Here is a 72,089-nt window from a genome sequence, read left to right as displayed (position 1 = left end):
GGCTGTACGTGGGCTAGGACTATGCAGTAGAGAGGTCTGTGACGGCAACCAAAAGTTGTCGGAATCAGAGAAAGAACGCAGAGAAGGAGTTTTAAGGTTCTCATTCTGAAACCTTGAAGCAAGTTCTTCTCTTACTTTCTCCTTTTGATCTGTGTTTCTATACATGTCTAGGATGTTTATAATACCCCTAATTTTAAAAAGATAGTCTCGGTATTTTATTAATTATTTTAATTGTGTTTTTAAATCTTTATTTGATTTTTTTGGCTATTTGTTTAATTGTTTATATGAATTAATTGATTATGTATTTAATTAAAATACTTGTTTAGTTGATTATGTGTTTATTTGAAATACTTGTTTAGTTGAATTATGTGTTAGATGATGTGTATTTGTTTACTTAAATGTTAGGTGTTTTTTTTGTAATTAATGGTTATGAATTAAATATTTTAAATGGCTGTTTTATTTTATTTTATTTTATTTCATTTTATTTTAATGGTTATGGATAGTAGTCATGGGCCAACTAATTGGGTTTCATGAACTACTTGGATAAATGGTTTAATAGGCCATGGATAGTGTATGTGTATATATATAAATAAATATACACGCACAATATATATATAAGGAAAGTCTTTTAGTGATAATCTGATGTATTTATTTTATTTATATAAAAAGAGTATACATAGATTATACATAATATATATTTTAGTTACCTTTTTAATATTTTATTTTTATTATTATCTTTATTAATTTGAGGTGGATTGGGAAAAGGATTAGGGTTATTTATTTAGCCTATAAATATATAACTATAGGATTAGAAAAAGGGGACTAGAATTATATCACGTATTATATTAAAGAGAAAGAGAGAAAGAAGGAAGAAGAAGGAGAAGAAGGAGGTTAGGATTTTTATCAAATCTCTAAAGGCAAGTTCTTGTTCTACACTTCTCCTTTGATCTGAAGAATTTATATCTCTAGTAGAATCTTAGGATTATTTAAAGAACAATTAAAACTGAAATTTATAATTTAATTGATCTAGAACATAGATTTCATAAATTATATTTTTTATAATTGTTCTTGTTGTATGAATTGATAAATTCATGAATTGATTTGATTTCTTTATGAGTTTATATATATTTTAAATGATATATTTTTCATATCTGAGTATTGATGGAACCTAGAAACATGCCTTAGAATCCTTAAACAGTAAATAATAAGTTCACAGTAGAATTCTGGGTTGAGTCGCGTTACAGTGCTCGATCCGCTGTTATAGTGCTCGAGCCTTGGGGGTAAAGCTCGAGCCATGGATGAAAAGTTCGAGCCTGAAAAGAAAAGCTTGAGCAAGTAGATGAAAAGCTCGAGCATGAAAGAAAAAGCTCGAGCGATTAGGTGAAAAGCTTGAGCCTAAAGCAGGAAGCTCGATCCTAAAGTAGGATGCTCAAGCAATTGGGACGAAAGCTCGAGCCTTACTTGGAGAAGTTTCGTAAACAGCGTTAAATTACTTTTAATTGATTTGAGGAGTCCTAAACATCAAATAAGGACTAGGAATGAGTTTAAATAAATTTTAAACAAACTTAAATATATCAATGCATGCTATTTGAATTATTTGATGAATGAATGGATTTAATCTTTATTTTGTTCTAACAATTAAGATTAAATGTGTAGCATGAATTGTATTTGGAGAATGCTTACTTGACTGAATAATAAAATATCAGCATATTTAAGATTCAGTTTGTGTAGGATATGTGATGTAGGAAGCTTAAATAAATTATAAGCCGTTCCTATTTTGTGATAACATGATATTATATTATTGTGTTTATTTATGGATTATTGTGATATCCCTCGATTTTAAAGTTATGGGTGATCAAGTCTGAGCACAGATCTGAGGGATACCAAACAATTAAGTATACAAAATGAACACAGAATACAAAAGAAAAATAAGTAATTATTAAACAATAATAAGCTGAAAGATAACTAAATATTAATCCTTAAAATTCTAATTCAATAATCCAATATTTCCAAAACCTCCAATATTATTACAACTCAGGAATCCATCTAGTGGATCCCTGATAATATCCCAACTGGAAATGGAATAATTAAACTGAAAGGAAAACCAAAACTAAAGCATAAAGAGAAGTCCTACGTCGTCGGAAGAGTGAATGACTGTCTCTGCTTAGCACGAACAAACTCTAAGCCTTGAACTGTCGAACACCTGAAAAATAATAGTGGGTCAAGCCTACGAACAAGTTCTACTTTACTACAATCCAAATAGAGACCCGATATACATGTACATCCTAGGCAACTCAACAATGATATATATATATATATATATATATATATATATATATATATATATATATCCACACTAAGGGACTCTCACTGGACTACAAGGCGGTCTTAACTTGACTAGTAGGCATCATGCAAAACGCACCTGAAGTGGGCATGAGTGCCTAGACCTAACAGGGTACACCTCTACCATCATAGCCAGCTACGCATCCCATTGTATAGACGCTCCCTAACCGTCGATCTTAAGACTCGAGCTTATATCGAGGTACCATAATTATATACTTAAAATCCATCCAAAACCAAGGTAATGCCGTTCAATTATTTGTTGACCTGACATGAATATAAGTAGGACTTAACTTTTATAGTTAATCCGTTCCCTTATTCCAGAGTAGGTAGGACTTAGCGTTTTGAGCTAATCCATCCCTAATATACTACCGTCCCATACCGGTGAATATAATTCACAATTCCAACAATTGATAATATAGATAATAAATGTAAACATCAATTAATCCATAATAAGCATAATAAAAATATATAAATTAACATGCTTATTTGATACCACTGATACATGATTAAACTGTATAACCATTCACAAAAAATTGCTAAAATGGAAATAAGCAATTTAAATCATCCATATCCAATAACAACATGCAAATTTATTTAAGAATTACATATTGTTCAAGCTATTAGCACTATGTGGTTCATTATGCATTATTATGCCCTCTGGAGTTTTAATATGACCTTAGACATCATTTAAATTCCTCATTACAGCTCCCAATTAAACCTGGAACGTCAAAAACCAAACCCAGTATCAACAACCCCATCCAAAACCATCATTTAGCGGAGGAGCTGGCTCCTTCAAAGAGGGAGCCGCCTCTCTTCCACAAGGAGCCGGCCCCCCTCAAGGGAGCCGGCTCCCATTGATGTAGAGCTAGCTCCCCACTGTGGGGAACCGCCTCTTTGCAAAAAGGAGCCACCTCCCTTCAAAAGGGACCCGGTTCTCCTCCTGTTTTCCTCCTTTGTGTAATACCCCTAATTTTAAAAGGACAGTCCTAGAATTTAATTTAATTATTTATTATATTTTTATTAAATTAATTGATTATTTGTTTGTTTTGATTAATTAATTATTTGCTTATTTGATTTATTTTATTTTTAATTCAATTAATTGTGTTTTTCTTTCATTAATCGTTTTAAATTGTGTTTTCTTTAATCAATTGCTTAAATTGTATTTTGGTTTGTTTCATTAATTTAAATGTATTTCTCAAGTTTAAGAAATTACGTGCTTAAGTGAATTCACTGTTTTGGTAATTAGGGTTTCATGTTTTACATCGTGTCTAGGATTGGAGCCGACATATAATTGGTTTAGGCTTTACTTTAGGGTTTGGTTTATGATTTAAATTAGGATTTCAATTAAAATCTATAAATACATAAGTATGGGTTGCCAAGGGTTTTGTTAACCCTATTCACGTAAAAAAAAGAGTTGTGAGAGACAAAGAAACAGAGAGTGAGTCTGACTAATAGACAGAGAGGCTTAAGGAGGAAGGAGTGGAGTGCTTTTGGGTTGAACCAAGAGCACCGGAGGTGGTGAACGGCAGCCTAGGACATTGACGGGAAATCCAGAGACGTTGGTTTACAGTTTCAAAATCTGAAACTGCAGGCAAGTTCTGTTCTTCTTTTTCCTCTGTAATTTGTGTTCTGTGCATGCCTAGGTAGTCTCCAGGGATTTAATAAGGTTTAAAATGGATTAAATAGATATTGTATTTAATTTCATTGTAATAATTGGGTTTGAGTTTGCTTAAAGTTACTAGTTGAATTTCTGCTGCCGTTATGTTTAAAAGATTCTATTAAATCCATGTTGTGGATGTATAACCATGGTTTAGGATTTTGTCTGGGTCTAAGATTTAATCCTAGATCCAGTATTAAATAGGGTTGGAGTTTACAGAATTAATCTGTTTTAAAATTGGTTAAATTTTCTAACTGAAAATTCTGTTGTCGTAGTTTTCAAACGGTGTGTTCAATTCATGTCGTGGTTGTATACCATGGAGTTAAGGTTAATCTAGAACATTTAATGGAACCTTAGAACATGTATTAAATTAATTACAGAGGCTTGGGTATCGCCAGATGCGAGGAAGATGAAGTGGAAAAACGCAGAACGCGCCGGAAAGAGAGAGAACAGGCTCTCAAAATGAGAGAGCTAGCTCCCTCACACAAAGAGCCGGCTCCAAGGAGCATGGAGCCGGCTCCATGTTGATAAGAGCAGGCTCCCTAAGTTAGGGAGCCGGCTCCAACATTTAAAAGAGTAGGCTCAAATTTTATGGAGCCTTTTCTCACCCAAATGCACACAAATTGGACTTTGGGCACTGTATGGACTGTTCAGATGATTACCACTTCGTATAAATTGTTTAATTGATGTCTTGGGACTATAGTAGGCTTAATATATTATGGGAAACATTAATCCATGATTAAGCATAAGAATGGAGCAAAATAAATCTAAGGAAAGCGGTAAATTGCAAACTGAATTTCTATTGTCGTTGGTTTCAAATATTGTATTCAATACATGTTATGGTTGGATGTTAGAGGTTTACGATGTATCTAAGATTAAGATTGAACCTAGAACAAGGATTAAAAACAACACAGAGGGTGTAGGAAAACACCGGAGTTGAAGAAGATGAAGCCGGAATGGACAACGGCATACAAGGGAGCAAGAGCGGGCTCCAAAAATGGAAAGAGCCAGCTTTAATATTCTTAGAGCAAGCTCTTGGCTGTTTAGAGCAGGCTCTTAGTTCCATAGAGCCAGCTCAATCCATAAAATAGCAGGCTCAATTTTTCTAGAGCCTGCTCTTGCCTAGAAATCTCAAACAGTGTGATTTTTATGCGTTAATTGGACTGTACAGTGCATTAGGACTTCGTCTAACTTATTTTAAGTGTTGTATGGGCTGTTATAAACCTATAATAACATGGGAAAATAATAACTCAAAAATGGATTAAAGGATGGACTATATAAGTAAATAAGACTTAGGGGTTGCACACGGTTGGACAAGTTTTATTGGCACTGAAACTTAACAAGGATTGTGTATATGATTCAATTATAAAAATATATCATATTTCCATAGTATTATAAGTATAGTGAATTAACTAAAAATTCCCTATGCTTACCTTGGGTTTAATTGATACTCAAATTTCTATTAACGGTATCAATTCGTGAACTAAATTGGAAGATTTGCTAGGTTTATATACCTGAGCTTGGCAAGGTTGTTGTGTATGATTTAAATATATATATAAATCATAATTCTATAGTATTTGAAGTATAGGGAATTAACTAAATTTTCCTATGCTTACCTTGGGTGTAGTGGATACTTAAATTTCTATTAACTGTATCAATTCTTGGACTGTGATGGAGAATGTGAATGCTTAAATTTATTATAGCACTTTACATAATTGGAATTGGATTTTAGGCCGTACTGAATGCCTATTATTTATGTCTATGCATTAAATTTATTTTGTGCATATTGTGGAATGTGGTTGATGACTATTTAATAATGGTATGGTCAACTGTGTTAACTGAAGGATTGTATGTACCGGTATGAGACGGTGACGTACTAGGAATGGATTAGTTAAAACACTAATCCTACCTAATTTGGAATGAGTTGGATTAACCATAAAAAAAGTTAAGTCCTACTTATATGGATATATATATATATATGAACCGGTATGGGACGGTGCCGTATTAGGGATGACTTAGTTCAAAATACTAAGACCTACCTATATTGGGAATGGATTAGTTCAAAATATTAAGTCCTACCCAAATTAGATTAAGGTATGGATTAACCATAAAGGTTAAGTCCATCACCTACATGTGTCATATCAATTGTGAATTGAAAGACTTACTACGGTTTTAGGATGGAGTGTTTACATATATCAGACCACTACATAGATGACTGAGGGAGTACAGACTTTATATATTTATTTTATGTGCCATGGTATGAGCCTGAGTCTCAGGACCATGGTTAGGGTGCATATATCGCATAGGATGGATAACTGGACATAGGTGTTGTTCCCTGGTAGGTCTAGGTACTCATGCCCACTTTAGGGTGCGTATTTGCATGTTGCCTTTTATTCAGGCTGAGACAGACCTACTGGACTAGCGAGCGTCCTATAGTATGTACTATATACATATATGGACTACTCTAGATATTATTGAGTCTTCCTAGGATGTATCTGCGTATCGGACTACTATTTGGATTGTAGTAGATCAGGATTTGCATGTGGGCCTAACCCACTCCTTTATTTTTCAGGTGTTCGTCAGTTCCAGGGTTAGAGCTTGGACGTGCAGAGCAGATACAGATATTCATTCCTCCGACTACGTAAGAATCTTCTCTATATTAGCTTTAGACTTTATTTCAGTCATTTCAATTTTGGATTGAGAATATTAATAAGGGGTCCACTGGATGGATTCTCGAGTTGTAAACTTATAGAGTTTTGGATTATCAGATTTGAATAATTTTATTTCAAGGTTTATTAATTTAGTTTTTTTCAGCTATTTAATTTTATTTCTTATTTCGCTTTGTATTCCGTGTTCGATTTAAAATACTTTAATTGTTTGATATCCCTCGGGTTTGGGCTCGGACCTAATCAACCCGCGTCTCGGATCCGAGGGGTATCACACTTTGCTTCGCCTCTGGCAACTTCTAGACTTTCCGACTACCTTTGTTAAGGTCCCTAACCCTCTGTTCTAAGTTCCAGACAATCCCAATTAATTATAGGAAATAATTATACATCACTAACATGAATCAAAACAAGTTTATATGTAAGAAAAATCAAGAATATAAACTAACCATAAAAATCAATTTTTATTCAATTCAAGCATGCATATTAGATCAATTTAATTACTGATAATCCTAGAGTTAACCTAGGCATGTAAATAACACAAGTCTAGGGGAAAGAGAAAAAACTTGCCATTGAGATTTCGGACTCAAATCTCAACGTCGTCTTCCTAGACTTCCGGCAATTCCTTGACTGCTCAACCTCTACCGCTCCTGATTTAACCCACAAGCAATCTTCTTTCTTCCTCCTTGGTCTGACCTTTAATCAATGCCCGAAACCCTAACTGGTTCTCTTTATTTTTCTATCAAACCTCACTGTTCGTGAATAGGGTTTTTACCCTAGATAGACGTATACTAGTATACTTATAGGCAAATTAATTATAACCTAATTCTAATCATGTGAGGAGACGGAAAAGAAAAAACAGAAATAAAATATAAAATAGCTATTTGTATAAAAGTTAGCGATTTTATAAGTACCTATAAAACCCTAAAACTATATAATACATATATAATAAATAATGATACTAATTTAACCATTATTAATACTTAATAAATAAAGTAACCTTATATACACATATACCTATATATATATGTATAACCATCCATAGGTATTAACCGTACCCATATAACCTCTTATCCAAGTAGTCCATGAGACCCAAACGGTTGGTCCATTATTACCGTCCAAACCCAACTCCATTAAAATAAAAACGGAAATAAACATTGAATTTAAATATTTAATTAACAACTAATAGCCACATAAACATATAATCTCAAAAAAAACAAATAACTCAATTTAAACAATTAAACAATTAACAATTAAACAAATAGATAAATAATCAAGTAATGAATTTAAAAATGCACAAAAATCATAAAAGAAAATACCGAGACTATCCTTTTCAAATTAGGGGTATTACAATTATTTGATGTATTTCTTTAATTGTTACATCAACTATTGGATTGTGTGGATGTAGTGTACCAGTATGGGATGGTGGCACTCTAGGGATGGATTAACTTATCAGTTAAGTCTTACCTACTTTATAAGGGAACGGATTAACTAAAATGTTAAGTCCTACTTATATTTGTGTCAGGTCAACTGAACAAGTTGGATGATATATAGTGGATTACTTTATATATATAGACATATGCCATGATATGAGCTTGAGTCTCAAGATCAGTGGATAGGGTGCATATATTGCCAGGGATATGTAGTTAGATATAGTGTGGTTATGTGCCCAGGTAAGTCTAGGTACTCATGCCCACTATATGTGCGTTCTGCATATTGTCTACTATTCAGGTTGAGGCAACCCTATAGTCTAGTGAGGTTCTTTTAGTGTGTATATGTATTATGGACTATATAGTTATCGTATGGGTTAGCTATAGATATATAGTTTCTCCGATCTCTGTTTAGGTTGTCGTAAAAAGAACTTGTTCGTGGACTTAACCCACTATTATTATTTTTCAGGTGTTCGTCAGTTCCAGACATAGAGCTTGTTCGTGTTGAGTAGAGACAGTCCACGTCACTCTTCCGATTCTACGTAGGATTCTCTTTATGTTTTAGTTTCGGATTATATTTAATTTCAGTTGTTTCAGTTAGGTTTATCATTAGGGGTCCACTAGATGGATTCCTGAGTTATAATGATATTAAAGCTTTTGGATATTTTATTTGGAGGATTAATTATTTATTAAGTTAAGGATTTATTATTTAGTTTATTTTCTGCTATTTATTTATTCTTAGTTTTTTCTTTTGTAATCAAATGCTTGTTTATATACTTAATTGTTTGGTATCCCTTAGATTTGTGCTTAGACTTGATCACCCGTGGTTCTAGAATCGAGGGGTATCATAATGTTCCAAGGGATTTAAACAATTAAAACAGAATAATTATGTATGCTTGATCGGACTAAAATAGATAATTTCATGATTATATATGTTTGTTCGTGATTTCTTTATTCTTGGATTTTTGATGCATGAACTGTTGTTTAAGTTGAATCTTTACATGTTAAAACACTTAAAATAATTTAGTATGAATGTATGGGACTTAGATTGGAGCTTAAGACCCTTAACTATGGAGTTTTTAGGGTTTTATAGAAGCTGAATCAACGAAGGAGACGAAGCCCAGGTGAATCGAGCCGACTCAGCTGTAACTAAGTCGACTCGGTTGGAACCAAGTCGACTGAGTTGGGGCCTCGGGACGAATAGAGCCGAATCGGTTGTTAACTGAGTCGACTTAATTGGCAATCGAGCCGACTTGGTTGGGCTGCGACTTGGATTTTTGAGTTTTAATGACCAGAATTGTTTTAAATTGTATTTAGTCCTTACAGATAGGTTTAATAGACTTAGGAAGATCCCAGAATGCATAATATACCTATATATGCTAAGGAGGTGGATGATTTGGAAATTAAATAACCTATATGTTGTCTAGATTGGATGAAATGATTAATTTAATTACTTTAACAATTGAAATTAATGTTTAAACGATTTCTAAACAATGTTTATGAAATTTTATATTGTTTATCTGAGATGTAGGTTAATTACTTGGAAGGTAAGTTAGTTACATGCTATTTAAACTGTTATATTGCTTCAATAAATGCAATATTTCTCTGTATGATGTTCATTATATTATCTCTGGATTAATTGATGTATTATTATTTTGTTACATCATTTATTGGACAGGATGATTTAATGCACCGGTATGGGACAATGACATTATAGGGATGGATTAACCATGGAAGTTAAGTCCTGTCTATTTATTTATAAGGGAATGGATAAACCATAGAGTTTAGTCCTCCTTATTTATGTCAGACCACTTATCAGATGGATAACATTTTTATCTTATACTTATACAGACTTTATATATATGATTATGGTGTCATGATATGAGCTTGAGTCTCAGGATCATGGTTATGGTGCGTATATTGCCTAGGATGGATAATTGGATATAGTAGACATCTGTGTACCCTGATAGGTCGAGGTACTGATACCCACTTCATGTGCGATTTGCATGTTGCCTTCTATTCAAGTTGAGATAAACCTATAGACCAGTGAGCATCCTATAGTGTGTGTGTGTGTGTGTGTATATATATATATATATATATATATGGACTACTTAGTTATTGTTGAGTTGATTAGGATGTATACGTGTATCGAGTCTTTGTTTGGATTGTAATAGAGTAGAACTTATTTGTGGGCCTGACCCGCTATTATTTTTCAGGTGTTCGACAATTCCAGTCTTAGAGCTTGTTCGTGCTGAGTAGAGACAGTTATTCATTCTTCCGACTACGTAGGACTCTTCCTTATGTTTTAGCTTTGGATTTGATTTCGGTTCAGTTATGTTTCCAGTGGAATATTATTAGGGGTCTACTAGATGGATTCCCGAGTTGTAATGATATCAAAGGTTTTGAATATTATTCATTTAGAGACTTATTTATTATTTAACTTAAAGATTTATTATTTAGTTTCTCTTTCTGCTCTTTTATTTATTCTTAATTATTTATCTTTTGTATTCAATGCTTGTTTATTACTTAATTATTTGATATCTCTCGAGTTTGAGTTTGGGCCTGAACAACTCATATTTCGGATTCGAAGGGTATCACATGGGATTAGAATGGACATTCCATAATTATGAACATGTCATGTCATCAGTTTTGCTGAGATTAAAGTGCGAATAAAGCCATGCATACATAGTGGGTAGTTAAATAGTGATAACAGTCAAACCTTCTCACTGTTGGACGTTGTTTTGAAGATGTTTGGAGAGAAAAATTATTACAGGATTCATTTTTCACATTATTCGGACTTGAACTCCCGACCTTAAGAAGTATCACTGGGTATTTAATTTATGCACTTTAATTTCAAGTACAAAATTTAATAACTATAATTAAAATCCACTAAAGAATGAATTATACAGACTTCAAAATACAATAAAGAATAGTTTGGTATTCACATGAGAACCAAGAAGAGTGGGACATTCGGACATGTAAGCTTACCCTAAAAAAAAAAAAAAAAGAAGCCCCTGACACAACCCGATGCATCATCTGCATTGTAAGTATTTGCATGATTAGATACACCTTGCGTAGTTAACATTTAAAATGTAGAATTTATATATATACATATATATAGATATATAGATATCACACAGTCGGTTAGCATCAATATGCATATTCTAACTCGAGGTCGCTCTCGAGGTCGCTCTCAAGCTGCAAGAAATGTGGACTTGACAATTGATTATAAATCTTACAAAAATATTCATCCAACTTTGAGTCCCTCTCAAGCTGTGGACATGACAATTAAGTTCTTAATGGATAATACTTGGGTCTTTTTATGAGCTTGTGACCTAATACAATTTAGATATATGTCTAAATTTTTAAAATTTTTAATAATAATTATTATCTAACTTTTTACGGGTTAAATCCAAACCCACAATTTTTTCTTTTCCTATTTAAATTTTTTAAAATCCCTCTTTTAGCAAGACTCTCCTCTTTTCCTTCCCCCCTCACTCCCTCCCCAGAAATCTCCATATCCAACCTCCATTTGAAACCCTAATCTATTTACATCAATCAAGTACTCAACTTTTATTCAATATGTACAATTTTATACAAACCAACAGAAACTCGTAAGTGACATAAAATTGCACCAATAGGAATTTGTAGTATTCACAAATTTTTAATCTTTCTTTTTTATATTTTCCACCAATAAGAAAAAGGGAAAAAAAACAAAAAAACCAATTATTAGCCCAATTAATGGAAGGTGTTGGGAACTTGGGAGAGATCTACAAGATTTAGATACCTGTGACCAAAAATAGATTTACAATAAAAATAAATATACTAGAAAAACTTTATTCAAATATAGTTGAATATTAAATTTCTATATAATATTTTATATTCCTATTCCTTCCCTATTCAATACTTGTACATTCTTTAAATAAATTTAGTAATTTTTTAATTTTAAAATGGGTAATGATTATTTTTAGAAATTTTAAAAATTTAAACCTATGTCTAAATCACAGGTAGATGAACTTTATCCTTGGAGGAAATGACCAAAGTATTGTCCGATTTTAAAATGGATAATAATTATTTTTAGAAATTTTAAAATTTTAAACATATGTCTAGCATTGGATTACATCAACCAAGAAATGAACTTTATCCTCCAAAGAAATGACCTGAGTATGGTCCTCAATTATAAAAATTCATCCGACCTACCGACAAGCTAAATGGATAAAAATTTCATGTCCATCCGCGTTCTTAGTCCTCTCTGAATCGTCTTTCCATTTATATTTTTGAGTATATACTATTGATTGTACCATAGAAAGGAAATTGATAATAATTTGAAAGGTTGGTTTTTCCCCCTCAAATGGTAGGTTGAACAACAAAGGAAAACATAAACATGTAGATAAGCAATACAAACTGACTTGCGTGACAATTAATAATTGAGATAATCACTTAGGAGACAAAACATGTACACGGTTTCTCATTCTCAAAACAGTTATAAAAAATGGGTAATGATTATTTTTAGAAATTTTAAAAATTTCAACCTATGTCTGAATCACAGGTAGATGAACTTTATCCTTGGAGGAAATGACCAAAGTATTGTCCAATTTTAAATTGGATAATAATTATTTTTAGAAATTTTAAAATTTTAAACATATGTCTAGCATTGGATTACATCAACCAAGAAATGAACTTTATCCTCCAAAGAAATGACCCGAGTATGGTCCTCAATTATAAAAATTCATCCGACCTACCGACAAGCTAAATGGATAAAAATTTCATGTCCATTCGCGTTCTTAGTCCGCTCTGAATGGTCTTTCCATTTATATTTTTGAGTATATACTATTGATTGTACCATAGAAAGGAAATTGATAATAATTTGAAAGGTTGGTTTTTTCCCCTCAAATGGTAGGTTGAACAACAAAGGAAAACATAAACCCGTAGATAAGCAATACAAACTGACTTGCGTGACAATTAATAATTGAGATAATCACTTAGGAGACAGAATATGTACACGGTTTCTCATTCTCAAAACAGTTATAAATAATTATTTTTGGTGAGTTTTACTTTTAAAAAAAAAGTCCTTTTATAGCTTTAGATATGTTTAGAACCACATTTATTTTAAGCTTTTATTTTGATCCGAAGTAAAAACAAAATTGGTGGACTCTAGCGACTTACAAGTCCGAACCGTTGGTCTTGGACCATATACGCTTCTGAAAATGACCCAATTAAGTTTTTTATTTTTTATTTTTTAATTTTTAATATTTAATTAAGATAAAGTCATTGCTTCAATGATCAATATTCTGGGAAGAGTAAAAGACCAATTGCTTGCGCAATACAAATTGCAATGGTTAAACCACCCCCACACGCACAAACACACACACACAGACACAATAAAACCATAAAGTGTTTAGTGAACCATCATAGTCAATGCCTGCTGTTGACCACTCTCATTCAATTGTCCAAGTCATTACCTTCACAACCACCATGGTGTAAAAAAGCCATCCCCAAAACTGCAGTTTTGGGGACTTTCACTCCTTTTTAAAAAATATCTAACAATAAATAGATAAAAATATCACTAGGTAAAAAATATCAAAAGTTTTCTTTATTTTTTAATTTCATTACTGTAATATTCAACTATGTAAACTAAATACTAATTTTGCAATTTTTTTATAAAGGGTAAAAATAAAAAAAGAAAACTAGAGAAAAATTATTGAAATAACTTAGTTCTTGGTTCCAATTTCAAGCCCTCTCTTCCACCATAAAAACACAATGTAATTTTATTTTGTTTTCAGTTCTGAATAATGCTATTTTAATATTTATTCACATAAATACGGAGTACTATAATTGTTTACAAAATAATATTAAAAGATAAAATGAAATAGTTGTTGAAAAAGAGTTTTGGAGTGAAAAAAGAATTACTGGGCCGGAGTCCGGTTCAAGGGCTGGCTATCAAACCGGTTCGTATTGTCATTCCGGGTCGAATATTTGATGACCCAAGAATTCACGCTTCTCAATGTCTGATAACAAAATTCCTTTCCTCCAAACACAAAATTCTTACAGTAATTTTAACGTACAAAATTCCCCAATATATAATATGTATATATAGATATAACAATACGTCAATATCTAAAATCTTTCTATATATATTTTCCGTGTCTTTCTCTCTGTAGTTTATATGCTTTATCTCTCTAGAAAAAAAGCCCTAAATTCTCGATCCGAGAAAATTTCGGACAATTTCCAAAGTAGGTCCTAACATCGTCTTAGCTACTGACTTGTCATTACTTGCACAATCAAGCTTTGTATATTTTTCTCACAACCACCGTTGAATTACATCACGAAGTAGTCACGCTGTCATGATCAATGGCGAATTGCATCTGCGGTACGAGTTCTCTGATCCGAGCTTGATTGATCACCTGCATGCGCAAGCCATTTGTGTGAAGAATCTATGTGTGTGAAATTAGGGTTTCATTTTGCTGGATGCATAGTATTGGGCGCAGGATAAATGCTTGTTGGAGGGGATCTAGGGTTTTCACGCCTGGTCCTGGTGGTGGTGGTGGTGGTGTTTGCGCCGGTGATCGGCTTCGTAGTCCGCCGGAAATGGCGGCTTGCGGTGGCCAGGAGAGAGGAGATCAAAAGGCTTTTGGTTTTTGCGTCCGAAGAGGCTGCTAGGGCCGAGGTCGAGGACTTCACCAGGTACGTTGCGGCCACACCGGTTTCAACTTCTGGGCAACTACAGTATCAATGTGCCGTTTGCTTTTGCCCCACCACCACGCGGTGTGCACAATGTAAAGCTGTTCGGTACTGGTATGTTGTAACTATGTATTTGGAAATTTTCATTTTATGGTTACATGTTCATGCCTGCTCAGTTAATTTTTGTTTATCGTGTTGATTGATTAGAATTAAAAGTAATTTGGGCTTGTTTTGATCTTGACTTGAAATTTGGTGCACTGTTATACAATAACACCCATGCTGTATACATTTTAGTTTTAGAGATTAACTTGGTCCCTAATATAGAGGAGTATTTGGTAGGAGTTGTTGAAATTGATTAGGAAGGGCCTCGGTACAGTCTACAAGATTCTTGCTTCACATTCAATTTCAAAGCTTTATGTTTTTGCTGAACATATCTTTTGGACTAGAAGGGACAGTACTATGATAGTGGTTAAAAATGATTGCAAGAATTGAAGAAAGAAAATAGGAATATTCTGTTTCCAGGCTACAACTCTACATTGCAGTCTTTGCAGAAGAATCTCAGGGTGTACCAAAACACAATATGACACAATCAACTAAGGAGTAGCACGTCATACTAACAATTTGTCCTAATTAGTAATGGAAATCTGTAGGGTGTGATGCAGTGTGTTTTTAGATAAGTATGGATAGTCAGACAAATATTCTTGGATGTATATGTTCATTTATCACAGTGGTTCATCCAATCATGATGTGCTATGCATGGTGAAGTCTTAATTAATTTTAATTGTGCGCAATCATGTATTAGCTACTGCAACCACAACTTGTGTAAATCAGGAGTAAGAAGGCATTGGTGCAATTATTTTTCCCAAAAATAATATGTTGAATGGATAATTTGTGTGGGGGCTCCATGTGGTACTTCTTTTAGACCCCCTTTTGTAAAATAAAACTGTCTTAAGATGAGGGTTGAACAACCTTCCAGAATAAAGTGTGTTGTTCTGGTAGTGTTTAGTTTTGTCTTTTTTGCACTAATCCTTCTCCACCAACCAGTGTTGCTGCTTGTTTGTTTGAGGACTTCCTCTGCAGTTTTTTTTTTCTGTTTTTTTTTTTTTCATTTGTTGGGGAATTGATTTTATTATTAAATCTCTTTAAAACAAATAATGAGAGAAAAATAGTTGACATAATCTGTCGCTAAATGGGAATTATGTTGTATAAATGTATCCTTTTCCACTCTTATATGCCTGGGAAGGAAACAAACTAGTAAGTTAGTAAAAAAGATGAAAGAGGCACATATAAAAAAAATAAAGAAGAAGATGAAAGAGGCATTGTGATCAAAATTGATAGTGGTTTAGAGGAGAGCTAGATGTTTTGGTGTGAAGATCCAGCGAGCGCTCCTTACTTGAAGTTATCTTGTTTGCTGGAATGCTCAAGAGTTATCACGTCATAAATCCATTATAAGTATTTGTTTGGGAAGCGTGTGCCCTCTGCCTAGCAACTTGTTCGTTACATCATTACATCTCATTTTGTTTTTATATTTGTATGTTGTTGATGTACTATTAACATTCCTGGTTTCATCCTTGTATCCAATTAGGCGCCTGGTAGACAATCACCTTCATGTATCTTTCCTGTCAACTCTAGAGTCTTACCTCTTCAATTTTCCCATGTATACTTTCTTGAACTAACTTTACCTGAGACTGCCTCTCGGGAATTCATGCTTTCTTTTCACCACAATGGGCTATCCTTGTAGTTGTTCTTAGCTGATTCTTACTCATATTTTCTTGTTGTGCTTCTCGTGACACCTCACGTGTAAATTTTCCTAGTTTGTGTGCTTTGGGGGTGTTTGGAGGAGGTATCATAAGATGTGAGCTGTGCACACCTCAAAGGGAAGATAGAACTAACTCCTGATAAGGTAGAATTAACTCCTGATTTTCCATATTTCCAAGCCCCATGGTAATACCCAAATCCGGAGGCCCATCTTCCCTGAGGAACCTTTGTACATTAAGAAATTGGAACATTGGATCATGTTTCTGAATTCTTGAAGAGTGATGTTTGAGGGTTGGAGGGGTGGGGGGAGGGATCAGAAAAGTTGAATTTATGTATGCCTTTTGATATTGAAGCTGATGTGTTAATCAAATACTGATTCTGCAAATCACCAGTAATCTCTGTGTAACTTGTTATTAACGAAGTTCACTTATATAAGATAATTTTTTAACTTAGAATAAGACTATAATGTTAATTAATGATTCCACATGATTAGGAAGAAGCTGTGGTAGTTTGGAATTGCTTTGGAATTTGTATTTATATGCTCTTAGTGTTTGTTAATCTGCAAAGTAGCATGTTTTATATTATCCACTCTCAAATATTCTGCTGTTATTGGGCCTCTAAAGATTCAAATCTTAAATTTGTGTTTCAGCTCTGGGAAGTGTCAAATTATTCACTGGAGGCAAGGTCACAAGGAAGAATGCCGTCCTTTCACTGCCACTTATCAGATCAATGATGTGGAAGGCGGTTCTATTAGTGAAGCGTTTAAGCAAGTAGAATGTGAGACTTATGGAAATAGCTTTGAGCTTGAAGGGGGGCATTGTGCCAAATCTGTTGAAAGAGTCCCTAAAGGGCCTGCATTTTCGAATTCTTATTGCTCTCCTGAAACTGTGCGTGGGGGGGATGATACTAGATTTGGATGTCTTCCAGATGAGAAAGGAACCGGTTGTAGTTCTAAATTTACCACTCCCTCATTCTCTGAGGGTTTTGCTGCATACACTACTTGTAGTGAATCTTCTGTTGATGTTACAGTCAATAGGGTCAGTAGTCCGCATCATCCCGACAGATCAGATGGACATCAGTCAGGTAATATTGTTCATGGCAAGCCTGAGACTACTTGTGTTAGCATGGATCAAACTAGGCAAAAATTTTCGGAGCACTTCACTTCAGTCAATTCTGTAGATAATTTTTCTAGCTCTGGTAAGTTAAATCAGATAAAATCTGATTGTAATGATAGAGATGCTCATTGTGGATCAACACGTTCTTCAGGTTCAACTGTTGATGGCTCTAATGAGTTGTCATTTTCTGAGCCTTCTACACCCTCTTCTGGTTTCTGGGAAGGAACTATTGACACCAGTAGGTGCAGAAATGACGTTCCTGATGATTCTGCTCAGTCTAGCTCCAGTGAGGCTGGTGATGACAGTATGTCTGATTTTCAGTCTTCTGTAAATTTCCACTGTAATATGGCCAGGGATGTTGTTACTCCCTTGCATGTGCAAGGATCTGATACCAAAATCAAATCATATGATGATCATTCAGCTACTTTGGGGATGAAGAAACCTATTGACAGGGCTACTTTATCAGAGGAAACAAGTAAAGGTGCTTTGAAAGCGAGGAACTCACAATCAACAAACTCTGAAACGTCTAATCATGTGGATTGTGACACTCGCAGTGATTCATGTATATTTAAGTCCAGAGAATCTAGATGTCTCTCATCCTGCACATCTCATGCTGATCCAGCTTCCAGCCCTGGAGGGCATTCAGTACGATCAGATGCTTCAAACATCAGTAGCTTTCCATCCTTGAGCACTGGAAGGTCGAATTCTGCATTAAAAAGCACGAGCAGTACCTCGCAAGTATTGAAATATAACGAAGTTGGAAATTTATCATCTAGTGCATCTGATGAGCACATATCTTCTGGCAGTGGAAGGCATTCCATTTCAGGTGTGTCGTCATCTGGAAGGGTTGATGGCGCTCATCCAGTTGCAGCATGTTCTTCCCACTTTGTGAGTTATTCACCAAATGCTACAAATGGATTGAGAACATCAATGAGGAAAGTCGTTGACCAGCTCAGACTCTCTAAATTGTCACGTCCATTAGGGGTTGGGGTTGAGATTGCTGGAAAATACAATAACAAGGTTTTACTTGAATCTTGCTCTGTTTGTTTTGTGCCTACAATATACATATTCTAGGATGTTATACATTGAATTGAATATGTCTAATTTTACAGGGGCTCTTTTCATATGAAGTGTTTGTCAAGTTCTATAATTGGAACAAGGTTGAACTGCGTCCATTCGGCCTAAAAAATTGTGGGAACAGGTAAGCTAATATTGATACATGGCATGTAATTCATTTCTTCATACTTTCTCCTATCAGAGTACAGTTAAATCTTTGTTGGCAATTGAACATCAAGAACTGCATTGCAGTGACTTTGGGATTTTAAAATTATTGACTCTTTGAAAAGTTTGCTCCCTCTCTCTCTTTTTCTGGAGAAGATATAATTTCCACTTAGCCAATGATATAATTTTTATTTTAATTTTTTTGAACTTGCGTCTATTTTGTTTCTAACACATGACCTTGTGCAGCTGTTATGCTAATGCCGTGCTCCAGTGCTTGACATTTACTCCACCTCTCACTGCTTATCTTCTCCAAGGACTCCATTCAAAAACATGTATTGCTTCTGATTATGATCTTTCTTGTGGTTCCACACATGTCAAAATTTTGAATGGTATTTTTTGTTGAATCCTTTATATATATATTGAATAAATTTAATATTCTTTTCTATATTAGGTGAAAAAAAAGGATGGTGCTTCACCTGTGAGTTTGAAAATCTAATTCTGAAGGCAAAGGATGGGAATTCTCCACTATCTCCTGTTGGGATACTCTCTCAGATACACAAAATTGGAAGTCATCTTGGTCATGGGAAAGAAGAAGATGCACATGAATTTCTAAGGTGAGATAATTTTGCATCATTGTTGCCTGGGGCGATTTTATACATTGTGTCATTATAATTCAATAATATACATTGGTTTTGAGTCAATTAAGGAGTGAAATTGGCAGGTATTCTATCGAAACAATGCAATCCGTCTGCCTTAAGGAAGCCGGGGTAAAGGCATCAGGCTCCTTGGAAGAAGAATCAACTCTGATAGGCCTTACGTTTGGGGGTTACCTTCGATCAAAGGTAATCTATGGTTTTTCAGGGATGATTAAATTTAAGAAAAGAAATTTCTCTCTCTCTCTCTCTCTCACACACACACACATATTTCGATACTCGAATCTACAGATTAAATGCATGAAGTGTGGAGGCAAATCTGAGCGGCATGAAAGGATGATGGATCTCACTGTTGAGATAGAAGGAGATATTGGAACCCTAGAAGAGGCTTTACGACAGTTTACCTGTACTGAGATTTTGGATGGTGAAAACAAATACCAATGCAGCAGGTTTGTTTTTATTTTTATTTTATCTTTAACCTGAAAACTCTTAGGACATTTTGGAGCATATTTTGGTATTGCTGTCATATAGTGATGATGTGGTAGTATAACGTTTGTTTTCCAACATATATAACTTTCTTAACAATACACTTAGTATTCTTTTTCTTACTGCACTTTGACTGAGCCACAAAATGCCCAATACTGTAACTTGTATTTATTTGTTGTTTATTGTACTTTGAAATTGGGCCATGGTGCAACAGTGAGGTTGCTCCATTGTGAGCTGGATGTCACGGATTCGAAAAGAAAATAGTCTCTTTACATGTGGAGGACAGGCTGCGTACATCTGACCCCTTCTCAGAGACTGCAACGATGGGAACATTTTGCATTGGGGCTAGTCCTATATTGTACCCCAAAACACATTCCAAATGCCTAAAAGATGACTGCATTTTCAACATGATATAGGCAACTTGAAACATTAAATTATATATGGTCATTTTGGTTGCATTTGTTTGAACTTCATAATTGATTGGTAGGTTCCTAATATGAACAACTGGAGGCCAAACCTCTTTTTAGGATTATAGCTTCAATTCATGGAGGCTTGTCACAATGCTGTGAGCTAGTTGTTAATAATCTTAAACGTAAAAATAAATTGACTCCAAATCATTGTGGTCAATGGTCCTTTTTCTGGCTTTGGCTCTGGATCGTATTCATTTTTATTTATTTGTTTTGTGCATAAGCTTGCCAGAAAACGGGTTTTGTTACTTTGTCTCATTGGCTTCTTACAAGTGAGACACTGCAAATGAACCGAGCTGCTCAAACGAGCCCAGCTCGAGCTCAATTTCTAGGCTCGTTTACTAAACGAGCCGAGCCTGATGAGTGTTAGGCTCGGCTCGTGTAGGCTTGTTTATGTTCGTGAACATATGCTCATATAAGGCTTGTATATGTTCGTGAACAATAGGCTCGTTAAGGGCTCATTTACATCTGTTTTTTTATTTTTTGTTGGAATTTTTTAATATTTGGATGTATAAAATAAAAATGTAATGATTTACTAAACGAGCCTGAGCAAATTTTGAACATTAGTTTAATTTAATTTATTAGCCGAGCCCGAGCTCTTTAATACCATGACGAACCCGAGCCCGAGCTGAGATTTTTGAGCTTGTCACGAGCCTGAGCTGAGCTATATACAAACGAGCCCGAGCCCAAACAGCCTACAACTCGGCTCGGTTCGTTTGTAGCCTTAATTGCAACCACCGCCGCAACCACCACCACCACCACCACCACCAAGCCTTTTTCTCAACTACTTGGGGTCGGCTACATGATTCCTATGTTTCCATTCTGCTCTATTTAAGGCTATAACTTTAGTCAAAGTGACAAACTGCACTGTTAAATAATTGCGTATCAACTCTGTTAATTAATCAGGGCTATCTGAGTCTATGTTACCTGGACTCGCCATTTCAGGCGAAAGTGTCCGTGTCGACATGACACGACACGGACACGGACACGGACACGGGTTATGTGTCGGACTCTCCATCTTCTCTGTCGGACATGGCTGCTCAATCTTCATCTGTTTAGGTATCTCAAGGTATGTTTATGGTGGTGTGGTTATGATTGGTTCGAAATAGGGTTTAGAAAGGAAAGGTTGAAGATGACTTGGTGTCGGCGCCCCTTCTTTTCTGCGTTGAATCTTCACCGCTTGTACCTTTCTTTGTTTTTCAATTCTTTTTGTCTGACATGGTACACGTGGGTGGGCTGTAACCCACATTAAGTTTGTAATAAATAATGGGTTACAACCTTACAGCTGTAACCCACTAACAGTATTTATTACCATTGTTTATTATACCCTGTATAAGCTGTAACTCATGTGGCCCACTGCTTTAAACTAGTATTTATTACAAATAATATAATATTATATAAACTTATACTTCGTAATATGTTGGTTACAGTTGTTACCCACCATCTATATATATTATATATACTACTATTACTTTTTAAAGGATTTCAAATTTTTTTTTAACCTAGTTACCTAGTTACTTTCACAGTTTAACTTACAAATTCAGTCTCTTTTCAAACTATGGACAAGAAGAAAGTATAATATGCATTTTAACATTGTGAGAATACTTTACATGCGGTGTCCAAGTGTCCGTGTCTGATTTTTGGACACTTGAAATTCGTGTCCCCGTGTCCGATAATTTGATAGATAGAAGGATCCGACCTCTAGACACGTATATGTGTCCGACACCCGTACCCGTACCTGTACCCGTACCTGAGTCCGGGTAACATAGATCTGATTTATCGGAAATGGCAGACTTTTATGGTTTCATCGGCTTGTACTTTATGATCCATTTCACCTGAGCTTCTAAACTGGTGTGCTAAATTATGTTAAAATGCTTTAGTCATTTTCACAGATTTGATTCTAATCAATCTCTTTTGCTATCTATCAATTTCAAGGTTGTGCATGATTGGATTTGGGCTGTATAACGGGCTCCTAGATTTTGGAAATGAGGACAAGTAGCGTTTAAGGTTGTTAAAATCGCACCATTCTACGATTCTAGACCCCCAAAACGAGTTAAATCGCATGAAAATCACTCCTTTGGGTAGAATCGGGGTTGAATCGTATGGTAGAATCGTAGAATTGTACTACAGAATCGTAAGATTCTATCGATTCTATATGATTTTACTTTGTGCTTTGTTTGGCCCTTTTTATGGGCTGATAAATTGTTTTGATGGTTGAGCTCTTTTATTAAGAAAGCCCAATGGTCTTGGGCCCCAAAACATTAAATATAAAGATGAGAAAATGTGTGTTCTTTGTTTGTTTGTTTTTTTTTTTTTTTTTCCTTCCTTTTTTAGGTATTTCATTAATTGATTTCTTAGGGTTTTGATATGCAGCATACATGGGCATTTGATTAATTGATTTATGTTCTTGTTTGCTTGTTTAGTTGTTCCTAATTAATTTATGCATGGATATTTCTTATTCTGTTGTTCCTTAATTTTTTAATCTGTTCTATATTTGTTTTTGGATGTAAATTTGTTAATTTTGTTCAGTGTATAATGTTTATGTTCATAATTAAATAATTCATAGAGTTAGTAGCACTAGCATCTAATAAGTAATAATTCATATCTAATTGAATTGATGTTGAAAGTTTAAACTTGATTTGTTGAATATATTAGTAGCACTATATTCTCTTATATATTATATTTGGAGTGGTACTTTTTTACGTTTACTGTGTTTTGGACTTATTGTTGCTGTACTTTAGAGATACAAGTTAGTTTGAAATGTTTTTCTGCTAGTTTGGTAGAATCTTACGATTCTCGATCTGATTCTAAGATTTCGATTCTACGGAGTCCCCAACGATCCTATGTAGAATCCTGATTTTAACAACCTTGGCGTATACTTAAATATTACCTATTTTTTATTTAGTTTATGGTACATGGTCTGTTTTAAATGCGTGAGGTATCATATATTTTAGTAGGGCAGATGTCACCTAGGTTTGAGCATGAGATGTGTACGCCATGTTTTGTTGGATATGAACCAACTAGTATATCTGACTCTTCAAATACTATATATATATGTTGAAGGGTCAGATATACTTGTTGATTCAAATACTATATATTTGTTAAAAAGGAAAAAAACAAAAAAACTTTTGTATTATGTTTCTTTTGTTACATAATTGCTTCAAAACTAGTGACGCACCTATGATTGAAAATTCTGTTACATAATAGCATCCCCTATGTTAAAAATATGGAGATTTTGACCGTGTCCCCATGTTCTTGGGTCTTGTTGGGTGTGGGAATTTGATAATTCTACAGTTGGACGCATGCCCTCACCAAAACACTTATCCAAGTGTATGTAATATTCAGATACTTTCAATTGCAAAAAATGTTAATAGTATCTTTGCACTTTAATGTGTTTGTGGCTTCCATTTGTTTTTTTTTTTTTTATTTTGACTAAAATATGGCAATGATTTTTTTATTTTGACTAAAATATGGCAATGTTTTTTTTTTTATTATTTTGTAATTATTTGTAAAAAAAATTCTGTTTAACTAATACCTAAACTTGTTGCTAAGAAGGGGCATTTATTACAAGCATATGTAATTTATTTATATTCTGCAATTATGTGGGGTTAGGGAGTTTGGATTTGGGCTGCTGAGAAATTCTCATTTCTTTTTGTATTTGATAATATGCATGGTGTCAGTTCATTCTGCTTCTATTTCTTTTACTGCTTTTGGATGGGTGTCTACTGATGTTTTCTTGGAGTTGTATTATTATTATTATTATTAATACTACCTTTGAATTGGATTTTGACTTTATTATCGTAATATTTCTATCAGATGCAAATCCTATGAGAAAGCTAAGAAGAAGTTGACAGTGTTAGAGGCTCCTAATGTCCTTACTATTGCACTGAAGCGATTTCAGGTATATCTTTTAAATCAACTATGGTTTCTTCGTTTTCATGGTTTCTTCAGACTCTTATTGCTAGTTTTCTTTATTTGATTTGACAGTCAGGGAAATTTGGGAAGCTCAATAAGGCAATTCGGTTCCCAGAAATTCTGGACCTGGCCCCATATATGAGTGGGACAAGCGACAAATCTCCAATTTACAGGCTTTACGGGGTGGTGGTTCACTTGGATGTCATGAATGCCGCATTTTCTGGTCACTATGTGTGCTACGTCAAGAACATCCAGAACAAGTGGTTCAAGATTGATGATAGTACAGTATGTTTTTATTTACAGTCAAGTTTGCATCTTTTAGCATGTTTGTATTCCTGCATGTGTTTTCTTAGATTCATGCTTTCATTTTGAAGTATGTTGGCTTTTGAGACTCTTTTACATCATCAAGTGAACTCCTGTGGTGCTATGCCCTATCTTTGTGATTTATTGGGATAAATATCATAAATTTATGCTGTATATGTCATTCGATGAAAGCATTTGATTGATGCTCTGGTTATGATTGGTGTAGGTAAAACCTGTGGAACTTGAAAGGGTCTTAACAAAAGGGGCGTACATGCTTCTTTATGCAAGGTAACAGATTGTGGGAGCCTTATTTTCTTGTTGAGATTTATCCTATTGGTTTGATTTCTAATTAGGTTTATTTTAATATAGGTGCTCGCCAAGGGCCCCAAGATCGATAAGGAATTCAATGATGCCTCATGATCCAAGGAAACCAAGGGATCCTACTTTGAAGTCGAGATCCCACTCTACCGGTCCAAGTGGTGTTTCTTTGCCTGATACTCTGAAAGTTCAGACCACCAATGAACCCTTTAATATGAATCAGACCAATTTCCATCGGATCCGAACAATTTTTGAAGATGACTCAAGTGACAATTCTTCTGCTTTTAGCCGCTCTCACGAAGATTCTTCCAGTACCGATAGCACCAGGGGTTCTACATGCACTGACGACTTTTTAGATCAAATATTCGGTGATTTGGGACATAATTGGAACAGCCCGTGGAGGAATTCTTCAGATTCTGACACTTGTTCATCTTCTTCTTCCTCTCACTCGCCCTCGCCCTTGCCCTCACCCTTGTACTCAAGACATTCACCTCTAACCAACTCGGACCACTATTCTTCAGGATTTCCAGAGACAAGCGGCTCACACTTTTTTAACACAGCGTTGTCTATGGAGGGTCACTGTCTTCGGTCAAGAATACCCAGCCGGAGTAGCCAACAGGAGCATATGGAAAGCAGGGGAACTCTTCCTTTTTTGCATTCTGACCCAACTAGACAGTGTAGGAAGTTAGCTAGTAGTTGTAGGGAGACTAACTCGGAAAATTTCGGATGGCTCAACCCGTTTGATGACATCAAATATGGTGCATCTTTTCGAAGACCACCGAGGGTTAGAACAGAGTAAATTTTTATTTTTTAAGTTTTTGAGTTAAGAGGGGGGAATAATAAATATGGGAAATGGGAAATGGGAAATGGGAGTGGGTTGTATGTATTGTTACTCTTGTTGTTGGCTTTATCAAAAGAAATCAGCCAACATCATTTTGTCACTCTCTTTCCCTTAATATAGTTATATATTCTGTAGTATATGTATCTTTTTTCTCTTTGAGTATTTCTTGGGAGTCCCCAAAAGGGTGCTTTTGCCTGAATACGAACCTGAATCTGTTAATGCTATATTTATATGCAGCTATTTTACTATGTAGTACAGAGTTTGAAAGTCGGACACAACCATACCATTTATATGAGGAATGAAGTCATCATGACATCATCATAAAAAGAAGGTTGGATGTGTCCGACTTTCGAAGTGAGTATCATTTTCCTTTATTGGAGCACATTTCAATTATCTTGGATGAAGTTCCATTTTCGGCAGAATGTGGATCTATTTTCTAATCTGAAACAATCAAAACCACATACTAAAAACCTTTTCCATCAAAGATGTGTGTGTGTGTGTGTTTTTTATTTTTTATTGTTAAGAAAATCCCTCTTAAGAATAGTATATCATGTTCTATTCTGTTCGAGATTTATTTTACAAAAAGAGATTGGGATGTTTGCTAAACATTTCAATCTTTTTGTAAGGTAAATTTTAAACTGGACGGAACATGTCCTACTATTCTATTAAAGAGAATTTGGGTTCGATTTTTTTCTCTTTGGACTTGGTAATTAGGTGACAAGTTATTTTATAAAATAATAAAAATGAAATTGACATTGTCAAATATTAAAAATGGTGGGTGATACCTGAAAGATTATCTAGTTGGTCTAGATAACCCAAATGTAAACATAAAAGAGGTTGAACCTGTCTTGAGTAAAAAAAAAAAAAAAGATAATATAATGATAAGTTGAAACCTCAACCTGGAAAAATTAACTAAATTAGGGTAGTTAAATTATATATAGTATATCTATCACCGTTTTCAAACCTCAACCTGGAAAAATTGATTTATTTAATTGGGGTTTTCGCTGAACATTAACTGCGGGTTGGCATGTTGTACAAATATTATCAAATCGCTAGGAACCATAATTTATGGTCACAAAGGGTGGCTACATAATCGAAAAGGAATCTTTAGTTAATTACTTAATTAAGTCCATAGTGTTGGTTAAGCAAGTATAAAGAAGCTAGAGAGAGAAATTGTGCATTTTACAGTTGGAGTGGATTCTATTTTTCTCTAATTATGCCCACCATTAGGGATAGCAACCCACCATTAGGGATAGCAAGGGGCGAAGTTGGGCGGGTTTGGCTAAATCTTACTCTATCTCGTTAGAAAATCCGTCATACCAACTCTGACCCTACTTCAAAACAGATTTTTAATTGTATACCATCCTCGCCTCTACTCCGGTAGTAGAAGTATCGGCTCCGCCTCGCATAGTGAGGCGTGATTTGCATCTTTTATTTTGTAATTAAAAAAAAACTAGCCCAATGTGTTTAAATTGAGCTGATAAATAAGATGGCCCAATTTTTAAATTATTAAGTAGTGAATATTAATATATTAACTTACACTTCCAACAAAAGTAATATGATTCTTAAAAATATAAAATATATATTTTATATGTATATATATTTTAAAATGTAAGTATATAAAAGGGACGGGGACGGAGCGAGTTCATCACTAAATCCATTCCCGCCCCAAACCCGTTTCGAATTTTCAATTATTTTATCATATCCATCCCAAACTCATTTAGAGAGCAATCAAATCCGCCTTTTTAGGGACGGATTGGGGCGGAAACCCGATGGGTCCGAAGAAATTGCCATCCCTACGCACCATGCACAACTTAAGTGTCCAAACAATGTCCCTTCGACATACTGTTGTGAAGTGCTACAAGTACTAAAAAAAAAAAAAATAAATAAGAAGAAGAAGATTAGTTCAATACATGACATTTTCAGTATTATGGTTTGCCGTATCGCCTGATACATAACATATTGGCAGGTTCGTAAATCATTTTTAATGGTTCGATATTATTACACATTTAAATCGAAATTCGCCTGAATTCGTTATACCGCGACCGATACCACGACTACGAACCATGTCACAATAGATCAACCATATAGTTGTGTTAAGGCCACCCTAAGTACAAGTATTAGCAATGATTTAATCAAAGGGTCTATACTCGCAACAAAGACGATCGAATTATAAAGTTCATTCCGATTGTCAAATTCTTTATACATTATTTAATAGTTTATTTATTTATTTTTGGTTCGGTTAACAACTTTCAGTCTTTTCACACGCATAAACCGCGTTGAGACTCTAGGTCCGATTTAGTTGAATGAAAAGAAAAAAAATTGTAACGAAGGGAAATGATATATTGTGTTTGTACAAAATTTTAAAGGAAAAGAAAAAAAAAAAAAAAAAAATGGAGAGATATAAATTAGAAATGAAGAGTTGGTTATGTTATCTTCTAAAAAATGAGAGGAAATGGAAGGAAAAGAAGTTACAAAGTTTAATGAAACTTTCAGATTGATTTTGTGCTTATTTTTATAAAAAATAAAAATAAAAACAAAATATTATATGAATCTTAGGACATGTTTTTATTCTCTTGGGTAAAGTGCAAAAAACCTCCCTCAACTATGTTTAAATTTGCAAATAATTCCCCTGAACTTTGTTTTGTGCATAAAACCCCTTAAACTATCACATTTAGTTTCTAAATGACCCATTGTCTTACATATTTTTCATTAAATGACCATAGTACCCTTTCTTATGAATTACACTTGATATATTTTTCTTGGTAAAATAAATTATGAAAAAAATTCATACTAATTTGATGAAATATTCTCTATTAAATTTACATAAGTTTGCATTTAATTTTTAAATTAATTATTTAAATAAAAAATCTTAAATAGAAAATTTTGAAACAATTTAAGTAATTTCTTAATTTTCCTGAATATATTGCATTAAAAAGAAGATATTTTTTATTTACGTAATTTATTAATTTTTCATGAATATTGTTTGAAAAAGAAGATATTTTTTTATACTAATTTTTTTTAAAGTGATTATAATAAGTTAATCATTTTAGAAAATGATAACTACAAATTTATTTATTTTTTTCCCATTTTATAATCAATTGATACTAATTATAAAATTAAGGTAAATGGTATAATTAATATTTAAATAAGAGAAAATATAATAAAAAATAATTTAATAAGAAATAAAAAATTTAATAACAAATGATAAAATAGTCTTTTGTGATGGGTTTGTCATTAATTGCAACAAATCAATAGTTTAGAGGGGCAATCTTTAGTTCAGGGGGGTTAGTTGCAAAAAGTCAATAATTCAAGGAGGCTTTTTGCACTTTACCCTATTCTCTTTAATCATTTCTTCTTCTTCTCTTCTTCTTCTTCTTCTTCTTCTTCTTCTTCTTCTTTTTTTTTTTTTTTTTTTTTTTTAATTTATTTATTTATTATTATTATTTTTTTTCCATTTTGGCTTGAATGATGTTTAGCATACTTTTTATATTTATCTTACCATTTTTTGCATAAATATTTGTCTTTTAAATGTGAAAAAGTATAATAGTAAATTTATTAAAATGATTTCCTTTTCGTTCTTTCCCAAACATAATTATAAGTGTTCATACCATCATTTTTTTCTTTTTCTTTTCCCTCATTCAACGATCTTTCTCCGTTGGACTTCGATCTGCTAATAGCGCGACTCACGAAGTTACTCATATGCTCTCTACTGTGTTTCCCTATCTCAAGTTATTCCTTCTTGTGTGAGAAAAGTTCTTTTCGTTGATTCTTCTTTTGTTAATTTCTCTCCCCACTAATGTTATCACTTCATTTCTTTCCCTGCACGTTATAGCAAACATAGCATACCCATTGAACTTCCCATTTGGCAAGGAGAGGTTAACCATCAATAAAGGGTGATATCATATTATACAATGGAGTTGACAATGTAATAAATTAAAGTTTGATAATAGCTTTGTTTATAAAAGTCTTATACTTGCTTTTTGAACCCTTAATTTATGCCTACAAAGCAGTGTATTGTTAATCATCTGAACTCGTCATACAAAATCATGTAATGTGTAAAAAAGTCAAAGTACTACAAAATATAATAATGGGGGTGGTCAACCTGATGAACGGTGGTAGTCGGTAGAGATTTGAATTGCAAGCAAAATAATAAGTATTTACAATGCGATGATGAAAAATGTTATGGAGAAAAAATGAGATCAATTGTGTCGTGCATAGTTAAAGTTTGTTGTGATTGCTTAAATTCATTGTATTAGTGAACAAAACTATCTTTTATTTTAAGTTAGTGTCTTGCAAAACCCTTGCGAAATGCCAAAAAATAAAAATTAAGTTTGAAAACTATTTAGGATTATATACCAAATAAACATTCTTCCACAATTAATAAAATTGCAACAAATAAACATTAACATTCTTCTTATAACAAGGATAATTTTGTACAAGGATAAAATAGTATTTTTGTATTATAAGCGGGCGAATGGCCCCACCCTGCACCAGCGCAGATTTTCACTATAAAGTCCATCCTCGTTCAAAACGATTATGTCTTGTCGATAGGAAGGAAGGGAGGAAGAGGTGTAGAGGGGAGTTACGGCCAATCTATTTCACCGTTTTAAATGGGACGGGATGGGGCGGGTTAAATCAGAGTTGGGCCCACTATCATCAGACAATGCCACACGACAACCACCTGGATGGAGTTATGCAATGCAAGTGAATAAACAATATAAAATGAGATGCATCACCTGAAGTATGCTTCTGTTATGGATCACCAGTAAAACACTCACAAAACGTTGACCTAATTTAAAAGTTAGTTAATAACTTAATATAGTATCACCGCCCAAAACACCTTACCCTAACCGCTGCTATATAGTATTAAAAAATGGCGGCAACAACATTAAATTAAAACCTAGAAAGTTGACATCCAAGGAAGGAAATTGCTATAAATAGGCTTAGACCATGGCCTCCCTCTTCACCATCCCAAACACTGCAACATAACTAAGCAATATACAATACCAACAATCTCTCACTATCTCTCTATTCTTCTCTGACTTCTTATTTACTTCAATGGCGATTCCTGTGATTGACTTCTCGAAGCTCAACGGAGAGGAGAGAGCCAAGACAATGGCTCAGATTGCTAATGGCTGCAAAGAATGGGGATTCTTCCAGGTACCTGCACGCATTTTAAGCAATACTATAACTTATAGCATGCTAAAGTACACCCAGTGACCTAGTTAGTAGAGCGCCCAACTCTCTGAGCGAGTATGCCCGTGTTCATGATTATGTGATATAACATATAATGATCATGTAATGCCATAACAATGATATAATGTCAAACTATGTAACAATATTTGCAATTTCCTTAGCTTTACGTACGGATCTCGGAAAAGATAGCAATGCATTCAACATTGTACTAATAGATTTTGTGTCTTTCTATTTGTCACAGTTGGTGAACCATGGGATTTCAGAGGAGCTTCTCGAGAGGGTGAAGATGGTGTGCTCTGAGTGCTATAAGCTGGAAAGAGAAGAAGATTTCAAGAACTCGACGCCAGTCAAGTTGTTGAATGATTTGGTGGAAAAGAAAAGTGGCGAGAAGTTGGAGAATGTGGATTGGGAGGATGTCTTCCTTCTCAGTGACGACAACGAGTGGCCATTGAAGACCCCAGGATTCAAGTAAGCATCCTAACAATTAATATCAACCTAATATGATTTTCATCCAAATTGATCATTTATCCCCATGTTTATCATAAACGTTCTTGTTTGGTTGCCAAGAAAATCGAGAAAAAGTTTCAAGGTACTTTTTTCATAAACTAATTCTATCAGCAACCCAAGCAAGCATGAATGGATATAATTCCTTGTCCATTACATACAATACTAAAAGCTGATGAGGTGTTTTTTTATTTATTTTTATTTATTTTTTTTTATTGGTATAAGTAAGAATTATATTTTTAAATATATATTTTTGTTTCAGATTAGATTCCCTAAGATCTAATATATAGTCAAAAACTTGCTAACAAAAAATAATCAAACTTGGAGTGTAATTTCAGTAAAATGCTTCAATTTCAATATAATAATTTTATAAGCATCCACTAATTAGTATCAGGTGACACGATCCATAAATAATTGAAATTCTTTTAAGATTTCATGTTAAAAAGTATGTGGTATATATAGCAAACATGATTTATACCGTCTGACTTCTGAACATAAATGATAAACAGGGAAACCATGGCAGAATATCGAACTGAATTGAAGAAACTGGCAGAAGTGCTCATGGAAATAATGGATGAAAACTTGGGCTTACCAAAGGGATACATTAAGGCGGCTTTCAACGGCGGAGGAGGACAAAATGCCTTCTTTGGCACCAAGGTGAGCCACTACCCACCTTGTCCTCATCCGGAGATGGTGAATGGACTCCGAGCTCACACCGATGCAGGTGGTGTTGTCCTGCTCTTCCAAGATGACGAGGTGAAAGGCCTTCAGATCCTCAAAGACGGGGAATGGATTGATGTCCAACCGCTACCAAATTCCATTGTCATCAATACTGGTGACCAGATTGAGGTCTTAAGCAATGGGGAATACAAGAGTGTTTGGCACCGGGTTCTGGCCATGCCCGATGGGAATAGGAGATCCATTGCCTCGTTCTACAATCCATCACTCAAGTCCACCATAGCTCCTGCCCCACAACTGGTCCAAGAAGTGAACAAAGAGGTGGAGCAGTCTTACCCCAAGTTTGTGTTCTGCGACTACATGTCCGTTTATGCAGAGCAGAAGTTTCTCCCGAAAGAGCCAAGATTCCAAGCTGTGCGAGCCATGTAAAAAAGGGACTAGCTCAGTGCACGAGGCTCCCGTCACGATGTGGTCTGGGGAGGGTCAGATGTTGTGTTGCTTTTTTCTTTCTATGCAGTGGTGTGTGCTTAATTTATTGTAATGGTCGAATTTGTTTTATATATCATATGAATTGTACTTTTCAATATTATTAGCTATGTGTTCATAGGAACTGCTTTCGAGTTTCGGATGTCTTCTTAGAGAGTTAAAAACTGGGCGCCGCTTTATTTCTTAATCATAGGGTAGATGATCCTGACATACAGTAAGTATATGAATAAAAACCTAAACGGAACACTGGAATGCAAGTAATTGAGAGATATATACAGTGAAATTCAGTATCTTGTTTAAAAAAACAAGCCAAGAATGGGCAGGTTGTGACATATATTCTGCAGACCATCCAGAAAACAAACTGTTTTCTTTTTTCTTGCTAGGCATGTCAACTGTTCAGAAAACCAGACATCGAGGGCTAGTCGAATCTCGGAGTGAATTGGCCAGCAGTAAGTTCAACCAGTAGTTGACATAAAATCCTAGCATGAATTGGTGAAAACTAAATGAACTTAAGCAGGCTACATCAATGGCATGGCCTTTATGGAAACACAGGTAAGTGAGGCTCTCGTTGAACTATTGTTAAGTGCTGCAGACACACATACATGCATTGCAAGTCTAGGGCTGTAAATGAACCAAGAGAGCTTCAGTCTTTTCCGGGATCGGTCAATTCGTTTGTGGGTTCAGCTCGAAATTGACTTGGAATCATGATGAGTTCAAAAGCTTGAGCTCGGATTTAGCTCGTCACTGTTTTGAAAAGCTCGGCTCACCAACAGGCCTATGGCCTAGCGGTACCAGGCCTTTACTACTCAAAGAGAGGTCAGGGCTTCGAGCCTCAGTAGAGGCATGTGTGTGTGAGTACTAATTAGGAAAAAAAAGAAGAAGCTCGGCTCATTTAATAATTAGAAAAGGAACATATTCAAATTTGGATTCGGTTTGAGCTCGTCCAAGATCACTGTGGGTCATAAACTTATACAAATACTGTTCATGAACCAATACAAGCTTATGTTTCATAAACCAATGTTTATGAACACACATGACCCTACACAAGTTAAGTACTCACGAGCCGAGTAAAAAATTTCATGATAGGTTCGTTTACCTAACGAATTCAAACATCTAGATCGAGCTCAGATTGTTTATTTAATGAACAAGCTCGAGTTGAGCTTTAAACAAATCGATCCCAAACTGTTCATAAAAGTTCGGTTCATTTGCAACCCTAGTTGATATAGACTATTAAACCACCCAATGTCTAATTCAATCCCTTTATATATAGATTTGACAAAGGACATGCAATTTTTATAATATGATTAAGAAAAAAGTCATAAACTTAAAAACAAATAAGGTTGGAAGTCCATTCAGCTTAAAAGGAATATATAAAGATGGAAGTCAATTTCCAAATCACCAATCAATTAGAAGTCAATATTTCATTAATCAGCCATTGTAGATTTGCAGGTTTGTTTCTCATTAATAATAGAGTTCTTCTTCTTCAACACTCTTTCAAAAGGGACCTTTCACCAATTTTTCTTCATAAATTTCCAATATAGGCGCCATGACTATTACCTAGCATTGGTCCCACCTGTAAGGGATGCTGGAGAAATCTTTGGTAATATTTTAACCACAAAGTGGGTAAATGTGTATTTTCACCTAAAATGCAGAGAGATTGACCCTTTTTTTTTTTCGGCTAAGTTTTCAGGGGAGGTCAGGGTAATTTAGCCTATTTGGGATTTATTTGCATATTCTTCTTAAGCCATAGAATTACACCATTGGACTTCTACCGGAGGTTCTAACCATCAATTAATTATATGTTTGGAAGCATCGAATTGACGGCTTAGATTTGAAATTAAAAGAAATTAAGTTAAAAATTTGAACTAAATTTCCTCTGATTTCAACTTCAAAGTATCAATTCGGTACTCCCAAAAGCAACTAGGGTTTTTAACATCTAGAACACAATAATAGCTAAAATATTCAATGATTTAATCCTAACATGTTCATTCACAATTTTGCAATGGAAGTCCATTGAAATACGCACACTTAGTCACTGGCAGATCCAGCGTAGGGCTGGGCTGGGCTCCAGCCCATCCCAAATTTTTTTATTTTTTATTTTTTATTACTATGGGTATTTTTAGCCCAGCCCAAAAAAAAAATTATTATTAATATTAGCCCACCCAAATAAGCCCAAGTCAACTAAGCCACAATACTAAAATAAAGGCCCAAGCCTAACAAGCCCTATTAAGGATGAGTATTAGGATATGAAGTAAAACATATTTTGAGATAAAATTGTTGTAGAGACCGTTCTGAAATTATATATATAGCATAAATTCATAATTTCAACATTTTCAAATCATCTTGAAAAATAAGCAGAGCACCTATGTTTATCTAGAAAGTATTCAACAAACAAACAAAAAAATCTAAACTACTAAAATTTGATGATTTTGATCTCTCATAGACAAGGAGTATTAGTATAAAAGAAAACATCTAAATCCAATAATTCACAAATCAAAGGTTGCTAACTTACTACAATTTAAATAAAACAAATATAGATGGGTAAGTGTTAGAATTTCAAATTAATTTATAAAATAAAACCTTAAAATAAAAATTACAATAATTCAATCTTTAAAATCAAAAAAAATTATAAAATAAAACCACAAACAAAAATTACAATAATTAAATCTTAAAAACCCAAAAAACCAAATATGAAACGTGTTAAAACATAGCACGATGAGAGATGAATTACCTTATTTGAAAAATTGACTTGGAGTCTATTATCAATGAATTCGAGTATTTAAAGACTCATCAAATACAACTTAGATAGATATTTTGTAATATTTGAATTCAAATATTTATCTAGATTATGTTATAAAAAAATTTGCTTAAGAAATTATGTTATTAAATTTATGTTTAATTTTAGCCCACTCTATTGTCAATTCTTGAATCCGCCCTTGCACTTAGTATCAAAATCAGCAATGCCAGCCACCAACAAAAAAAAAAAAAAAAAAAAAAAAAAAACCAAATCTTCAGGTTTTTCTGTGGAATACACATATAATTTGCATGTACAGATTATACAGAAGGAACCCAGAAAACAGTGAAGTGAGAGAAGTAAGAAAATCACAAACCCATGCTCACGAAGGGCCTCGAGAGCTCCGCACTGGCAATGAACTCAATACGACGACGTTCAATCAACCCCCACCACCATTCTCTGCAACACGAACTCGAAATAAAACCCTGAAATGTTGGTGCCTCTGAGTTTGCTTTGACAATGATTTGTTTCATTAGTAGCGCTAAAGGCCTTGGCTACGCTTCTTGTTTCCTGCTTTTATTTTAACCGAATTAGCAATAATACTTTTCGAAAACATTTTCGGTAATGTTATTTTGTTGTAAGATTTTTTGAAAGGACATACATTTTCGGTAATTTACTTTGTTGTAAGATTTTTTGGAAGGACATGTAGGATTTGTTTTACTCCAAAACACAAATTTAGTGTTTCCAATATTAATTTATTTTTCAAAAATATTTGGTTACTATTTAAATCATAACTTAAGTTACCAAATACAATTTCATGTTTTGCTTGACTACAAAATTGTGATAGTCTTAGAAATCATTTTAATGGTATATAATTTTAGTTATATCATGTGTAATTTGACTCATTTATTAAATAAATTATGCAGATTATGTCCACTCATAGAACAGAATAAACATACAACTCCATACCAGTGTCTAATTTAAAAACGGAATTTGTCCAAATTTTAATAATTAAAATGTGTTAGATTTAGGTTGGATTAAACTCGAATAAAATTCAACCATTTTCGAATAATATATTTTTTTCAAAAAATGAGTTATTACATTGACACTGTTCACATAAACTTTTCATACATAATAAAGGTTAGTTCATTTGACTCTTATTTCGTAACTAACACTTCAAATTGACACCATCAGTCCGTATTTTGGTTTGAAACAGTTTTTTCTTTTTTGAAAATTTAAAACAATTGTATATACGGTGCAAAAAACACCCTCATGCTATATAAAATATGTGCAAAAAACAAGTACAAAAATATTAAACATTTACAAATACAGGCATATTTTCCTCTAATACCTGTTGACTGTTAATTTTGACCCAATTTTTTTATATAAAAATTCCAAAAAACCCTTAATATATATATACACATCGAGAGAGAGAGAGAAAAAGAGATATATACCCTTAAGAACTGAAATTATTATTTTTTAATATACCCTAAAGAACTGAAATTATTATTTTTTATTTTGCCTTAAGGTCATTTTAGTTGTCGCAGTATTCAAATTGAAATCATTATAACCTGTGGTTGGTGTTTTGTTTTTGTTTTTTGTTTTTTGTTTTTTTGTACTTTAGGCTTGTACAATATACATGTAACATATTTCCAATGAGCCCATATAAAAAGGCCCAAGCAACATGCTGAGCAAGAACAAAAGTCATAATTGGGCCTTAAGAGGCAGCCCAAGTAAGGAAACCTAACTACCATTTGAAACAAGCCCAAAAGTTGGCCCAATAATCCAATCAAGACTTACAAATTAGAATAGCCGTTACCAACAGTATATTATTCTTAATTTGCATTAAAACGTAACCAGTCTCTTTCTGTGAATCAACAATGCATATAATTTAATATCAGATGCAACACCTCGTTTCTTAAAATATATAAAAAAGGATATATATATATATATATATATATATATATATATATCTAATCACACACACATATATATATCAGGTATATAGGTCTCCAAAGCCATAATGCACAACCATAAAACAATTATTAATATAGGGACTTTATATATAACTTCCCAACTTCTTCTCTTCTCAACCATAATCACTCTGCAGCACAAAGAGAAAAAAACTCATTAATCTATAGCTCTTTGGAAATAACGTTCACTAACTATTACACACACACACACACACACACACACACACACACACACATATATACATATACATAAATGATCTTGCACGCCGTTAGTAAGAAACTTATAGTGATATTGAATATGATTGTCATATATTTTTTTGGTAACTACGTGTTCTTACGGTCACCATACTGAATATGAATATGAAGAAAGTTTCTTATCGGTGTGCAAAAGATCATATATATATATATATATATATATATATATATATATATATATATATATATATATATATCATGATAAAAAGTAAAGATAATGATGGATTGTTACCATATATAGCCTGCAGGGGGATGGAGAGTGGGGTCTTGAAGGTTTGGCTGAGAAGGTTGGAGACGATACGGCGGGTAGAGCTGAAAAGGGAGGTTTTCAGGCTGCAGCTGAAGCGCACCACTGGGCTGCTGCTCTTCTCCATAGAAGGGAAACTCATGATCCAACACTTGCTGCTGCTGCTGCTGTCCCATTAGCTTCAGTTCCGTCATCGCGTGCTGATGAATCTCCAGATCTGCTTCTTGTTGCTTCTGAACATGATTGCTCATCAGCTACTTGGAGCAAAGTACTTGTATTTGTTAGTTAATTAGTATCTTATCAAGATAATTAAAAAATTTACCATGTAAAATTAATTCATCATAATAACATTAACATTAGATGCAAAATATTGATTATTGGGATGTACTGGAAATAAGTAAAGATCATTTTGATATCAATAATTAAATTTAGGATTGTTTTCACTAAAAGAATTTTTACATAATTATTACATGGTTAACATATACTACTTATATATAATAAGCATTATTTTTTTTTTTGGTGATTACTGTACTCACCCAATGGTACATATCTTGATTTTCCTTCTCCAGCATTTTCTCCTAAGGATTAAAAAAGCAAGAAAAAGTCAAAATTCAATGGTAATAGATACTATATATGTGTGTGTGTATATATATATATAGAGAGAGAGAGAGAGAGAGAGAGAGTAAAATTACCGTCCTCTGAAGGTTGTCCAGCTGCTGCTGCAAGAGCTGGAACTGTATGAGCAACCATAAATTAAAATTAGGTAATGTAAACTCAAATCGATTCTTCCTACGTGCAAACAATTCTTTAGGGGCCACGTCGTTCAAAACTTTACCCGACTATGTACAGTTCTTTCTTTTATAGCCTCACCTTTTTACGGAAAACAAACTTATTCACAAAACCCAAGCTACAGCACAATGATAATTGTAGGACGTACTATTGATTGCAATACATCTATTATTATTTTTTTTTCCTGACCATTTTGAAATTGTATAACCGTGATCATCTCAACTAATTTAAAGACATTTATAATGTGGTTAGATTGTTGCTAAAAGTCCAAAATGGAGGTGCAGAAAGCTTAATTAAAATGTGAAAAAAAAAGGAATTATAGAAAAAATAATAATAATAAAAAAATGTACCTTTCGAGCTTGAACTTTGTTGAGTGACTGTTCAAGCTGTCGCTCAAGTTCATCCAGATCATTATACCTCACAGAACTCAAATCTCCCTTATAGCATTGCAGACTTAACTCAAGATGATGTGTTTCCTTCCTCATCTTTGTCATCTCTTTGAATACTTCCTCCTACAATTTATTTGTGAGGAAAATAACAAGAAAATAAATAAAAACTCTAAAACTCTACTTTGTTTATCCAAGCCACGTACTTTTAGACTTAATTTGTAGATAATATGTGAGATTGGTGAGACTGTAATTACCCGGCTGTCACGCTCAGGGATACGAGTTTCTGTTACCCTCAAGTACCTTTCTATGATTTCCCCCATGCTAAAAATGCAAAGAAAAAGAAAAATTAATCAACTTAATTAATGAGTTGTAAGATACATGAAAGACAGCAACTCATGTATACCAGATATGAACATTCATAAGAATAATAAATAAATAAATAAATCAAGATGAAAGGTGATGAAAGCTAAATCATTTATCACCAGCAGTGTGAAGTTGCTCGTACAAGATATGTTCCAACAATTTTTTTTTTTTTTTTTAATTCACATTTATGCAATTGCTTAAATTTTTGAAGAAAAAAAAATAGTTTTTTCCCAGTAAATGAATTATATCAAGTTTTACAGTGAGGAGAAAATTTTTAAACAAATTAATTATGATTCTGGCTTTGGCCTCTTGTATATATGATAGATATTTTCAATTAGTCATAAATATTCTTCATACCAGAGAATAAGAATTAGTAAATTTTTTCTTCTTTTTTATTTTTTATTTAAGCATAGGGTATGATTGAATTGCCATACCTACATATTATAATTATCGGATCATCGATCTACAGATATAACTAATCAAGCAACTTGTCACAAAATTGCTAGCTAGAGGCAAAACTAAAATTAAGGCAAAAAAATTCATATATAGAAAAGGTAATTAAGAAACCCTAAGCAGAAGCAGGATTAATTTTCATGTCCTTTTTCAATCCATAGATTTTCACATCATGAAAAATGCCTCATAAATTTCAGCTGTGTCAAGAAACACACACACACACATCATGAAATAAGTCCACTTGCACAAAGAACACAGTAGCATACACCAATATATTGAGAATTAAAAAAAGAAAACTGAAAACCCCTTTATCAAATTACACCAAAGAATTAAGGAACAGATAAATAAAATAATCTGAGAAATGAAGTTGTAGAATTAGACCTCAGTGGATGAGTGCAATACTCAAACAGCTTCCCTTTGGTTGAGAAGATGATGAGGCCGATTTGGGCGTCACACAACACAGAAAGCTCATGAGTCTTCTTTAGTAGCCCTCCCCGACGCTTGGAGAAGGTGACTTGCCTGCTAGTGCTGTTCTCAATCCTCTTGATATCTATCTTTCCCCTTCCCATAATTGTCCAACACGAGCACTCCAATATCTTGTTTCCCAGTTATAGGATATACAAATAAAACCCTTTTCTGTGCTTCAATTTCCTAGTTTATATGAAAAAAAAAAAATCAATAATTAACCCTAAAAAGCCCCAATAAAGCTCCAGCATATATATAGGCGATGATTTTTGGTAAAAATTATATATAGAACACATATATATCTTAATTAGGATTAATTAGTTGTTAAAACAAAGAAGACTAGCTTGCAGATATATATAACAAACTTGTCATCAGAAAAGATCACAACACACACACACACACACACACACACACAGTCCCAGTTATAGGAAACACAAAACCTTTTTCTGTGCTTAAATTTCTAGATTTATATGAAGGAAAAAAAACCCAATGATTAACTCTAAATGACACAACAAAGTTGCAGCATATAGGCAATGATTTTTTGGTAAAAATTATAGAACACACATACATCTTAATTAGGATTGAATTTATAGAACAAAGAGACTAGCTTGCAGATATGTACATTAGAAACAGATCTAAACACACACACACACACACACACACTCATAGAGAGAGAGAGAGAGAGAGAGACTTTGTTTACCTATTATTTCTTTGCTTTCTTGCAGGATTCAGACTCTCTGAATTATGAGCTGATCATCTACTCCCTATATAGACTACCTTACCTCCTATATATAATGGCCCATCTTTCTTGGTAAATGACTTAATATGGAGAGAGAGAGAGAGAGAGAGAGAGAGATTATATGTCTGTGCTTTCACACGTACGCGTGTTTGGTACGTGTATGATACTTAGGATCATGTGGAAGAGGTTTTGTGATTGTACATGATATATATCCACACACTTGCATATATAATATATGCTGTTTTGTACTGTATCATGATTAATGCATGGTGGTTTTTTTTTTTTTTTTGTTTGATGACTCAGGAACTCTCCCACTTAGGGCCCCTTAGGGACCCACCGTGGGGGACAAACCGGGGGGTGGAGCCCTACCCAAGGACTCCTCCGGGTGAGTCCGGGAACGCAGAGGTTAGGAGTCGAACCTGGGCCCCTTCTGTGAAAACCCAAACTCTAACTATCACTACTACGTCCCCGGGGCATGATTAATGCATGTTGTTACGTGAGTAATAAACATATATAGTACATACACATATATGTAATGCTATACATATCAAACAGACTCAAGATAATCTTGCATTTGTGCTTAAAGAAGTTGAAGTAAGAAAAAAATCATGATGGGTGCTTTTAAAGGGGACCAAATGGACGTTGGATGCTATTAATCCAACGGTACTGAGTGCTCAGTCCTCAGAGTACTGTGTGTTCATGCATGGGTAAGAAAATGATATACAAACCTATATTTTGTATATATATTTTTTTTCGGTAAATTATATTTTGTATATATTACTTTAGGGTATTGTAGTAATTTAGTCTGATCCCACAATTTGATTGTTTTGTGGTTTGCTAGTTTGCTACTTAAGTTTTTTACATGTTACAGCAACACAACACTCGTATTTTGGTGACCAGATGATCAGTGATAGAGAAAATGGACGGTGTAGATCGATCATGTAAAGATCTTGCTATCATGTGTTGCAATGAACTTTCATGCCATTAGTGGCATTACTTTAAATCCATGAAACAAACATTCCTATATTGTCCTTTTATATTATATATGTGTGGGTGTGTGTGTGTGACAAGATGTTGTTGCTGTTGACATCTAACCACCACTGCCCTATCTGCCAAAGCTACCTTCCTGAAATTTGCCAATTTTAGAAAGTTTGAATTGTGGTCACTGGCCATAGATCTAGGGTTTTCTTTAATAAGAATTCAAAGAGGTGTGGCCAAAGACTTTAACACTAAAAAACAAAATACAAAAAAAGAAAAAAAAAGAGCAGTGGAATTCTTAGCAATGACGGTGATGGATGATGAAGTGCAAGTACTGGTTTTTACACATGATCACCAGCAGACTCAAACTTGATTAATTTTCTTGTGCCAGGTTCAAGATCGAAAACCCTAGTCTAACACTTGCAATTCATCTTCACTTTGAACATTTTTCTTCTTGATAGCTGCAATTAATTAATGAACACCCCTAATCAATCTCATTTGAATATGTATATGTGTATAGATATACATATTTCACTTTTTTATTATATATTTCACTTTTTTTATTAATGGACACCCCTAATCAATCTCATTTGAATATGTATATGTGAAGAAGTTAGTGCAAGAATTCTTCAATAATCACAAGTTTAATTGCTAGGACACTATGCAAATGGTAATTACACAGAAACTAGCTCATTTTCTTATGAAATTATAGACACATATAAAGCCTTTGATTTAAAAAAAAAAAAAAAAAAGAAAGGTTCCATAATCATTGGGTAAATTAAATTGCAGTTATTGGATTTTTCATTACTTTCAAACACAAATTTGTGTTTGGTTAGGGTTATTTTTCTGCTATACCAGTTGGTCATGGAAAGATCACATATTTAAAGGAATAAGCCAATTATCTAAAAAAATCATGCTCTCTCATTTATTTTTCAAGTACTCCTTTTCTAGTCATATTTGAAATCACTTCAAATCAATTTTGTGATTTTTGTACCTTCCCACATGATTGGAATCCCTTATTGGTTGGACTTATGGAATGTGGTTTTTGGCTAAGGGCTCCCCTAAATTTCCCATTTCCAAGTTTTGGTGGGCTTCTTTTTTATATTATATTATTTTATTTTATTTTAATTTCATTTAATTAATTAATTAGCATGAGAAAATTAAACGACAGAGTATTTTAGCAATTCTCGTTTTTCTCATCTTTCTGTTATCTCTTCCATTTTTGAAATCATTAGACTCCCCTTTTAAGGCCGGTCTCGATAAGAAACCAATGCATTTGGTGGGGGTGGTCAGAGGTTCCCAATAATTTCTCGTAAATTACAATATTTTTAATTTACTAAAAACAAATTAAAAAAAAAAATCATGTGTAAAACCCCATTAAAACAGAAATACTAGAATTTTTTTATTAGAATCTCTTATATATACACATATTTTAGTTTAATATCTTCCTTGAAAAATCTTTACCCAAAAAAGACGAGAAAATAAAAATATTATAATTGGTATTTATTTATTTTTTTTTTCCTAGCATCAATTAAATAATAGATGTCTATGAATTGTTTATTATTATCCTCTTTTGTTTCTTTTTTGCTTTGACCTCTCTATTGACTTGAAGAGGGTTTAGTCTGTGAAATCCTCATTGTCTTCTACCCAACTCTAGTTAGACAACATATGGTCCCCTAATTTAGTCTTCCATAGTCAACAACATAAATTTTAACCTCCTCCTGCATTCAATGGCCAAACCTATTCACTGAACCCATACATGCATCTCTCTCTCTCTACATATATATATATACCCTTTTGGTCAATAGACACATGACAGTGGGGTTGAAGTCATGATTAATAAAAACAGAACTTCAGTAGTAGGAATAATAAGAACATTATGTATACTTAAAATGGCTAACTGTGACTTGTGATGGACCAGGTAAGTTTCACGTCCATTTCATGGCTCGGACTCAGATTCACATGGGCTTCGCAGGACTCTCAATGCTATGATACAACTCTCTGTGTGTGTGTTTTGTGTGCGTAAGGGGAGGATATCTACTGTTGCTATCTTTGTCATGCTAAAAAGTAATTCATGCATACATATATACATACTACATACATCTGTATACAGATAGATTAGCATATATTATCAGAATTCAAACCTCTTGGAGTTATCTATCATTTAAGACCAAAGAAGGGAATATATAAATAAATAAATAAATAAATATACACACACACACACACACACACACACACATATATATATATATATATATATATGTGCCTAACAAAGAGGCCTAATATAACTTTTAGACTCTGACCAAATTTCACTGACAACCGGCCTAACAAAGAGGCCTAATATTACTTTTTAGAAGCATCAAATGATCAAAATATGATGATGGTACGGGAAAAATCCGTCTAAAATTCCTATTAATTTTTATTTATTTTTTATTTTTTATTTTTTTATTTTTTATTCCTAGCATATTTTTTCTCCTCTCGTTATAATTTTTTTTTTTTTTTTTTTTTTCATCTTCTCCACAGTTATAATTTACAATCTCACTCCAGAAGAAGATTTTGAATATACTTATATTCTATTAAAGAATTTATTGGAGCATTAGACCAAATTATTATAAATCAGTTTTTATTATTCTATAACTTAAATTAGTTTATAGTTTTATTAATTTTTGTTATCATAAAATTATATATTTTGTTTATAATTTTTATTTATATTATTAAATATGACTATTAGAAAACACATACCCAAGAATGGCAAGGAGGCAGATTCTCCAATCTCCAGAGAGAGAAATTGAATGGAGGAAGCGAATTTTCCTGCAATTAAAGATTCAAATAATTAATAATACATATTTAGTGTGTGTATATATATATGTGTGTGTGTATGTGTTAGAAAAAATAATGGGATGGGTGAGAGAGAGAGACCTGTGGAAAAAGAAGGCAAAAGGCAAGAGAGGCAATGAAGACTTGGTAGCTGAGGCTTCTGGAAGTGGTTGCTTTGAAAAGTGTGCATAGGCGATCATTGCGATGATGATGGATTGATGCAGATGCGAATCATGCGATGCGAGTTACAAACCCGATCGAGCTGCGATTTGCGAACTGAAAGTCTGAATTCTGAAACAGAGAGAGAGGAACAGAAGAGTGAAGACGATGATGATGTGATGTTTTCAATTTTCTAGGTTTTGAACTTTTGATTTTTGAGGGAAAAAAACTTTTAATTGTTGCAGTTGTAGTCTTGCAGAGAGAGAGAGAGAGAGAGAAGGAGGGTAACCGGGTAAGCTTGAGAGTTGAGAGTCTGTTGAGATTCTTGAGACCGAGAGTTACGGTAATGGAGATTGGCGGTTTATATATATATATATTTTGTGACCCATCATGCATGAACCTCAAAATTTTGAGGCCCTTAATATTTGAGGCCCTAGACGGCCGCCTTGGGCCAGGGCTGGCCCTGAGAACATCTAGGGTCAATTCTTCCAATCCCTGAATCAATCTATATTGCACCATTGCTACAATATCATCTATATGATCACGAACATTCCTTACAAACAAAGGCAACCCGCGCCCATCTGGTGAAAGGGACATCCCGTATTCTCTGTCTCCTTTGGCTGCGTGTCTTCCCCATTGAACACTGGGGCCGAGAATATCTAGGGGTGGCAATTCGGGTTCGCGTGTCATAATCGTGTCGTGTCGAATTAGGGGTATAACACTAAACAGGTCAACCCGAACGCGACACGATTAATAATCGTGTCACATATCCTAAACCAGAACACGGCACGTTTATTAAACGGGTAACACGACACGACACGTGTAACCCGTTTAATAAACGTGTCGTGTTAGACATATCAAACATGACCTATTTAACGACCTATTTAACATGTTTACCCGTTTAACCTATTTAACCGTTTAACCTGTTTAACATGTTTACTCGATTAACCCGTTTAACATGTTTACCCGCTTAACCTATTTAAAATGACCAAAGATTAAAATACTAGCAAACAATACTAGAAATTTTGTACTGTAGTAAGATAAAGATTAAGTCATAAGTCATAAGTTACAGACCGAAATAAAGATAAATCATAAGTTATTACAGACCGAAATAAAAATATTTAATAGAAATGTTAGGTAACATGCAATCTTCTTAAAAGCCAAAGATCCACAACTCAAAAACTTCCTTCTGGAATTTGCATGCATTCTTTTCTGAAACACCCAAAAGTAGAAATTTCTACAAAATAAGTAAGTGTAAAATAAGTTTAGATAATAAAAAATAAAATAATAATAATAATAAAAACAGATTGAAATATAAAAGAATGCATGTAATAAATTATGTGAAAAATAAAACAAATGTAGAGGGCTTTTTTACCTAGCTAGATTTTAATATTCGGTCACGCTAACACTGGTGGAACATTGGCCTTCAGCAAGGTCATCATTGTTGATATTAAGTTTCATCACATTATTAATCAAGTCATCCACTTGAAGCTTCATTGTATCTATAGTAAAACATACACAAAAAATTTATTACTTCACTATTTTCCGCAATAATAAAAATATAATTTAAAATTTATTATAAGTTATTTACCTTTCAAACCAAAAAGCCAGTCCCTCGTGCATACCAAAGCCTCCACATTTTCTGGTTTAAGTGCACTATAATATTGATCAAGAACCCGACCACCAACACTAAACGCAGACTCAGAAGCAACTATAGTGATTGGAATGCTCAATATATCACGAGCCATTTGAGCAAGCACTGGATACCTAAACTGATTAGCCTTCCAATAGGTAAGCACGTCAAGGTTCGCATTCCTATTGATTTTTGGTTCATCTAAATAGAGTTCCAACTCTAATTTTTGGGCATTTCCAAGCAATTTATCATTCTCAAATGAGTCAAATTCGTACATTATAGTAATTAAGAAAAACAACTAGATCAATCAATGGTAAAAGTAGAAAAACAAATAGATGTAATGAATAAAATAGGCATTAAATGAATTTAATATCTCACAAAAGTATTATTCACCTTTATAACATCAATGAACTTTTTAGTTAACTGTCCCTCATCAACTTGCCGGTGCCCACTTTTATCATTTGGTGAAGATGTGGATTTGGTGGTACAAGCCATAGGAGAATTCTACAAATATTGATCAAAAAGGTTAAACAATGCATCACGAACTAGTGTGCTCTCAATGTTGTTATCACCATTAAGCTTGTTATAGCTAAAAATAACAAACCCAAGCTTGTATCTAGAATCTAAAATCACAGCAATAGCAAGGATCATGCTATAATCAGACCAATATTTTGCAAAGTCAATTGAACCGAAAACACAGATGGAAAATACAAGTTTGTTGTGGGATACTTGGATCCAGTAAAGATGTTTGTAACATCATAAAAAACAGTTAAGAACTTGTAAATCTTTTCTATCCTACTCCACTCCTCTTGAGATGGGCAAAACTTGTAATTTGAATCACTCAACTGCAAATGACAAAAAGCTCGACGATAATAAATGGCAGACTCAAGCAGAAGATATGTTGCATTCCATCTTATAGGAACATCTTGCCTTAACCCTCTTTTACATTCTAAGGAAACATGAGAGACACATTCCAAGAATTTTTGTTTCCTCATTTGAGAACCTTTGACATATTTAACACTCTCACGAATCTTTATGATAGATTCATCAACCTCTTTTAACCCCTCTTGCACTATCAAATTTAAGATATGTGTACAACAACGAATGTGAAAAAACTCCCCACCACTTAATAAAGCATTATTCAAATTGAGTTGGGACTTCAACAATTCAACAAATGAACAGTTTGAAGAAGCATTGTCTAGAGTAATTGAAAATAGTTTCTTTTCAATCCCCAATTCAGTTAGTAATGTATAAATCTTTTCTGTCAAAGCAACACCATTGTGTGGTGATGGCATGTAAAAGAAGTTCAAAACTCTTTTTTGTAAGCGCCAATCCACATCAATAAAATGTGCAGTAAGAGATAAGTACCCATCAGTAGTCAGAGAAGACCACAAATCAGATGTTAGAGATATCCTACCATTTGTTGATTCCAACATATGTCGAAACCTACCCTTTTCATTTTTATGCATCCTTAATATGTCAGCCTTGGCTGTGTTCTTACTTATGGGCTAAGCCTTCTCATTTAAATAACGACACATGTTTCTAATGCCCTCATATTCAACAAATTGAAATGGCAGATCATGCATAATGATAGCAACACTCACTAACTCACAAAATTTATTAAAATCAAACTTAGAAGCACGCATAGATATGGATCCAGATGACTGAGATAAAAACAACTGACCTATGTCCCGTGTATCCCTCCTAACATACGAATCTATATGCCTCTTTAAATTACCAGTGCCATACCTGCCCTCCGCAATATACTCAGTCCCACACTTTTTATATCTGCATCTTCTTTTCTTGTCTTTGCCGGGTGGAAGTATATCATAGTGCAACCAAACTTTTGATTTGAGTTTTTTTTTTGCACTTCGTGTCCTGTTTCTATTTCGGTTGCACTTGCACATTTGCATTTTCATTCTGATCCACTTCAAGGTCAATTAAATCAAGATCATCTTCTGATCCACTTTCGTTAAATCTCATGACAGAATCCATCTAAATATTACCAAAAAAATAAAATAAAATAAATCAAACATATATAATTATTAATAAAGAAGACATATATAATAATTAACCAAACAAAAATTAAACAAGTTAACCTATTCACCCCCTTTAAATTATTGCAATATTTCTGATTTTACCAATTTTTCAATATTTGGAAATTTTTTATTTTTATTTTATGAACTATTTTAATCATTGTCCCGTTTTGCGTGCCAGACATTGTGAGGTGTGCCGGGTGAGTTCTTAGAGTTGATTGGAGCATTTGCTTGAGTTCATGACTCTTGGAGATTCATCATTTGTCATTTCGGTATTTTTTTTAATTTTTCGGGTCGAGAGGTTCCAGACTGGACCTGTTACCGGAGTTGAGCACAGGGACTGTAATTTGAGTTTGTGGCATTTAGTGCATTATTATTTGTTGAATAATTACTTGGTTATATATGTATTTAAAGTTGTGGTTGTGATACATTTTATATATATGCGTATATATATAAAATGTTGAAATTATATATATAATTTTTTTAAAACAGTGGGACCCACCACTATTGTTAAGCCATTATAATGACCTTATATGGTCATACCAGACCATCTGCTCTATCTCTCTCTCTCTCTCTCTCACGCAACACCTCTCTCTCCTTTTCGTTTCTTTTTCTTTTATTTTTAAGCTTACACTTTTCCACCCATTTTTCGGCCGATCGGTTGGGAATCCGATCTTGGTTCCTTGACAAAAAGACATTTTTCTCGTCGTTCTCTATCACATAGTCAAAGGATTTAATTTTTGGAGAAGCGATGATTATTTTACGAATTTTTGAAATTTTTGGATCTAAGGCTTCGGATGAGGTTTTGAGCCACTTGAAGTCAGATTCCGGAGCTGATCCTTTGGAACAGTAGAATCACCTCGTCGACGACTACATTCCCACTAAATAGTTTTCCGTTCCGCCGGCGTTGACTTTTGTTGATCGGCGTTGACTTTTGTTGATCGGCATTGACTTTTGTTGATCGGCATTGACCGACGTTGACTTTTCCGGCCGATGATATATTTTGGCTACTTTTGAGGTAGGGGTACTCTAATTCACAATTTTTTACGTTCTATGTGAATTTTCCTTCTTAAATTGAGTATAAGCATGTTTAATTTCAATTATTTAACTATGTGATTGTGGTAGATTATATGTAAAGTGGTGGATATATGCTATGTGATAAATGAGTTTATAAATTTAGTTACATCCTTATAGTGAAGAAGCATGCTTAGAAATGACAGGTTGTTTACTTTATGTATTTCAATTGCCATGAAAATTTGATGTCATGATCGTAGAAATAAATATTTAAAATATTCTTTTACAAGTTGTGATTATGATATGGGTAAAATGTATGGAATATAGTTGTTGAATTTGGCATTTGGAATCATGAAGCATTTATGCATTCATTGGGAAAGAAAAAGGGGAAAAGTATATTTTTTTAAAACTAATGAAATTGTTTTGGGGAAAAGTTTTTGAAAAGTGTTTGTGAAAACCCGGACGCCTAGGAGGCGCCTAGTGGTCCGTGGTATTGGTGTGGTCTAGAGAGGGGACTAGGGAGAGACCCTAGTGTGGTTGAGCTAACCAGGCCGGATGTGACGCCTTGGAGGTGCCTTGTGGTCGTGGATGGTTAGTCAATCCCCCTTTCGTGACGCCTTGGAGGTGTCTTGAGTCAGATTACACTAACGGTTTGGAAGTTGAAACAGTATGGTTTCGAAAACGGAGAGTGACATTGCATAACATGGCACATAATTGGCATACGTGGTGCATTTGGTAATGGGTTGAGATATGTATATTTGTTGATGATACAGTGGCTTTACTTGACCCCGAGATATGATCCCGTTCTCTTACTTTCTATTCTCTATGTAGATTCACGGGGTCATAAGAGATGTGTCTTAGACACTTCCTATTGAGCGTTTAGCTTACCCCATCATTTTAACATTTTTCAGGACACGGATGGCAAGTGGCGAACGACGCTCCTCCACAGGGTTTAATGGGTTAGTAGACTGTTTTGACATACTTTGTAACTATAATCTCATTTTATTATTATTATTTATTTATTTATTATTACTTATTTTTTTATAAACCTGGAATGACACGTATAATATGTATTGACATAGCAAAGAATCGTGTTATCCCTGGTTGACCTCGGGTTCGGTTAAGAACCCGGCTAACGATTTGGACTTACGGGTTCGGGTCGTTACAAATTTGGTATCAGAGCGATGGTTCGAAAACCATTAGGACGACGAGTAGAGGCCTACCTAGGGTTGGGTAAAAGTTGAATTGCATTGTTTATGTACCTATGTGTTAAAGTGTTTGTTATTTGAAAAACATGCTTATTTGCTCAATTGCTTATGTGTTTATGATTTTAAAAAGGGCATGCTTATTTGCTAAGTGTTCACATGCTTATGTGTTTAATTGTTAAAATGTGTGTTATATGGCTATGACGATGAAATGTATAAATAATTGAAAACATATTAATTATGATATGATGACAAGTGTGATTTAAGTGGTAATGGCAAGTGGTAGGCACGGTATGTGCAGTTTTATTTTAAATGATAATGTGACAAGTAGTGAGCACGGTAGGTGCAAGCATGTCTCGTATGGTATTGTGATGGTTATTAGGTATGATTATGCAAGTATATTTTTTTAAAATGAAAGAAGGGGTGCTTTTTTAAAAAATAAATTAAATAAAAATAAAAATTAAATGATGGGACATAATTGTATCAAGGTATGGGGTATGGTTTTTATGTATGTGTGTTCACGTGTGTACATACGGTTGGGTACGGGATGGTTGCTAGTACGGTAGAGTACTTGTTGCGGCATTGATGGTTGTGTGAGTTTTGACCTGAGTAGGCGAGGAGCTCGGTTGCTCAAGGATTGTTTAGGCGTCGGTTCTTATCGAACTAATGGCGTAGGTCTTTAGCTCGTGGATCGAGCTATTCAGTGTATGGTTGCTTCATATTTCTTGTTGTTTTTGGGGTGTAATGCTTGGGGCACTTCGAACGATTGTGTATGGCATAGTGCGACGTCCGGGGTGAGACGTGCAAGTTTCAGGTGATAGTGTATGGGTTTTGTGACTGTGGAGGTCAGGTGTGCACTGTGGGGGAGAGGTATGACCTTAGGGGTTTAGTGTTTATGACTTATGTCACTATTTAGTATTAAAGTTCTCTTCGAACCAGTTTGTGGTGGGTGTAATAGAGGTTGCTTGAGTCACGAGTGTAGTCTATGGATTATAGGCATGTATTTCGGGTATTTTGGTACAGTCTAAAGAAGTATGTTGGTTTTGATTGTTAAGGGGACTTGTTGGACTCTGTAGGTCTAGGGTGACATAGGACCGGTTGCGGGATGTGGATCATTTCGTGGTCATGTAAGAGTATGTCTTAGAGACTTATTAGTCCAGGGTGATTCCTATTTTGCAGAGCTATAAGAGTGTGTTGCGGGTAATTGACTCTCAGTGAGTTGATTGCATGGCTCGGTGGATGAGCGGAGTTATAGGTTGTCATGGTTGTCGAGAGAGTCACGAGGTGAGGTATAGTGGTCAGTTTTAGCTGTGTAGTGTAGGATTGCACGATAAGGCAGGTAATATGGAGTCATTGGTATGTTTGGTTAGGTACTATGTTACCAAATGAACTGTGTTTTTGAAAGTGAAAGTTGTGGAATGAAGTTGAAATTTTATGTTGCGTATGGGGTATGAGGAGGTAGTACATGTTGTTTAAGGATTCAAAGAGATAGACTGATGATTGGAATAATTGAGACGAGGGTGATCTCGTAGGTCTAGCTGGTAGCCCCATTTGACTTTTGTCGGGGCTAAGGGTGTTTTGAGGAACGGTAAAGAATAAGAGTGATGGTGTTGGCGCTAGGGCGTAAGGCTTCTTTGACTGAGTGTGAAGGGTGTCTTGGGAAGAAAGGTCGGAGTATCCGATTAAGCATTGTGATTTATTACATTGTAGATGGTTTTAAGGAGACAGTTAGGTGTTGAGGATTCTGGTTTTTGTGCTCATTTTTCCTTGGAGATGTGTCGGCATGGCATTGCCGTATAGAGGTTCTTTTCTAGTAGTAAGTAGTGGTTGCAATAGAGAGTATCGAGAGTAATGCTCATTTTCTTGTTATGATGGTGTTATCTTAAGGATATTTGAAGAAGAATTACTTGGTGGTGGCTTGATGGTCCAGTGGGATGATAGGTTTGAACCGTTGTCTGGGATGAGTGGCAATAAAGGTGTTATAGTATGATGTTTAGTGCTGACGAGCAGGACGATTTAAGGTATGATCCGATGATATGTGAATTGTTTGTTGTATGTTATCAAGTAGGTGATGGGGGTTGTGCATTAGTCGAGGTGATGGTGAACAGCTTAGTTTTTAGAGTCAGTGAGGACGATATTGCCAGATAGACACCTTTTTCTTTTGACGAGTCAGTGGGTTGTTATGACTGAGGTCACGAGTCGGTTGTATACGGTGATCGAGGTAGTATCTTCTGGGAAGGTAGTGATGGAAATGGTGGTAAAGTGTCATTTTATGGCATAGGGGTTGTCATTTGGGAGTGTGTCCGATGAGTTGTGATCGTTTCTAATGTTGGTATGTTGTGAGCATTGATGCTCTTGTCTGATGGTTGTGTTATGAGTTGTATATTAGTACTCAACAAATGGGTGGTAGGGATCTGATTGGTATTGGTTAGCATGGGCGTTGCGGGGTATCGTATGCGAGGTTTCTGTGTTGATAGTATATGACGGTCCGTCAGTGGTGGGGTCGCCTAGAATTGAGTTCGTAGTTCCGTACGGGTATCAATTTGGTTCTTCTATTTGTGTGTAAGGAGTTTACTTTATCCCAGGTGAGATTGGGTGTCCATGGTTGGACAATTGGTGTGTAATATGTGACAAGGTGTCGGGTGCATTCAGGTACGAGTCTTTAGTCTCTTGTGAGAGCGGAGTTTGTTACCCTTTCCATTTGTTTTAGTCCTGGCAAGGACGTCGTTTATCGTGAGTCCTGTTTTCCATTTAGGAGTGGCGTGCGTCCGTGGATGGACGGACTCGTGTGTGGTTTGTTGTGCTGTTAGAGCTCGTCGGTAGAAGTCCTGGTTGGAGGGGTCGACTTACTTCTACGGAAGGAGGTGGAGTCTTTGGGTTTTGTAGTGCTTGTTCTGAGAGTGGTCTTGACCAGTGGTGTGTGAGGTACGAGTTGCCGAATAGGGATTGTGTGTTTCTGGTATCTGGTACTAGCGGTGGTGGTTAGGGGTGTGTTGTGAACTGTAAGTTCAAGGATGATTAAGTAATGTGATGTTAGTCATGTACTTGGGTGTTTTTATAGACGTTTGATTCGAGTAGTGTCTTGAGGACAAGTGTTGGTGTTGTTTGAGTGCTAAGCAACTAAAGGTGTGAATGTGTGGTTTCGTTGAGGAATAATGGGAATGATTGAATTTAGTTTCGAGATCTCAGGTATGAGATAGTCGTGTTGTGTGTTTTGACGAGGTAAGAATTAAATTGAATGATGTTATGGAATTGTCTACCTGGTATGGACGTTATGAAAAGATCAAAGAGCTTGTATGCTGATTGATGATTGTGGTATTTGGTGTCGCATTGCTTTTAGCTTGTTATGATTGTGTGATTAAGGCATGATTGGGATCCTTAGAGTATGTATATGACTGTATAGTTGTTGAGGTTATGTGGAACAATGGGTGGATAGTGAGTGGACCTCTTGGTTGTTTTGTGGATTGTGTGTTTGAGGTTTAGACCTGAGGACAGGGACGGCATCTGTGTTGAGATTGGATCGATGATGAGAATGGCCTGGCCAACCACTTCTCCTGAATCAGTCCCTCTTTAGCATGATGTCGGGTCAAAGGTCAATTATTGTTTCGATTTGTCAAGGATAATGAGGGCACGGTATTGCGTGTTATGTCGGCGTGATAGTGTGGTTTCAGGTGGTTAGTCTCGGGTGACAAGGTGTGTTAGGTATGACCAAGTGTCCGATAAAGGTTTATGGTGCTACCACTTGATTATCGAGGATCTTGTTTTGAAGATTCGTGTCTTAAATACAGGATAGTGCGCTTTACTGATTTGGTGACTAATGATTATATAGTTGTTAGGAGATTCATTATTTAGTTATCTTAAGGTTCTTAAGTATAATGATTGTCGTATAGTACGGTTAGTAGTCGTTGGTGCAAATATGTGATGGTCTGACAGAGATGTGTAGATTTGAGTTTGAGCTTGATTGTGAGATTGACGGGGTCCCTTGTTTGGAGTTTTGTGTGTCTTTTTAGGGATGAGTTGAGATTGGATGTTGTCATGTTCGATGGTCTAGTGACTGTTCTTCTTTCGGGCTCCGAAGCCTTGCGTAGCGGTGTAAAGTGGACCAGTGTCGGTTTTGAGTTGAGTGTCGAATCTAGTGGGTTTTGTGTATGATGTTGTGAGTCATTAGTACCCAGATAGAGTGGCGAGCACTAGGTTTGTGGCAATGGTGTGTGATTGCCTATTGACGTCCGGTGTCACAGACAATAAGGTTGGTGAGCTCATAGTCCTGCGGTTGGGTGAGGTATTTCTCGGAAAGGTGTGTGATTCTGGGTCTCCTTCTTAAAGGAAGGTAGATTTTGAGGATAAAATCTTTTAAGAATGGTAGATTGTAATATTTCTGATTTTACCAATTTTTCAATTTTTAGAAATTTTTTTTTTAATTTTATTTTATGAATTATTTTAATCATTGTCTCGTTTTGCGTGCCAAACATTGTGGGGTGTGCCGGGTGAGTTCCTAGAGTTGGTTGAAGCATTTCCTTTGACTTCATGACTCTTGGAAATGTATCGTTTGTCATTTTGGTATTTTTTTTTAATTTTTCGGGCCGAGAGGTCCCAGACGTGACCTGTTACTCGAGTTGTTGAGCACGGGGACTGTGATTTGAGTTTGTGGCATTTAGTGCATTATTATTTGTTGAATAATTACTTGGTTATATATGTGTTTACAGTTGTGGTTGTGATACATTTTATATATATGTGTATATATATGAAAAATGTTGAAATTATATATATAATTTTTTTTTAAACAGTGGGACCCACCACTATTGTTAAGCCATTATAATGACCTTATATGGTCATACCAGACCATCTGCTCTATCTCTATCTCTCTCTCGCGCAACACCTCTCTCTCCTTTTCGTTTCTTTTTCTTTTATTTTTAAGCTTACACTTTTCCACCTATTTTTCGGCCAATCGGTTGGGAATCTGATCTTAGTTCCTTGACGGAAAACGTTTTTCTCGTCGTTCTCTATCACATAGTCAAAGGATTTAATTTTTGGAGAAGTGGTGATTATTTTACGAATTTTTGAAATTTTTGGATCTAAGGCTTCGGATGAGATTTTGAGCCACTTGAAGTCAGATTCTAGAGCTGACCCTTTGGAATAGTAGAATCACCTCATCGACGACTACATTCCCACCAAACAGTTTTCCGTTCCGCAGCCGTTGACCGGCGTTGACTTTTGTTGACCGGCATTGACTGCGTTGACTAGCGTTGACTTTTCCGGCCGGGGATATATTTTGGTTACTTTTGAGGTAGGGGTGCTCTAATTTACAATTTCTTAGGTTCTATGTGAATTTTCCTTCTTAAATTGAGTATAAGCATGTTTAATTTCAATTATTTTGACTATGTGATTGTGCTAGATTATATGTAAAGTAGTGGATGTATGCTATGTGATAAATGAGTTTGTAAATTTAGTTACATCTTTGTAGTGAAGAAGCATGCTTAGAAATGACAAGTTGTTTACTTTATGTATTTCAATTGCCAAGAAAATTTGATGTCATGATCGTAGAAATAAATATTTAAAATATTCTTTTACAAATTGTGATTATGATATGGGTAAAATGTATGGAATATAGTTGTTGAATTTGGCATTTGGAATCATGAAGCATTTATGCATCCATTGGGAAAGAAAAAAATGGGAAAAGTATATTTTTTAAAAACCAATGAAATTATTTTGGAGAAAAGTTTTTGAAAAGTGTTTGTGAAAACCCGGACGCCTAAGAGGCGCCTAGTGGTCCGTGGTGTTAGTGTGGTCTAGAGAGGGGACTAGGGAGAGACCCTAGTGTGGTTGAGTTAACCAGGCCGAATGCGACGCCTTGGAGGTGCCTTGTGGTCGTGGATGGTTAGTCAATCCCCCTTTCGTGACGTCTTGAAAGTGCTTTGGGTCGGATTACACTAACGGTTTGGAAGGTTTCGAAAACGTGGAGTGACATTGCATAGCATGGCACATAATTGGCATACGTGGTGCATTTGATAATGGGTTGAGATATGTATGTTTGTTGATGATACAGTGGCTTTACTTGACCTTGAGATATGATCCCGTTCTCTTGCTTTCTATTCTCTATGTGGATTCACGGGGTCATAAGAGATGTGTTTTAGACACTTCCTATTGAGCGTTTAGCTTACTCCATCATTTTAACATTTTTCAGGACGCGAATGGCAGGTGGCGGACGACGCTCCTCCACATAGTTCGATGGGTTAGTAGACCGTTTTGACATACTTTGTAGCTATAATCTCATTTTATTATTTATTTATTTATTATTACTTATTTTTTTTATAAACCCGGAATGACACGTATAATATGCATTGACGTAGAAAAGAATGGTGTTGTCCCTAGTTGACCTCGGTTTCGGTTAAGAACCCGGCTAACTATTTGGACCTACGGGTTCGGGTGGTTATAATTATTAAGTTTGAATCACAACTTAATCAACACAACAGTTTACACACTGCATTACTCACGTAACTCACATTATTAAATTGATAAACAAAAAATAATAATAAATAAATAAATCCTTACCACTTGTAAAAAAAAATTAATAAACTAGTACTTAATTATGAAGATTGAAGACATGTAAAGCTAGTACAAGAAATGATGAAAACTGTAGCAATTTTGAGCTACATATATATGTACAATTTAGTGTAACACAAAGCTAAACCTAACAAAAATATAGACATGTAAAGATGTCAGTTATTAAACTATGGTGCCAGGGTTATTAATGTCACTACCTTCAGTTGAATATGTTCTTCATGGCTAGCCTGCAGCTTGATCTGGAATTATTATTTTTATTAAAATTTTCCTTTGCTGTTGTGTTTTTAGTCTTTCTTACTGTTGGGATCACCTTTTTTGGCTGACTATATATATATATATATGCTTGTATAATTTCTTCGTATACATAAAATTCGCTTACCTTAGGCACAAAAATTACTAAAATACTACTTTCTTTGCATATAATCCAAAATTTAAATGATTTATGCCATAAAATTAGACTTGAGGAGTCATTAAGAATTTCTTTAATTCATGTGTATTAATCAGTTTTCATATCCATGATCAAAAATTGAAAAGAGCAATATATATATATATATAGATATGTTCACCAACAATTGTTTTGCCATATATCTTTATGAAATGAAATGAGAATCTCACGACCATACCATAAAAATAAATAAATAAAATAAAAAAAGAATGTTATGGGTTTTCAACACAATTAAACCATTGGCTTCCACCGAATATCTCTGAATTATGATTTAAACCTCTAACATAATTATATGGACATGACTCTAACTTAATTATATAGCCATTTTGTTGTCCAACGGCTCATTTAGAAACTTTAAACATAATGTTTCTAAAAAATAACAATAATAATGGAAAAAAAATTAGATAAAACTTGTTTAAAAGTAGATCTGAAAGAAAAAAAAATTAAAGAAAACTTGTTTTCAAGTAGATCTGAAAGAGGAAAGACAAAAAAAATCGACTTCTTGTTGTTTCAGAATAGATCTGAAAGAGAAAAGACAAAAAAATTTAAAAAAAAGTAGAAAACTTACTTCGATTGTTTAAGGTTTGTGTTCTTTGCTGGTTCGCTTGAAGTGTAAACTGTAGTGTTCTTGGTCGCTCGAGGTGTGCTGGTGTGGTGTGGATTTGAGAAAAAGGAGTTATCTGGCAGTCTTTCAGAGAGAGAGAGGAAAGTGGAGAGGCCGAGAGAGAGACTGAAGGGTGAAGGCGCCGCGTAAGGTAAGACTGAAGAGTTGTCTGGACCGTCTGGTGTTGAATCTGTTGATATATTTTGTATAATAGCGTTAATAATGTTTCTTGTGTAACAATAAAATGACCAAAATGTCCCTAATAATCAGGTCAAAACAAGTAACCGGTTAGACAGGTTCACGGATGACACATTTAATTAAACGGGGTTATACAGGTTGAGCCACACAAACCCGAACACGACACATTTAACTAAATGGGTTATTCGTGTCAACCCGTTTACGACACGAACCCGTTTATGGTAAACCCATTACCCATTTAACTCGTGTCGTGTACATGTCGTGTTGGCGAGTTGTGTCAAACTTTGCCACCCCTAAGAATATCATAAAGATGATACAATCCATATTCAAAGGGTAATCCTTGTGGAATCTTCCACCACCACCGTGGATAATGTTGTTGCATACTATAACTTATTGCAGCTTTGATTTCCACACGCTCAACCCCACAGTCATATTTGCATCTCATAATTAAATCCAGCTTTTCCTTCGAACTGAGATGCATGTTTTGGTAATAGAATCTTTTTATCCACAAAAGTACGGTGCTGAAGCAGATGAATGAAATGCTGGAAATCCATGGGCACATCAGTAAAACATATTCCAAAATTTTCTTTAACTATTCGGGCCAGACGATTGTAATCATGTTGAAAGTAGCCATGCATAAAATATATTCGGTCTCGATTGTAAATGCTTATAACATTATAGCTTTGGATCAAAACAATTAGCACCGCACAATCATTGACGATGAAAATGTCAAGATCTATATCCTAATCTCTTGAAGTAACCAACCATCGGTTGTGAAGTTTAACTAGAATCTTTATCAAATACAAAATACCATCTTTTACTTGGTTGGTGGCTGCCACCAAATTGTAGCCTTCATAAATTTGATTGGGTCGTAGAAGCAACTCCTCCGATATAGGCCAGTTCCAAGGTGCAAAGTATGTGGTCGAAACAATGACACACATGCGATATTTTCAACAACTTCGTATAAAGTATTATTAAAGAAGAAGAAAGAACAACCAGTACTGAAGTGGGTGGTTGTCTCATAAAAATCATTATGAGTAAATGGTAGCATCTCTCGAGAAAAATAAATCAGAGTTACCATTGAAAATGCAAGATCAATAATAAAAGAGATGATGTATATATGACTGTAATTGATATATTGAATCTATGTAATGAACAATTGTACAAGGCTATTTATAGCCATAACTCAACAAATAAAAAGCTTGGGACAAAGCCAAACACATGGCATGAAACGAGCACCACTAACACATTGAAAAGAAGCAGGAAACAAGTAACAAACAATGACCCTCAATTTATGCCAACAAATATTAACCTAAAGAATATATAGAATATATAAACACAAATCTGATTTCTAACACTCCCCTCAAGTTGTAGCAAAGATATCAATCAAGCTTAGCTTGAATATATCAAGATGTGAAACAATCGTATCCTTTCCACAATAAGACTGCAACGCTACCGAACACACCGACAACTCAAATAAGGCAATAAATACTGTTGAAAATATGAAAATGACGAAGATAATGCTACCGAACACATCATAAGCCGAACAAGGCAAAGGACGATGCTGTCGGTGTGTTTGGTAGCATTGTCTTTTGCCTTGTTGGGTATGCTAAGGGTCACTCAGTACCGTTTGTGCCTTGTTTAGGCTGCCGATCTGTTCGGTAGCATTGTCTTTTGCCTTGTTGGGCTGTCAGTGTGTTCGGTAGCATCGTCATTCGCTTTGTTGGGCTGCTGATGTGTTCGGTTGCATTATCTTCGCTGTTTCCATATCTCCAACAGTATATATTGCATTATTTGGGCTACCGGTGTGTTTGGTAGCTTTGCAATCTTATTATGGAAAGGATACGATTGTCTCACGTCTTGATATAGTCAAGCTGAGCTTGATTGATATCTTCGCTATAGCTTGAGGGGAAGTTTTGGAAATCAGATTTGTGTTTATATATTATATTCTTTAGGTTAATATTTGCTGCCATAAATTGAGGGTTAATGTTTGTTGCTTGTTTCCTACTATTTTTTCATGTGTTTGTGGTGCTTGTTTCATGCCATGTTTTTGGCTTTGTCCGAAGCTTTTTGTTTGTTGAGTTATGGCTATAAATAGCCTTGTATAATTTTCATTAGATAGATTCAATATATCAATTACAATTATATATGCATCATCTCTTTCATTCTTGATCTTGCATTTTCAATGGAAACTCTAATTTATTTTTCACGAGAGATGTTATCATTTACTCATAATGATTTTTATGGGACAACCACCACTTTAGTGCTGGTTGTTCTTTCTTCTTCTTTAATAATATTTTATGCAAACTTGTTGAAAATATTGCATGTGTATTATTATTTCGACCACATACTTTGCACCTTAGGAACTGGCTTATATCAGAGGAATTACTTTTACGACCCAATTCAATTTATAAAGGCTACAATCTGGTGGCAGTCATTGACCGAGTAACGACTGTTATTTTGGATTTGATAAAGACTCTATCTAAACTTCATAACTGAGGGTTTGTTACTTCAAGAGATTGGGATATAGATCGTGACATTTTCGTGGTCAATGATTGTGCACTGTTATGATAGAAAGCTATGATGTTGGATACATTTACGATCGAGACCGAATATATTTTTTGCATGGTTGCTTTCAACATGATTACAATTGTTTGGCTCGAGTAGTTTGAGAAATTTTTGGGATACGTTTTACAAATATGCCCATGGATTTCCAGCATTTCATTCATCTGCTTCAGCACCTAACTTTTGTGGATAAAAAAACTCTGTTACCAAAACATGCATCTCTGTTTGGAGGAAAAACTGGATTTAATTATAAGATGCAGATCTGACTGTGGGGTTGAGCGTGTGGAAATCAAAGCTGCAATTAGTAAGGGTAAAATGCATAAAACCCCCCAAAACTATCTTCTCTTTCAAGAAACCCCCTTAAACTATTAAATGGACACTTAACCCCCTAAACTATCTCATTTTTTTGCAATTAACCCCACACCGTCAATCATCCGTTGAATTCCAAACGATATGGAGTCACGTGGCCCACACATTATTTTTAAATGACGATTCTGCCCTTTTGACTGTTATCCAGTTTCTTAACCCAATTTTGCCCCATTTTCGTCTCCATGTTCAAGGTAGGAATAAAACTTTAACTTCTTCATAATTCCATGATGCTTTGCACTTCTTCACAACATTTAGCTCTCAAGATCTCTCTCACCTACAATTTTTTTTTTAACCGTTCAAGTCCTACAACTCTATGCTTTTCATGAATTTTTACACCATGAATGTCTATCTTTCAAGATAAATTAAGTCCAGTCGCCGGACCTCATCTTCACGACTAGTACACAGACCATAATTTGATGAAGTTCAAATTTGGTTATGCTTAGTAAAAGCACAATCTATTGTCTCTTGAAATTTCCTCTAGGGTTTGAATAGAAGCTTCATACATAGCCATTAGAGTAGAGAGAGGGAGAGAGACATTTGCAGAGAGAGAGAGCTATAGATTGTGCTTTAAATTTTAGCTTATTGCATTCATTGACCGATCGGAGAAGCACTTTAGCTGAATTCAAAGCAAAAAATTATCAAATGATTCGAGTCCTCAAACCTCACAGTCGCCAAGCTCTTCGTTGTCGTTCTTCAATTTCTCAAACAGAGGGCTCAATAGCTTCAGTTTTGGAACCAAATTACCATAAATCTTCTTCCAGGTGTGAGGCACTCGGGCAGCTCAGAAATATCCCTTACGGTCTTACTGAGTTAACCCACCAACGCGTCCTTAGCATCGTCCATTGTAACAATATGGATCACCAAGAATTGAAGATTTTTAAGCAATTGAGAAAGACCCATATGAGATAATTACTTGAATTTTGATGAGGTTTTTTTGCTCGATGAATCGACTTTCCTACTTGACAAACACCTTTAAGAGGCTAAAAAGTACAAAAAAAAATATAATGTCTCGGTGTAAATTCAGAAACCCAGATGAGAAAATTGGTTGAAATTTCTGGTTGAGGTGAGAGAAAATGAGGTATGAATGCACAAAAGAGAAAGCAAATGATTGGTTTTGGATAATGGGTACAGGGTGTGGTGTGGAACGAAGTGTTTGGCACTAAAATGAGGTAGTAGTGTGTTGGGTGTTGTTTTGCTCTAAAATAAGTTATTGTTAGGCGGTGTTTGTGGTAAGATTTGATGTGCTGTTGGATTTCTGTTGGCCTTTGGGATTTCATTTGACACATCATAGACACTAACAAAGTAACAAACACTGTCTTTCTGCTAAAGGACAAATTGGTAATCTTCTATCTCCTTTAACAGCAACTTAACACCGTGTCCTTAAATACAACTTTTTAATAGTTCAAAGGGGCAAGTCTTAGTATAGAGGGATTTTTTGCGCATTGGCTGATAATTTAGGAGAATTTTTTACCCTTCACCCCGATAAGTAATAATATGCAACAACATTATCCATTGTGGTGGCTGAAGATTCCATAAGGATAACCCTTTGAATATGGATTGTATCATCCTTATGATATTCCCGGCCTAGTGTTCAATGGGGAAGACACGTGGCCAAAGGAGACAGAGAATAGGGGATGTCCCTTCCACCAGATGAGCGTGGGTTGCCTTTGTTTGTAAGGAACGTCTTCGGTCATATAGTTGATATTGTAGTAAGGGTGCGATGTGGACTGATCTAGGGATTGGAAGAATTGACCCTAGATGTTCTTGATGATTGGCTGAACAGCCTCTTCCCAGGGTTGGTTGCAGTTCAGCAAATTGCTTTAAGAGATGTTGGAGTAACACTATGTATTTTAACAGATTTTATAGATTTGGACTTCTGTCCCAAGGCTTGAAATTATGGTGCATGGTCTGTTGTTATTTATTATTATTATTATTATTATTTTTTTATAATAAAGGTAATTGTCATTCTTAGTAGTCAAATTACACTAGACACATTCCAAAGATCCAATATTAGGACCCAAAAAAAAAAAAAAGAAAAAAGAAAAAGCAAACCACCTTAATTTCAAGACTTAGTACAAAAGCCCAAATCAATAAAATCTGTCAAAATGCAGTGTTATAACTAGGGGTAATGATTCATTCTCGAGTTTAATACAATTCAATCCAATTCGTACGAATATATAAAATTTAATAATATAAAATTCATAATTCACCAATAAGTTAATAATGGGCTTTTTGAGTCCCTAAAGGACAATAACAGAAGTGATTATAATTTTTTTTTTCTTTTCAAAAAATAAGTAATAAGCTATACATTGACACTATTCACATCAACTTTTCATACGTAATAAAGGTTAGTTCATTTGACTCTTATTTCGTAACTTAACACTTCAAACTGAACACCATCAATCTGTATTTTGGTTTGAAAAAGTTTTTTTCTTTTTTGAAAGTTAAAACAATTGTATATACGGTAAAATGCAAAAAATCACCCTCCTACTATATAAAATATTAAAAAAAAAAAAAAAAAAAAAACACCTCGGTTATTCAGTATGTGTTCATAAATATTAAACATTTGAAAATACTGGCAAATTTTCCTCTATTATCTGTTGACCGTTAATTTTGATCCAATTTTTTTTTTAATAAAAATTTTAAAATACCCTTAATATATAGAGAGAAATAAACCCCTTAAGAACTGAAATCATTATTTTTTATTATACCCTTAAGAACTAAAATTATTATTTTTTATTTTGTCTTAAGGGCATTTTAGATATTGCAGTATTCAAATTAACAAAATACCCGCAATATATCGGGATGTATTTGCACATTCGGTAGGTATATAAAAATGTGGTTTTTTTTTTTTTTTGTACTTTAGCCTTGTATATATGTGTAACAAATTTACAACGAGCCCATATAAAAAGGCCCAAGCAATATGCTGAGCAATAACAAAAGCCATAATTGCCTGAAGAGTCAGCCCAACTACGAGAAACCTAACCACCATTTGAAACAAGCCCAAAAGTTGCCCAAATAATCCAATCAAGACATACAAATTAGAATATATCAACTATATTATTCTTAATTTGCATTAAAACATTGCTGGTCTCTTTCTGTGAATCAACAATGCATATAATTTGATGTCAGATGCAACACCTCGTTTCATAAACCATATAAAAAGGATATATATATATATATATATATATATATATATATATAATCACACACACATATATATCAGGTATATAGGTCTCCAAAGCCAAAATGCACAACCATAAAACAGTTATTAATATAGGGACTTAATATATAACTACCCAACTTCTTCTCTTCTCAACCATTATCACTCTGCAGCACCAAGAGAAAAAAAACTCATTAGTCTATAGCTCTTCGGAAACAACTTTCACTAACTATTATATATATAAATATATACAGAAATGTTCTCTTGCACCCCCTTAGCAAGAAACTTATCTAGTGATGTTGAATATGATTATTATATTTTTTTGGTAACTATGTAACAGAAAGTTTTATCGGTGGGACGGTGTGCAAAAGATCATATATATATATATATATATATATATATATTATGATAAAAAGTAAAAACTAAAGATAATGATGGATTGTTACCATAGCCTGAAGGGGGATGGAGAGTGGGGTCTTGAAGGTTTGGCTGAGCAGGCTGGAGACTAAACGGGTAGAGCTGAAAAGGGAGGTTTTCAGTCTGCAGCTGAAGCACACCACTGGGCTGCTGCTCTTCTCCATTGAAAGGAAACTGATCCAACACTTGATGCTGCTGCTGTCCCACTAGTTTCAGCTCCGTCATCGCGTGCTGATGAATCTCCCGCTCTTCAGCTTGTTGCTTCTGAACATGATTGCTCATCAACTACTTAGACCAAAGTACTCATAATGTTAGTTAATTCTCTATTTATGAAGATAATTAAAAAGTTTACCATGTAAAATTAATTCATGATAATAACATTAATATTAGATGCAAAATATTGATTATTGGGATGTATTGGAAATAAGTAAAGATCATTTTTATATCAATAATTAAATTTTCACCAAAAGAGTTTTTACATCATTACATGGTTACCGTATATACTACTTATTATAAGCATTATTTTTAATGTATGGTGATTACTGCACTCACCCAATGGTACATATCTTGATTTTCCTTCTCCAGCATTTTCTCCTAAAGATTAAAAAATAAAGAAAATGTCAAATTTCAATTACTATATATATATATAGCGAGAGAGAGTAAAATTACCGTCCTCTGAAGGTTGTCCAGCTGCTGCTGCAAGAGCTGGAACTGTATACACAAGCAATTATAAATTAAAATTTGGTTATGTAAACTCAAATCGATTCCTCATATTTGCAAACAATTTCTTAGGGATCACGTACGTCCGCGGTCATAGTCCAAACTTTACACTCACCTTTTTTTACAGAAAACAAACTTATTCGCAAAACTCAAGCTACAGATAGCACAATGATAAATTATAGGACTATTGATTGTTTTACAAATTTTTTTTTTCCGAGGTATAAACCAAGTGATCATCTCAGCTAATTAAATAGAATTATAATGTGCTTAGATTGTTGCTAAAAGTCCAAAATGGAGGTGCAGAAAGCTTAATTAAAATGTGAAAAAAATGAATGATAGGAAAAAAATAATAATAAAAAAAATGTACCTTTCGAGCTTGAACCTTGTTGAGTGACTGTTCTAGCTGTCGCTCAAGTTCATCCAGATCATTATACCTCACAGAACTCAAATCTCCCTTATAGCATTGCAGACTTAACTCAAGATGATGTGTTTCCTTCCTCATCTTTGTCATCTCTTTGAATATTTCCTCCTACGATTTATTTGTGAAGAAAATAAATAAAAAATCTGAAACTTTACTTTGTATATCCAAGCCACGTACTTTTAGACTTAATTTGTAGATAATATGTCAGATTGGTGAGATTGTAATTACCCGGCTGTCACGCTCAGGGATACGAGTTTCTGTTACCCTCAAGTACCTTTCTATGATTTCCCCCATGCTAAAAATGCAAAGAAAAAGAAAAATTTATCAACTAAATTAATGAGTTGTAAGATATATGAAAAACAGCAACTCATGTATACCAGATATGAACATTCATAAGAATAATAAATAAATAAATAAATCAAGATGAAAGCTAAATCATTTATCACCAGCAGTGTGTAGTTGCTCGTACAGGATATGTTCCAACAAATTTTTTTTTTTTTTAATTCACATTTATGCAATTGCTTATATATATATATATATATATTTTTTTTTTTAAAAATAGTTTTTTCCCCAGTAGGTAAATGAATTATAGCAAGTTTTCTGTGAGGAGAAAATTATTAAACAAATTAATTTTGATTATGGCTTTGGCCTCTTGTATATATGATAGATATTTTCAATTAGTCATAAATATTCTTCATACCAGAGAAATAAAAATTAGTAAATTTTTTCTTCTTCTTTATTTTTATTTAAGCACAGGGTATGATTGAATTGCCATACCTACATATTATGATTATCGGATCATTGATCTAAGGATATAACTAATGAAGGAACTTGTCACAAAATTGCTAGCTAGAGGCAAAACTAAAATTAAGGCAAAAAAATTCATATATATATAGAAAAGGTTATTAAGAAACCCTAAGCAGAAGCAGGATTAATTTTTCATGTCTTTTTTCAATCCATAGATTTTCACATCATGAAAAATGCCTCATAAATTTCAGCTGTGTCAAGAAAAAACGAAAACACACACACACACACACACACACATCATGAAACAGGTCCACTTGCACATACACCACTATATTGAGAATTAAAAAAGAACACTGAAAACCCTTTATCAAATTACACCAAAGAAGGGACAGATAAATAAAATAATCCAAGAAATGAAGTTGTAGAATTAGACCTCAGTGGATGGGTGCAATACTCAAACAGCTTCCCTTTGGTTGAGAAGATGATGAGGCCGATTTGGGCGTCACACAACACAGAAAGCTCATGAGTCTTCTTTAGTAGCCCTCCCCGACGCTTGGAGAAGGTGACTTGCCTGCTAGTGCTGTTCTCAATCCTCTTGATATCTATCTTTCCCCTTCCCATAATTGTCCAACACCAGTACTCCAATATCTTGTTTCCCAGTTATAGGATATACAAATAAAACCCTTTTCTGTGCTTCAATTTCCGAGTTTATATGAAAAAATAAAAAAATAAAAAAAATCAATAATTAACCCTAAAAAGCCCCAATAAAGCTCCAGCATATATATAGGCGATGATTTTTGGTAAAAATTATATATAGAACACATATATATCTTAATTAGGATTAATTAGTTGTTAAAACAAAGAAGACTAGCTTGCAGATATATATAACAAACTTGTCATCAGAAAAGATCACAACACACACACAGTTTTAGACTTTGTCTACAAATACAAAATTAACCTTTTTCTGTGCATAAATTTTCACATTTATATGAAGAAAAAAAAAAAAAAAAACCCAATGATTAACTCTAAAAGACAAAACAAAGTTGCAGCATATAGGCAATGATTTTTAGGTAAAAATTATCGAACACACATACATCTTAATTAGGATTGAATTTATAGAACAAAGAGACTAGCTTGCAGACATATATTAGAAACAAATCTAAAAACACATACACACACAGACTTTGTATACCTATTCTTTCTTTGCTTTCTTGCAGGATTCAGACTTTGTGAGTTATGAGCTGATCATCTACTCCCTATATAGACTACCTTACCTCCCATATATAATGGCCCATCTTTCTTGGCAAATGACTTACCATGGAGAGAGAGAGAGAGAGAGAGAGAGATTATATGTCTGTGCTTTCACATGTACGTGTGTTTGGTACGTGTATGATACTTAAGATCATGTGGAAGAGGTTTTGTGATTGTATATACATGATATATATCCACACACTTGCATATATAATGTATGCTGTTTTGTACTCTTATCATTATTAATGCATGTTGTTACGTGAGTAATAAACATATATAGTACATACAAATATATGTAATGCTATAAATATCAAACAGACTCAATATAATCTTGCATTTGTGCTTAAAGAAGTTGAAGTAAGAAAAAAATCATCATGGGTGCTTTTAAAGGGGACCAAATGGCCGTTGGATGCTATTAATCCAATGGTACAGAGTGCTCAGTCCTCGGAGTACTGTGTGTTCATGCATGGGTAAGAAAATGATATACAAACCTATATTTTGTATATACAACTTTGGGGTATTGTAGTAATTTAGTCTGATCCTACAATTTGATTGTTTTGTGGTTTGGTACTTAATTTTTTTACATGTTACTGCAACACTCATATTTTGGTGACCAGGTGATCACTGATTGAGAAAATGGACGGTGCAGATCAATCATGTAAAGATCTTAACATCATGTGTTGCAATGAACTTTCATGCCATTGGTGGCATTACTTTAAATCCATGAAACAAACATTCCTATATTGTCCTTTTATATTATATATATGTGTGTGTAATGTGTGTGTGTGGGGGACAAGATGTTGTTGCTGTTGAGATCTGACCACCACTGCCCTATCTGCCAAAGCTACCTTCCTGAAATTTGCCAATTTCAGAAAGTTTGAATTGTGGTCACTGGCCATAGATCTAGGGTTTGGTGTGGCCAAAGACTTTAACCCTAAAAAATAAAAATAAAAAGCAGTGGAATTCATAGCAATGACAGTGATGGATGATGAAGTGCAAGTACTGGCTTTACACATGATCACCAGCAAACTCAAACTTCATTAATTTTCTTGTGCCAGGTTCAAGATCGAAAACCTAATCTAACACTTGCAATTCATCTTCACTTCGAAAATTTTCATCTTGATATATAGCTGCAATTAATTAATGAACACCCCTAATCAATCTCATTTGAATATGTATATGCGTATATAGATATACATATTTCGCTTTTTTATTATATATGCCCTAGTTCAAGAAGTTAGTGCAAGAATTCTTCAATAATCAAGTTTAATTGCTAGGACAATATCACAATACACATAAAGTAGCTCATTTTCTTATGAAATTCTAGATACATATAAAGCCTTTGATTTTGAAAAAAGAAAAGAAAAAAGATGTTCCATAATCATTGGGTAAATTAAATTGCAATTATTGGATTTTTCAGTTCTTCCAAAAACAAATTTGTGTTTGGTTAGGCTTATTTTTCTACTATACTAGTTTTTTTTTTTTTTTTAGTTAAAGGGTAAGCTTGTAAAAAAGAAGAAAAATGTACAAGAGGGACCTATTAGATAGGAAACAACAAGATGCACAACAGCTGCAGAGTCCCAGCGAAAAACAAGTGATAGGAATCTAGACCTAGCAAGCAAAATACAAAAAAGGCTACAGACTCAGCCTTCTGCAAGCTCAAGTAAACCTAATGCAATACAAACATAAGAAACAACCATCCAAGTAAGCATCTACTAGTAAATACTTCCATTGAAGGCGACCAAGTTTAAGGGACAATTAGAGCCTGAGCACAGGCATAGCTGCATCCATCCAAGAACGGTTTCTGCAAGTCTTCAAGTCTTCTAACATTCCTCAGATCAGAAGCATTCTTTAGCTTAATTGAGGCTAATCTTCCTTTTAAACATTTCTTTATCTGAGAAATGACTGAAGTTGGGGATGAGAATGTGTTCCTGAAGGCCCTATTATTTATTTCCATCCATAGAAAGTAGACAGCAGCAGAGAGTAGTAACTTATGCACCAGAAAATCATTAGCACTCCAATGAGCAGAACACCATAAGATCAATTCTTTCCAACTAGATGGCTGAATGTACAACCCAATTGTGTGTTGAATGAATGACCACACCACCCTTGAGAACTCACACTGGAAGAATAGATGGTCCAAGGATTCATTGTCGGCAAGGCAAAGAAAGAATAGATGGTCCAAGTTTTCTGCTATACTAGTTGGTCATGGAAAGATCACATATTTAAAGGAATAAGCCAATTATCTAAAAAAATCATGCTCTCTCATTTATTTTTCAAATACTCCTTTTCTAGTCATATTTGAAATCACTTCAAATAAATTTTGTGATTTTTGTACCTTCCCACATGATTGGAATCCCTTATTGGTTGGACTTATGGAATGTGGTTTTTGGCTAAGGGCTCCCCTAAATTTCCCATTTCCAAGTTTTGGTGGGTTTTTTTATTTTTTTTTTTTTAAAAAAAAATTTTCATTTAATTAATTAGCACGAAAAAATTAAACGACAGACTATTTTTGCAATTATAGTTTTTCTCATCTTTCTGTTATCTCTTTCATTTTTGAAATCATTAGACTCCCCTTTTAAGGCCGGTCTCAATAAGAAACCAATGCATTTGGTAGGGGTGGTCAGGGGCACCCAATAATTTCTCGTAAATTACAATCTTTTTAATTTACTAAAAACAAATTAAAATAAAATTTCATGTGTAAAACCCATTATAACAGAAATACTAGAGCTCTTATATTTGCATACACTTGTTTTAGTTTAATATCTCCCTTGAAAAATCTTTACCCAAAAGCGACAGAAAATAAAAATATTATAATTGGTATTTTTTTCTAGCATCAATTAAATATTAGATGTCTATGAATTGTTTATTATTATTATTCTCGTTTGTTTCTTTTTTGCTTTGACCACTCGAGTTGAAGAGGGTTAGTTTGTGAAATCCACATTGTCTTCTACCTAACTCTAGTTAGACAATATATGGTCCCCTAATTTAGTCAACAACATAAATTTACTCGCCTCCTGCATTCAATGGAACCTATTCACTGAACCCGTACATATGCATCTCTCTCTCTCTACATATATAGATATACATATACATATACCCTTTTGGTCAATAGACACATGACAGTGGGGTTGAAGTCATGATTAATAAAAACAGAACTTCAGTGGTAAGAATAATAAGAACATTATGTCTACTTTAAATGGCTACCTGTGATTTGTGGTGGACCAGGGAAGTTTCACGTCCATTTCATGGCTCGGACTCAAATTCACATGGGCTTCGCAGTACCCTCAATGCCATGAAACAACTACATGTTTGTGCGTGTGTGTGTAAAGGGAAGGGAGGATATCTACTGTTGCTATCTTTGTCATGCTAAAAAGTAACGCATGAATACATATACATACATACTACATACATCTGTACACAGATAGATTAGCATATATTATCAGAATTCAAACCTCATGGAGATATCTATCATTTAAGACCAAAGAAGGCAATATATAAATAAATAAATAAATATATATATATATGCCCTAACATCGCAATCTCATTCACAACTACAATCACTCTCTCCTGGATAGGATTTGAATTCTATGGAATCCTTCCCAACACAGATTTTGCAATGTCTTTGGTATAAGGGGCTCTAATACTTCCAATGAGA

At 34.4% G+C, this 72,089-nt stretch overlaps 4 protein-coding genes across 5 annotated transcripts; 2 read left to right on the top strand and 2 right to left on the bottom strand.

The window, feature by feature from the left end:
- The first annotated feature begins 14,206 nt into the window (after nt 1-14,206).
- Nucleotides 14,207-25,988, top strand: LOC132274109 (ubiquitin carboxyl-terminal hydrolase 17-like). 2 transcript variants are annotated; one of them, XM_059775278.1, is made up of 12 exons: nt 14,207-14,888; nt 17,182-17,615; nt 17,799-18,667; nt 18,760-18,848; nt 19,115-19,200; nt 19,320-19,482; nt 19,590-19,710; nt 19,813-19,970; nt 24,291-24,375; nt 24,462-24,674; nt 24,919-24,980; nt 25,062-25,988. In XM_059775278.1, the coding sequence occupies exons 1-12, from the start codon at nt 14,587-14,589 to the stop codon at nt 25,807-25,809; spliced, it is 3,330 nt and encodes a 1,109-aa protein (XP_059631261.1). In that variant the 5' UTR covers nt 14,207-14,586; the 3' UTR covers nt 25,810-25,988. The 2 variants fall into 2 exon arrangements, with proteins under 2 accessions (XP_059631261.1, XP_059631260.1); XM_059775277.1 differs by having other exon boundaries at nt 17,182-18,667.
- Nucleotides 25,989-30,833: 4,845 nt separating this feature from the next.
- Nucleotides 30,834-32,856, top strand: LOC132274108 (1-aminocyclopropane-1-carboxylate oxidase 5-like). Its single transcript, XM_059775276.1, has 3 exons — nt 30,834-31,014; nt 31,292-31,518; nt 32,064-32,856. Exons 1-3 carry the CDS (start codon nt 30,913-30,915, stop codon nt 32,659-32,661), a joined length of 927 nt encoding a protein of 308 aa, XP_059631259.1. The 5' UTR covers nt 30,834-30,912; the 3' UTR covers nt 32,662-32,856.
- Nucleotides 32,857-37,908: 5,052 nt separating this feature from the next.
- On the bottom strand, nt 37,909-40,721 carry LOC132272711 (MADS-box protein defh21). The gene is made up of 6 exons (XM_059773807.1): nt 40,303-40,721; nt 39,360-39,426; nt 39,067-39,228; nt 38,620-38,661; nt 38,464-38,505; nt 37,909-38,181 (listed from the first exon to the last, which is right to left on the bottom strand). The coding sequence occupies exons 1-6, from the start codon at nt 40,488-40,490 to the stop codon at nt 37,909-37,911; spliced, it is 774 nt and encodes a 257-aa protein (XP_059629790.1). The 5' UTR covers nt 40,491-40,721.
- A 17,819-nt stretch (nt 40,722-58,540) lies between these two features.
- Nucleotides 58,541-68,420, bottom strand: LOC132272710 (MADS-box protein defh21-like). Its single transcript, XM_059773806.1, has 7 exons — nt 67,614-68,420; nt 66,662-66,728; nt 66,380-66,541; nt 65,962-66,003; nt 65,845-65,886; nt 65,322-65,577; nt 58,541-58,770 (listed from the first exon to the last, which is right to left on the bottom strand). The coding sequence occupies exons 1-7, from the start codon at nt 67,799-67,801 to the stop codon at nt 58,541-58,543; spliced, it is 987 nt and encodes a 328-aa protein (XP_059629789.1). The 5' UTR covers nt 67,802-68,420.
- Nucleotides 68,421-72,089: the final 3,669 nt, after the last annotated feature.

The sequence above is a fragment of the Cornus florida genome, unplaced genomic scaffold, assembly GCF_030987335.1.
Source record: "Cornus florida cultivar Cherokee Brave unplaced genomic scaffold, ASM3098733v1 CherokeeBrave_3.0.0_Hap2_Chr09, whole genome shotgun sequence".
In the NCBI taxonomy this organism is placed as follows: Eukaryota; Viridiplantae; Streptophyta; class Magnoliopsida; order Cornales; family Cornaceae; genus Cornus; species Cornus florida.
Note: the sequence above shows the minus strand (reverse complement) of the source record. Positions and strands in the feature narration are given on the sequence as shown.

What these genes read in the sequence shown, in the direction of transcription:
- LOC132272710 (XM_059773806.1), bottom strand. Translation starts at nt 67,801, where the DNA reads ATGGGAAGGGGAAAGATAGATATCAAGAGGATTGAGAACAGCACTAGC. An exon ending in ACAAGGTTCAAGCTCGAAAG is followed by an intron (nt 66,004 to 66,379) that starts GTACATTTTTTT and finishes TTGTGTATACAG; the next exon opens with TTCCAGCTCTTGCAGCAGCA. An exon ending in CCATCCCCCTTCAGGCTATG is followed by an intron (nt 58,771 to 65,321) that starts GTAACAATCCAT and finishes ATATATCAACAG; the next exon opens with ATTCAACACCAGACGGTCCA.
- LOC132272711 (XM_059773807.1), bottom strand. Translation starts at nt 40,490, where the DNA reads ATGGGAAGGGGAAAGATAGATATCAAGAGGATTGAGAACAGCACTAGC. An exon ending in TATTGCACTCATCCACTGAG is followed by an intron (nt 39,427 to 40,302) that starts GTCTAATTCTAC and finishes TTGCATTTTTAG; the next exon opens with CATGGGGGAAATCATAGAAA. An exon ending in TCCCTGAGCGTGACAGCCGG is followed by an intron (nt 39,229 to 39,359) that starts GTAATTACAGTC and finishes AATAAATTGTAG; the next exon opens with GAGGAAGTATTCAAAGAGAT.
- LOC132274109 (XM_059775277.1), top strand. Translation starts at nt 14,587, where the DNA reads ATGCTTGTTGGAGGGGATCTAGGGTTTTCACGCCTGGTCCTGGTGGTG. An exon ending in AACAAATACCAATGCAGCAG is followed by an intron (nt 19,971 to 24,290) that starts GTTTGTTTTTAT and finishes TATTTCTATCAG; the next exon opens with ATGCAAATCCTATGAGAAAG. An exon ending in TACATGCTTCTTTATGCAAG is followed by an intron (nt 24,981 to 25,061) that starts GTAACAGATTGT and finishes ATTTTAATATAG; the next exon opens with GTGCTCGCCAAGGGCCCCAA.
- LOC132274108 (XM_059775276.1), top strand. Translation starts at nt 30,913, where the DNA reads ATGGCGATTCCTGTGATTGACTTCTCGAAGCTCAACGGAGAGGAGAGA. An exon ending in AAGAATGGGGATTCTTCCAG is followed by an intron (nt 31,015 to 31,291) that starts GTACCTGCACGC and finishes TATTTGTCACAG; the next exon opens with TTGGTGAACCATGGGATTTC. An exon ending in TTGAAGACCCCAGGATTCAA is followed by an intron (nt 31,519 to 32,063) that starts GTAAGCATCCTA and finishes AATGATAAACAG; the next exon opens with GGAAACCATGGCAGAATATC.